The 54,077-nt window shown below is 37.3% G+C and overlaps 3 protein-coding genes and 1 long non-coding RNA gene across 13 annotated transcripts in view; 2 read left to right on the top strand and 2 right to left on the bottom strand.

Annotated features, from left to right (window-relative positions):
* Positions 1-5,383, bottom strand: part of LOC136760403 (casein kinase II subunit alpha) — a 16,781-nt gene extending 11,398 nt beyond the window's left edge. For 2 of the 5 annotated variants that reach the window (XM_066715785.1, XM_066715784.1), the window contains exons 1-2: positions 5,271-5,383; positions 1,544-1,635 (exon numbers count right to left, since the gene is read on the bottom strand). Coding sequence is in view for 3 of the 5 variants with exons in the window: in XM_066715781.1 (XP_066571878.1) it covers positions 1,544-1,635; positions 5,108-5,183 (168 nt within the window). In the remaining 2 variants the exon portion in view is untranslated. Of the gene's footprint in view, positions 1-1,543; positions 1,636-4,613; positions 4,660-5,107; positions 5,199-5,270 lie in introns of those variants that run through there. The other 3 variants (XM_066715781.1, XM_066715783.1, XM_066715782.1) reach the window with 3 other exon arrangements.
* A 13,580-nt stretch (positions 5,384-18,963) lies between these two features.
* On the top strand, positions 18,964-26,933 carry LOC136759631 (uncharacterized). Of its 3 annotated transcripts, none has more exons than XM_066714609.1 (11): positions 18,964-19,236; positions 21,615-21,673; positions 22,416-22,451; positions 22,743-22,775; positions 23,163-23,198; positions 24,494-24,526; positions 25,018-25,047; positions 25,665-25,694; positions 25,820-25,852; positions 26,370-26,399; positions 26,620-26,933. In XM_066714609.1, exons 1-11 carry the CDS (start codon positions 19,226-19,228, stop codon positions 26,628-26,630), a joined length of 342 nt encoding a protein of 113 aa, XP_066570706.1. In that variant the 5' UTR covers positions 18,964-19,225; the 3' UTR covers positions 26,631-26,933. The 3 variants fall into 3 exon arrangements, with proteins under 3 accessions (XP_066570706.1, XP_066570705.1, XP_066570707.1); XM_066714608.1 differs by lacking the exon at positions 18,964-19,236 and adding an exon at positions 20,037-20,248; XM_066714610.1 differs by lacking the exon at positions 18,964-19,236 and adding an exon at positions 20,116-20,252.
* LOC136759632 (uncharacterized) lies at positions 20,680-53,763 on the bottom strand. Its single transcript, XR_010820081.1, has 3 exons — positions 53,709-53,763; positions 21,070-21,124; positions 20,680-20,762 (listed from the first exon to the last, which is right to left on the bottom strand). It is a non-coding gene; the product is annotated as an uncharacterized LOC136759632 (long non-coding RNA).
* On the top strand, positions 32,141-47,220 carry stm (starmaker). Of its 4 annotated transcripts, XM_066715786.1 has the most exons (30): positions 32,141-32,289; positions 34,638-34,693; positions 34,937-34,954; positions 35,788-35,841; positions 36,255-36,293; positions 36,415-36,453; positions 37,117-37,158; positions 37,626-37,673; positions 38,102-38,149; positions 38,561-38,617; positions 38,816-38,884; positions 39,278-39,304; positions 39,619-39,660; positions 39,762-39,806; positions 40,171-40,215; positions 40,743-40,778; positions 41,083-41,160; positions 41,480-41,545; positions 41,685-42,269; positions 42,535-42,570; positions 43,246-43,290; positions 43,783-43,824; positions 44,110-44,145; positions 44,291-44,332; positions 44,540-44,584; positions 44,796-44,843; positions 45,000-45,047; positions 45,447-45,512; positions 45,754-45,843; positions 46,064-47,220. In XM_066715786.1, the coding sequence occupies exons 1-29, from the start codon at positions 32,279-32,281 to the stop codon at positions 45,792-45,794; spliced, it is 1,854 nt and encodes a 617-aa protein (XP_066571883.1). In that variant the 5' UTR covers positions 32,141-32,278; the 3' UTR covers positions 45,795-45,843; positions 46,064-47,220. The 4 variants fall into 4 exon arrangements, with proteins under 4 accessions (XP_066571883.1, XP_066571886.1, XP_066571884.1 ...); XM_066715789.1 differs by lacking the exon at positions 37,626-37,673; XM_066715787.1 differs by lacking the exon at positions 36,255-36,293.
* Positions 53,764-54,077: the final 314 nt, after the last annotated feature.

Consider the following 54,077-nt stretch of genomic DNA (forward strand, 5'->3'; position numbering starts at 1 on the left):
TTAGGGGTGTGCCCCTGGCGAAAACAGCCTTTACGGAAGTAGACACTGCACTCATCTGTGCCTCCGCAAACACTAACAAAGCTACACAAGCTCATAGACAAAAATGTGACTGATGCAGATGTAAGACTTTCAGCATCTAATGAAACCAACCTATATAACCAAAACAAAAACATTATTATTGCAGTGTTACTCTAGTGACCCAGTTGTTGGCTCAAAATACTAAATATCCTCAGGAAATACAAGTGACATTTTTTCTATTTTCCTCCAATGAGAAAAGGCCTGGCATTTAAGCTTGCCTTTCTGCGGTTTTTATGTTGAGTTTCTTTCCCTTGAACTATTAAAAGATTTGTCCTGGGGGGGTAAAACCTTACATTGCTTTTGCAAAACTGCACCTGGCAATAAAACAGATTTAAAATTAGAGCATCAGAAAGTCAGAGGCCAACATTTTTCTATAAAAATAAACCGTAACCCACAATACCATCAGCCATAATAACAAAGAAAGATTAAAATCCACTAAAAAGGTCATCCAGTTTACAGTAATCCTTTAGTCTGCTTAATGAAGAGGAAAGTGAAAAAACACAAACAGAATAGAACCGGTCCTTTACCAGAGCATAAGCAGTATGGCTGGTCTTACGATACATTAAGTACTGTGGAACCATGGATTGCTGTATTAAATCACTGACCTGATACTTTCAACTCTTCAACTGCCCTGGAGACTGTACCTCAAGGGTCTTGAACTAATCAATGTTCTTATGCATTATGTCTTACAGCTTACAGCAGACTAACAAACAATATAAATCAGCAGTGGACAACAAGTCTGAACCATGTTGGATGACAAGCTATAGGATCTTGAATGTTTTTTGTTTTTTTTTGTATCTGTAGTTTGCAAGTGTCTGCAGCTCATAGAATATGTAATGCATTTAAACATTATTCAACAGGAGTCTTATTCTTGGATAAAGCAACTGCTATTGCATGCTGCTGACAGGTTGTTAAATGTTAACCTCATAATACATCAAATAAGAAACATGGTGGTCATTGTAAGCATGTATATTCACACAAGCATACATAAACACTTTTCCAAATCCCATGATCCTAAACTAGATGGGAGTATTAAAATTAAAAAAAAGTTTACAATCCCTTCTGTTGGGCATTAGTGTAAGTTATAGTCATCACTGCAAATACTGAAATTAGGTTTTACATCAAAGTGAATATTTTCAACGTATTTACTTAAAAGTAGTAAACCACCAAGGACATGTATGGGCGATCAACAACTTAAACACAGCATCCTTTCAGTGAAAAGTAGGGCAGTCAGTTGACCTGATGACAGCCTACACAAATCTGCACCTCTGGCCTTTAGATACTACAATCAAAATAGTCAAGAAAGTCTAAATGAAGGAGTTAATTCCCTTTATACAGGGCCTAATTTCAGAATGGTGCAGAATCTCAAGAACATTCAAAGTTTAATAGCTATTTTTTGATTAACTCCACTGTCCGTGTAAATGCATCGGAGAAGTCTAGTGGCTATAAGAGAGGCCGGCCTCACCTTGTACGGTACCTCTCTGCTGCCGGGATGATGTGCAGGCGCTGAGAACTGATGTGCTAGCTTGGCAGGAGGTCTTGGTGAAAGAGCATAAGCTGTAGGAAACAAAAGATAAAAAACAATAGTCTAAGTAGAGACCAGAGAGGGGGGGATAGGAAATAACTGAGAATATTGCATTGAGAAACTGTAGCATGCTAGTTCAGAAGACAAAAATCTGCATTAAGACATCATACACACTTAATGTGGCCTACTGGAGTACAAGATATTTGTACATAGGAGGACTGAACTCCTCTATATGGTGGGCGTGGGTCCTCAATTTAAGACTTGTCCTTTGCTAGGACTCCCAAGGTAGAGTCCATTGCTTCACCTACTACCTTTTGCTATCCTCTCGGTTCACTCCAGCCATTAAACCACAATTAAGATTGCACCTGTTCACCCTACAAATCCAAGCAACCTGCAACCTACAACCTACAAACCATTATCACAAATGAAGAGTAAGCATAGTTAAACTAGTAAGTGGCTGAAAAACAGTTTAAAATGCAGTAGAGCTGAATGCATATGCATATATACGGTTCCCCTCTTGAATTCGGACCAGGTTTTAATCAATGGCTTTGCATACATTAACTCAAACATGACACTATGGGATTTTATCAAACAGCTCAGAAACATGTGCGATTAAAGAGAATTGTGGTTGTCTAGGAACAAAAAACAAGGACCTTTATGGAAACATGAGGCACCAATAAACACCCGACTGTATCAAGTTCCTCCAAGCACCTTAACGAAAATTCCCTTTGAATGCAAATTACAGTTAAATATAGATGTCAAAAGCAATCAAAGCTTCCTTACAGTGAAAATAAATAATGCAGGGAATGACGTAGACATTTATGTGTGTTTTTTTTACAATAGGATGTTTACTGCCTCTAGTAAGTGTTTCCAATGCATGTAGGGTAGCAATCTCTATGTGCACCTCACAGCATCCATGCTTTGAGCTATTTTTGGTATGTTTTGAGAACTGATTGGTCTCCTTAACTCCTCTGACCTGGTGTAACTGATAGCGTGGTTTATTTGAGGGTTATTTTGATGCAACTCGTCTTAGTTCACAACCAAGTACATATCCCCTGCACTTGGGGACTAGTGTGTTGCCATAACAGGGTAGCATCACCGGGGCTGAGGCACACCTGGGTGTAGGTTTTAGCATAGGGTGCAAATCCCCAAGCTTCTGACCCAAACATTTGGCGTTGCTATGTAGTTTGAGTCTTTGGAGATATACCTACGGTTGCACATCAAATCCAACATCTGACCACATACGCTTCACTCGAAATACTGAATAATGCCTCAAGTTCACACTCAAATTAAACTGAAAATATTACTTCCAACCAAAGAAACCAATAACAGGGTCAGAAAATAAAATACCACAACTTCAAACATGTGAAAGAGAGCAGGTAACATCTCTAAATTGAATGTGAATATTTAATTGACTCAAACTGCATATTACATAAAATGGCAAATTGGACCTAAAGCTTTTAAAATGGCTTCTCAAACAAGTTAAATTAATGTTTGTTTTTTTTTTGGTTCTGATAATATACATCACATACAACATATTTATCTAAAATTATACTAACAGGGAATACTTAGATTGATAAATCTAAATATAAAACTCAACAATCCAATATATTCTAACCCTGCTCTGCATTTTTAATAAGATCAATGCAACGTAGGTCAGTGTGAAAAGGCAGTAGATCAATACAGAAGATTTAACCAAGAATCAACTTTAAAATGATACTCGGCTATACTGTAATTTAAATGAGTAACCCTACAGCTGAACTCATTTGAAGATTCAGCACTGACCAGTGACCACCCATAACTTAAATTAAAAGTTACTGTGGGTAATATTCCATGATTCCCCTTTTTCACCCCCAGGCCTCTGGGTAATGCATTTAATGAAAGAAATGAAAGATTTTCAACAAAACAATAATAATGTTAAGAAATTGCCTGCCAGTAACATATATATTATGCATCATTTACATTGTGACCTGATCATTTAATTTTGTTAGTGTGTAAACTGTCAATCTGTAATACAATCCTTCAAACACAGCAGCACAGACTGCATGTAAAAAACCAAACGCTTGGCACTACACCACTTCCATTGGCTCTCTGTATACAACTGGTTGACTTAGACCAGAACACACAAGGGGTTTATTAAAATGTTAATTACTTATCCCTTTTCAATTGAAACTATACAGGCTAATGTTATGGCAGAGTATGTCTACTGAACCAAATATCGATGGCTAGTTGCTGCTTTGCTTTTAATTACACTCTCTCAACAAAAAGAAAAGAAAGAAAAAAAAACGTAGTGCTGCACAGTACAGTAGTACACGCCTTAAGTGTGTATAATTATATATACATACACACACAACATAGCACCTTCAGAGAAGAGCCCACTCAGCCATAGCAATTGATCATACGGCGTCATGGAAATGCATTGCCCTATATTTCATCATCGAGCCCTGATTTACTGCCCTGAACACTTACGGAAGAGCTGAAACGAACACGATATACATAGTTAGTGTGCTTTAAACACGGCAGTAGATGGATATGCGTTACACAAAATAGCAGTAACCCTTTCGACACGTTAAGGAAGCGCTGCCGAACACGTTTACCGCATCAAGACTACAGCAAAATGGTCCCCGTTTAAAAAATATATGTATATATTACAACTGGGTTGGAAGAACACACCCCACAAACGAAGACGTGTATTAGACAGATTTTTTTATCAATATATTTTTCCCTAACGTACATTGGCCATTACGCACCCTCCCCCCCCCACCACCAAATAAGGCCACGATCAAAGCCTGGGACTTTCCTGCGTAGCGGGACCCAAGAGGAGACCGAAGATATGAGCGGACCAACACAGGAAATGCCAAGGTTTCGTAGGCGTATTTAAAACACTCTTCACATGATGATAAATCCCCCTACCGTAATGTATCAGTTAAAAAAAAAAACATCCGACTATATACGTTACAAAAAAAAAAGAATACAGTTTAAGAAATGCGAGGATATATTCCAATTCTACCTCTGAATGAAACATTAAAAACCGTTCCCATACATCTAAAGAAAACTGGTTTCATTTTCCACGCGTGTATATAGAGTATTGCCCCGTATATGATGAACACAGCCAATAGTATAATAGATCAAAACGCGACTCATCTGAACGCACTCCACTACAGACTAACGTGAACTTGCTCTGAAATGGGTCACATATTTCAGCTTCGTGTGTTTCTGCTCGGTTTCAGAGACGATGTGGAGGCTCTCCCACCTCCCCCCTTGTCTGCCTCGGTCCTATGGAAGATCAACGCAGCAAATCTAGTTTCCCCCTAAATTAATGTGAAATAAAACCCCCACCTCCCCCCAAACACAAGCCGCTTGCTACCCCGCCTCACACCGAAACCCACGGCCCCGCCATGCTGTGCAAGATGCAGCGGAGGGCAAAACGAAGAAGCCTTTCGAGGCTGGTTTCCACCCTCGATAATGTGGTCTGAACAGACAGCTTGGGGGGGAAAAAAATACCTACAACAGCCGGACGGCATTTTCCAGAACCCCCAAAAAAGCAGACCGGGCTCGCTCTGCTCCTCGAAAGCCTCATAATCTTAAACTCACAATATGTATCTTTTCCCAAAGTCCAAAATCAATGCTACATATTTCCGAAACGCAAATGTATACGGTGTGTTACCTCTCCGTGTCTCTGGATGACAATATGGCGGCTCCTGCAGACACTGGGCTCTGGAGCGCAGCAGGGAGATAAAGGGAGCGCGGCCTCCACGCCGCCGGGGGCGCAACACTGGCGCTCGGCGGGAGGAGACGGCGTGGGGTGGAAACCAGAACAACGGGCAACGTGTCTGTCTTTTAGTTGTTCACACTGATAACATGATCATATGAATACATTTATTCATAATATTAGCAGAATAATCACATAAGTATGACATTCTGAATGTGTCCAATGCAAAATGTTGCACCACATGCAGGTTGATGTATTCATGAATACCTATTTTACATGTTGTTTTCTGATTTGTTGCTGTTGGTTTTGTGGTTAAAGTAGTGTACCATGATGTTTCTAATTACATATTGAATGAGTTGTTTCAGTGTAGATTAGGAGGAGCCCCTTACATAGTAGCAGGAATAGTAGAAGGAGATCATTTATTTTGTTTATATTTATTAGTGGGGAATTGGAATATGCAAATCTCAAGCAGACTCAAAAAGTTCATCTCATAAAGACTTGTGTGGAGTGCTGGTTGTGTATACAGTAACATTTATTTGCACTTACAGCCAAAGTACTTCCACTTATTCATGCATAGCATAGAACTGAGTCTTAGCAGTTTTAAATCTTAAAAATGGTATCATATTTGTGTTTACACAAAGTGAACACCTGGAAAAGCCTGTTCCCATGGAATATATATAAATATTTCCATAGGATGGGTGTGTTCATGAGATGGCATTTGTGTTTGTTCTACTATTTGCTTTGTATTGCCTCTCTGTGACATGTTTAAATAGAATGTTTTTTTCTTCAACTTATTTATATTAAATACAGTGAGTATTTCAAGCAGACACAAACATTTAAATGATCATGTCACGTGTACTGACTCACGCTCACATTTGAATCTGCTTAAATCTAGATTAAATCTATTGTTTGACTTGGTAGACTTGAAGTAAAGGAATGTGCATGCAAAAGATGTGAAAAATGTTTTCTTCACTTCCTGACTTTTTTGGACTTCTGCTTTAAGTAACCAGGCAAGCAGGTTTCAAGGCATTTTAAATGCATACATAGACAAAGATTTAAATGGCCAGGAATAATATTAGTATATAAATTAAAAGTATAATTTATAATAAACTACTATAACTTTAATGTTGGGGTCATTGTGTGACCTATTTGGAATTCATCCAACATTTCTGTTTTGAGCAGCTGACAGGAATACCCACTCAGCTGTATATTCTCTGGGACAGTATTTAGTTTAGATATAATGCTGTTTTCTTCACAGAATACTTTAGGTGCAGATAGATATTTAAAGATTAGTTTTTAATTGAGAAGTACAGATAAAGTAACTTGGTCAGGGGTACAACAGTAATGTCTCAATCAGGATTTGGGCTAACAGACCTCCAAAGTCCAGAGCCCTTACTGCTACTGCCACTGCCGTGTCCGTGTGTGTGTAAAAACAGATGTATGAATTGATGATGATGATTTTTTACCCCCACCCCCCCCACCATTGGCCTTAATCAAGAATGCCAAAGTTCTTTTGATTATTTTTGAAAGCTCCTTGGTGGTCATGGTTGAGGCTTTGCTTTGAAATGCACTACCTAGCAGTGGGAATAATATGAATCACTACAATTTAACACAGGTGGAGAGCACTTAAACTAGTGTGAGATTTTGAAGGCGTTTAGTTACACATGAGCTGATTTAGGATTGCTATTAGCAGGGGGGTGGACACTTATCCAACTAAGCTTTCAGTTTTAATTTTCATTCAATTTTCAAAAAATGTCCATTTTTTTTCACTTGAAAGTTGTGGAGTAGCAAGTATAGATAAATTGCGAAAACAAAAAACTATTTTTTGGCATTTTAATTCCAGGCAATACTGCAAAGGTGATACATTTAAAAGAGGATGTAGATTTTGTATAGGCCTAGGCATTACACTACATATATACACTCACCTAAAGGATTATTAGGAACACCTGTTCAATTTCTCATTAATGCAATTATCTAACCAACCAATCACATGGCAGTTGCTTCAATGCATTTAGGGGTGTGGTCCTGGTCAAGACAATCTCCTGAACTCCAAACTGAATGTCTGAATGGGAAAGAAAGGTGATTTAAGCAATTTTGAGCGTGGCATGGTTGTTGGTGCCAGACGGGCCGGTCTGAGTATTTCACAATCTGCTCAGTTACTGGGATTTTCACGCACAACCATTTCTAGAGTTTACAAAGAATGGTGTGAAAAGGGAAAAACATCCAGTATGCGGCAGTCCTGTGGGCGAAAATGCCTTGTTGATGCTAGAGGTCAGAGGAGAATGGGCCGACTGATTCAAGCTGATAGAAGAGCAACTTTGACTGAAATAACCACTCGTTACAACCGAGGTATGCAGCAAAGCATTTGTGAAGCCACAACACCTACAACCTTGAGGCGGATGGGCTACAACAGCAGAAGACCCCACCGGGTACCACTCATCTCCACTACAAATAGGAAAAAGAGGCTACAATTTGCACAAGCTCACCAAAATTGGACAGTTGAAGACTGGAAAAATGTTGCCTGGTCTGATGAGTCTCGATTTCTGTTGAGACATTCAGATGGTAGAGTCAGAATTTGGCGTAAACAGAATGAGAACATGGATCCATCATGCCTTGTTACCACTGTGCAGGCTGGTGGTGGTGGTGTAATGGTGTGGGGGATGTTTTCTTGGCACACTTTAGGCCCCTTAGTGCCAACTGGGCATCGTTTAAATGCCACGGCCTACCTGAGCATTGTTTCTGACCATGTCCATCCCTTTATGACCTCCATGTACCCATCCTCTGATGGCTACTTCCAGCAGGATAATGCACCATGTCACAAAGGTCGAATCATTTCAAATTGGTTTCTTGAACATGACAGTGAGTTCACTGTACTAAACTGGCCCCCACAGTCACCAGATCTCAACCCAATAGAGCATCTTTGGGATGTGGTGGAACGGGAGCTTCGTGCCCTGGATATGCATCCCACAAATCTCCATCAACTGCAAGATGCTATCCTATCAATATGGGCCAACATTTCTAAAGAATGCTTTCAGCACCTTGTTGAATCAATGCCACGTAGAATTAAGGCAGTTCTGAAGGCGAAAGGGGGTCAAACACAGTATTAGTATGGTGTTCCTAATAATCCTTTAGGTGAGTGTATGTGTGTATATGTACATCCCCAATTCTGAAAAAGTTGGGACAGTATGGAAAATGCAAAAAACAAACAAAAAGAGTCATTTGAAAATTCAATTCAACCTGTACTATATTGAAAACACATTAACACATTATTTGATGTTTTACTTCATGAATTTAATTTATTTTTGAAAATATACACTCATTTCAAATCTGATGACTGCAACACACTCCAAAAAAGTTGGGACAGTCGACTGTTTACCACTGTGTAACATCACCTTTTCTTTTAATAACACTTAAGCGTTTGGACACTGAAGACACCAGTTGGTTAAGTTTAGCAAGCGGAATTTTCCCCCATTCATCCATTATGCATTTCTTCAGCTGCGCAACTGTACGGGGCCTTCATTATTTTGCGCTTCATAATGCGCCACACATTCTCAATCGGAGACAGGTCAGGACTGCAGGCAGGCCATGCACTCTCTGCTTACACAACCATGCGCTTGTAATCCGGGCTGAATCTGGTTTGGGGTTGTCCTGCTGGAAAATGCAGGGATGTCCCTGGAAAAGATGATGTCTGGATGGCAGCATATGTTGCTCCAAAATGTGTACATATCTTTCTGCATTAATGGTGCCCTCACAGATGTGCAAGTTACCCATGCCATGGGCACTGACACACCCCTATAACATGACAGACGCTGGCTTTTGGACCTGATGCTGATAACAGCTTGGATGGTCCTATTCCTCTTTGGCCCGGAGAACACAACGGCTGTTTTGTCCAAAAACAATTTGAAATGTTGACTCGTCGGACCACAAAACACGATTCCACTGTGCTACTGTCCATCTCAGATGAGACCGAGCCCAGAGAAGTCGGCGGCGCTTCTGGACAGTGTTGATGTATGGCTTCTGCTTTGCATAGTAAAGCCTTAACTTGCATCTGTGGATGCAGCGGCGAATGGTGTTGACTGACAAAGGTTTACCAAAGTATTCACGAGCCCATGCCAGGATATCCATTACAGACTCATTTTTTTTTTGTGATCAAATGTTTTTATTGGGGTAGATCAATACAACACAACGACAGCAACAATATAATCTTTACCCCTTGTTAGTTTTTATCCCCCCGCCCACACACCTCCCCCTCCCTAGAAGAAACAAAGAGAAAAAAACACCTCCCCAACCCAAGAAAGAGCTACAAAATTAAACACAAACAGTGCTACAAAATAAACATGATAAATCAAATGAGTGCCTCAACAGAGTCCGCAGTCGCCCTCCAAACCCGGACAGTCTTGCCCCCGGCCCCATGGATCTGCGCAGTGGAAAGCTCCAGATTAATAATATCCATTACAGACTCATGACGGTTTTTAAGACAGTGACGTCTGAGGGATCAGAGATCACGCACATTCAGAAGTGGTTTTCGGCCTTGCCCTTTACGCACCAAGATTTGACCGGATTCCTTGAATCTTTTAATTTTACTGCGCACTGTAGAAGGTGAAATGCCCAAAATCCTACCAATTTGTCTTTGGGGAATGTTGTTCTCAAAGTGTTGGATTATTCGCTGACGCATCTGTTGGCAGATTGGCGAGTCTCAACCCATCCTTGCTCTTGAAGAACTAGGCCTTTTTTGGAGGCTCCTTATATACTATGATTACACGATTGCCTCACTTGTTTCACATCACCTTCATATTTCAACTTGTCACATCGCAATTAGTCCTAAATTGCCCCTGTCCCAACTTTTTTGGAACGTGTTGCATGCATTAATTTCAAAATAAATGTTTACCTTCAAAAAACGATGCAGTTGATTAGGTAAAACATCAAATACCTTGTCTTTATACGCTTTTTGTTTAAATAGAAGTCAAAGTACATTTACAAATCACTCCTTTGTTTTTATTAGCATTTTCCATACTGTCCCAACTTTTTTGGAATTGGTGTTGTACATGCTGCCAAATGTGCCTCACCAAATATTGACTGAAGGGAGTGATTACTTATGTATTCAATTATTTTCTGTTTTGTATTTGTGATTAATTTAGAACAATTTGCAGATTTAATTTTTCTCTTTGACATTATGGACATTTTCTGTGTTGATCAGTGGCAAAAACTCCTGATTAAATCCATTCTGATTTCATGTTGTCACACAGTGAAATGTGGAAAATTCCAAGGGGGGTGAATACTTTTGAGAGTCAATGTATATGTGTGTGTATCTATATCTATATCTATATCTATATCTATATCCTTCAGTTAACAGTTGCTATGAGTGGATAAAGCAGTTATGCTGTTTTGATACCCAGGACAATACTTACCCCTGCCATTTCTATTAGGAAGGGGTATACCTGCCAAATAAACATGGGCAGATGTAGGTTTACATTACAAAGTGTATTTACAAGTGTTTTAAATAGTCTGTATCCTTTATAGGGTATGTAAATACATATCCTTTTCAAAAACACAAAATGGTTGATTGTGACTATTTGATTTGTTTCCTTTATACACCGATCAGCCATAACACTATGACCACCTGCCTAATATTGTGTAGGTCCCCCTTTTTCCGCCAAAACAGCCCTGACCCGTCGAGGCATGGACTCCACTAGGCCTCTGAAGGTGTGCTGTGGTATCTGGCACCAAGACGTTAGCAGCAGATCCTTTAAGTCCTGTAAGTTGCGAGTTGGGGCCTCCATGGATTGGACTTGTTTGTCCAGCACATCCCACAGATGCTCGATTGGATTGAGATCTGGGGAATTTGGAGGCCAAGTCAGCACCTTGAACTCGTGATTCATCAGACCAGGCCACCTTCTTCCATTGCTCAGTGGTCCAGTTCTGATGCTCACGTGCCCATTGTAGGCGCTTTCGGCAGTGGACAGGGGTCAGCATGGGCACCCTGACTGGTCTGTGGCTATGCAGCCCCATACGCAACAAACTGCGATGCACTGTGTGTTCTGACACCTTTCTATCAGAACCAGCATTCACTTTTTCAGCAATTTGAGCTACAGTAGCTCGTCTGTTGGATCGGACCACATGGGCCAGCCTTCGCTCCCCACGTGCATCAATGAGCCTTGGCCGCCCATGACCCTGTCGCCGGTTCACCGCTTTTCCTTCCTTGGAGCACTTTTGATAGGTACTGACCACTGCAGACCGGGAACACCCCACAAGAGCTGCAGTTTTGGAGGTGGTCTGACCCAGTCATCTAGCCATCACAATTTGGCCCTTGTCAAAGTCGCTCAGATCCTTACGCTTGCCCATTTTTCCTGCTTCTAACGCATCTACTTTGACGACAAAATGTTCACTTGCTGCCTAATATATCCCACCCACTGACAGGTGCCATGATAACGAGATTATCAGTGTTATTCACTTCACCTGTCAGTGGTCATAATGTTATGGCTGATCGGTGTATACACAGGAACTGCTCATGATCCGAAGCATACCACCTCATCTGTGAAGCATGTTATGGCATGGGCATGTATGGCTGCCAAGGGAACTGGTTTCCTTGTATTTATTGATGATGTGACTGCTGACAAAAGCAGCAGGATGAATTATGAAGTGTTATGTATATTATCTGCTCAGATTCAGCCAAATGCTTCAAAACTCATTGGCCGGTGCTTCACAGTGCAGATGGACAATGACCCAAAGCATACTGTGAAAGCAACCCAATAATGTTTTAAGGTGAAGAAGTGGAATGTTCTGCAATGGCCAAGTCAATCACCTGACCTGAATCCAATTGAGCAGCTGAAGGCAAAACTGAAGGTAAAACTGATGGCAAAACACACCAAGAACAAGCAGGAACTAAAGACAGCTGCAGTGCAGGCCTGGCAGAGCATCACCAGGGAAGAAACCCAGCATCTGGTGATGTCTATGGGTTCCAGACTTCAGGCAGTCATTGACTGCAAAGGATTTGCAAACAAGTATTGAAACTCACAATTTAATTCATGATTATTTTAATTTGTCCAATTACTTTTGAGGTCCTAAAATTGGGGGGACCACATATAAAAATGGGTGTAATTCCCACACTGTTCACCCAAATTAAAGATGGAAGTCTACACTGAATGCAAATCTTGATTGTTTCCTTTCAAATCCATTGTGGTGTTGTACACAGCCAAATATTTATGGACCTAACTGTAAACATGTAAGGTATCTATGGCAAAATTATGGGTTTTCTGGCATAAAAACTGCCTCAAAGTTGATAAGATAAAGAAAATAGAGCAGTTCAGCAATAGCTGTAAAACTACATGCATTAGCAACTGAAGATTAGACCATAAAAATTGGGCATACCAGAAAGGATTTACTGAAGGGAGGTGCTTTCAAGTAATCTTCTCTAAATTATTTATTAGGCATCTGCATGAAATGCTTTACCTGTTTCAGAGACCTTTCACTCAAAACGTATTATACTGGCTTAATTTGCTGAATTTGCGTTCTGTCTACTGTATTTATTGGACATGTTGAGAGATTAGTCCGCTTTGCATATTACAAATGATGGGCAAATTCTAATTGTAGGAGGTTAAAGTGAAGACAATGAACTTATTGTGATGGCATATGATAGAAGTAAAGATGCATGTAATGTGTACAGCAAAGCATATGGAGCAAAATTGTTCCCAATGTACAGCATTTTATAGGGTATATTTTGTCATCCCACTTTTGGCCTCAATGATTGCTGCAATCAATTTCATAATGCAGTTTCTAGTGATGTAAGAGACATTTGCTTTGTGATTTGTTGTTCCAGTTCCAAAATCATAGAGAACTGTATTTGGGGAAGACTTGACTCTTTTGCAAGGATTGATCAATGTGTAATGTGGTTTAAACCATTGCACAGTTATGACTAGTGGTAGTGAAGGCACTTTTTTCAAAATACATAAAGGCTCTCCCCAAGATCTGTGGCAGTGCACCATGGGCAGCAGTAGGACACAGCTCTTGTACCCTCAAGCAAGGTACTTTACCTAGATTTCTCCAGAAAAAACCCAGCTGTATCAATGTGTAAAAATAATGTTAAATACTGTAACCGTAATCTGCTAAGAAATATAATCATGTTTATGAGATATAGCCTTAGCTCATAGTCATTCTACAACACAGAAATAAAAGCAAAGTTTCTGTTGTTTGTGTGGGCAACCACCAGATCTAAAACCCAATCTGCTCTGCTTGATCGATCCATAAAAGTTCAGGTAAAAGTTCAGTATTCAGCATTATTTATGTAGCAGTTGTTCTCAGACTATAGATCAATAATAGTCATGTACAGAGCATGGTGTCAGCAGAGTAAGCAACAGACTGAGGGATCAAATGCACACAGACGTATATGCACCAAACAAAAAGTGTTTCCTTTGAATAATTAACCTAATTTTATTCATGTCTTTTGGCTTCATTGGAGTGAAGTAGTGCCAGTGCCAGGAGGGAGGGTCTCTCCACCTCACTGAACCACACAGAATTTCAAGTGTGTCAATGGGCTAAGAAACATTTTTGCCTGCTTCTGAGCCCATATACTGATATCAATATCAGAAGAGAAATAGGAAAACATGTATATTTTCTACAGAAAGAAACAAACCATTAAACCATTGTTTTTCTTTTAGGAAGTTCTAAAATGTTGTAGTCAGAACTGAGCTGCTTCCCCAGTAACACACAGAGAGAGAGAGAGAGAGAGAGAGAGAGAGAGAGAGAGAGAGAGAGAGAGAGAGAGAGAGAGAGAGAGAGAGAGAGAGAGAGAGAGATACATATTCACTGGCATAGTAACTGGTGGGTTGTTGAGCAGGAAGTAGGATGTAGAGGTCCTGAGATGAATTGGGAATTAAATCTTCAACCAGCTGCTTCCTCTCATGACTCACATAATTAAAAATCTGGAAAGTGTGGCTCTTTTCTGTTGGGGTTAATATGTCATATTCATAACTTCAACACACAGCTGATGACACTGATACATGAATCACAAGATACAGCTGCTTTTTGATAGAAAGATTTCAAAGACGATGATTTCAAACACCCTACAGTATTTTCAAATCAAAATGTTACTTACTCCTCATTGTTATATCCTCAAGCTTCATTAAAAAATAAATAAATGGCAACATCAAGAACACAATCTTACAACACTTTCTCATTTTAAAACTCCCAAAATAGCATTAAAAAAATAATGCTGGAGTTAATACAAAGTTTAACATTGATTTAAGTGCTCATTTAATATTTGGTTAATCCCTATTTTTTCCATACCTAGTTACTGCAGTTTACATTCAAGAAAAGTTTGTGCTATGTTGATTCTTCATGTGATTCTGCATACGTCACTCCAACATAGTATGAAATTCTACATAATATAAATCACTTCATTATAACCAATGTACATGAGGGAAGTAGGGATAGAGTTAACTTTTCCAGCAACAACTGTCCACAAATTGCTTCCCTTCCAATAAAAGAGGCTCTGAAACAGTTTCATTTGAAGCTGATGCTTGATATATAATATAAAAACCCCTTCTACAATTACCACTTTAATAAATCCTGTCTGGTATGCAGTGGTTATATGGGGTATAATTTTTCATGGGGATGGATTATAATTCAATTTTTCTCCAAATTATTAAAAGTTCATTTTTCAATGAGTACTCTATTCTGCTTTTCAGTTCCACAAAAGCTTTTCTTGGATCTTCTTGAAAAAGTCAGACCCGCATGGGCCTCTTAGCCACAGACTCCACTGCAAATTCATGCCACAGCTTTCTGCAGTATCTGAACTACAGAGCTCACTGTTCTCAAAAAGTACATATTTCATGCAGTATGAGGTAAGTCATACATTTACCACTGGCTGTTTGTCTTAATATGTCATACTCATTTCCATAGACTGCAACCAAGGAAGAAACAATCATCAACTGCATGGTCGGACCACTGAAAGGAATCCCCACACGTTCTGGGCCAGTTGGAACCAAATACTGTGTGCCGTAGCCATAATAATGGTTTAATTTGAAGATGAAAAGTAACTGACAGAATACATCTCTCTTTGGATATATATATCACCCTCATCATCATCATCATCATCATCATCATCAGCCTTTATCTATCCACTGCTGAATGAACGCCTCCCTCCCTCCGACCTACAGCAACCTCTTTTCCAGGTCACACCATCATATATTCTTATTTCATCTGCACATCTTTTATGTGGTCTTTTTCTAGGTATTTTTGCATCTCATGGGATCCATTCTATAGCTTTTTGTCCATCTGTTCTTCTTGGTGTGCGGCCCATTGTTTTCTGATCCATTTATGTGTCATTTCCAGTTTCTGTGTCATAAAATATTACATACATTTGTGTATTATATTTATATTTATATATTCGAGTTATATATTCTCAAAATGTCTCAGGGATTATGAATCCCATGAACTCCCTACTTTTATTTCCTCTGAGTATTGTCAGACATTCTACATACCTTCAATACACTTGACAAGATTATAGCCTGTGAGTGTGAGTCGTTATTTTTTCAGTGGTGTAATGTATTCTTTTATGGTCTCCGCTCCTGCAATATTAATAGGGTGTGCTCACATTCTTTCTTTTTCATTTTTTTATACTTACAAATATACAAAGAGCTGGAGAGAAAGGTCACTTTGACCTTGACTTTCACATGTGTGCTGTAAATTGTTCAATGTGGTTTAATATGGTTATCCCATGTGTATTTTTTTTCTTAATTCAAGACAGAAATTCAACATTGGTTGGCAAATTGGTTTTAAAACTGTTTAAATGCTGTGGTACAAAGATTCTGGAAATTCAACCCTACATAAAAATGCTAAAGTAGAAATAGATTGTAGGGTGGAATCTCTAAGAACAGACTGAACATCTTCTCAGCTCCAGCATCACCCGTGGGACATGGTGAGACTTTTTTGTTATTGAATCGAAAGCTGTTCAAATAAGGTATTTCCCTCATGGGTTCTTTGTTTGGTATCATGCAAGTTTCAAGTGACTACCTATACTATTGGAAGGTAGAATAAAGATGTGTTTGATTGTAAGTATTCTGGACAAATCATTCAGGCTCTAACAACGCAGTACATAATTGAGCACAAAATAATAGTAACAATAACAAGTTTATACTTTATTAACACATTTACAACATTTGTGTCACAAAACATCAGCATGGTCTCAGCATAAGTGAATCTGACTTCAACATCCCTAATGGACCAACAGTGTAATTGTTTATAGTGAAAAAAGGAACAAAACAGCTTGTTCTGCATTTCTTGCATGAGAAGGAGGCAAAAAAAAGAGGAAATCCCACGGATAATAATCCCTCACACTTTTAAAAAGAGGTGCTTTTAGAGAACAGACAGAAGGCCTCTTTTATAGCACAGAGTATTATTCTTCAATGCTTAGTCAGAGACGTGCAAGATGTAACTTTATTACCATGATCTACTTATTTCTTTTATCATCCTTCTAACCTGTGTGCTGTACAGAGAGGCATCAATTCTTTTTCCAGTGGGCATCCATAGAAATCCAGGAAATGTAAAACCCAGATGGGTAGTCTTCCTGTCTTGTGTAAAGACAGTTTATTCATTTCCACTGGCAGTTGTACAGTCTGATAAAAAGAAGCCAGTAGATCAAATGACAGCTATAGCTGAGATATAGCAAGACTTACAAGGGCATTAGTCTTAGCTACATTAGTCTGTGAAATTGACCATGTCTGAGAGCTGGTACTGTGCTTCTTCTCCGTTCCACATTCTCAGAATCGGCAAAGACTGGGCAAATATACAGCGATACAGACACAAATATTAACATTAGGAAAGGATTATCCTACATATCATACAAAAGCCAGTTTTAGTATAGAAAAACAAAAACATTAAGACAGTCAAGGCAAAACATAGACAATTGACTGGAAAATCACAGACTTGCATTCAACTGATCTGGCTCTGTGTAAATGTGAGGATTAATAATTATAAATTTAGTATATATTAAATGATTAACCAGAAAGACAAAAGTGTATATTTATCAGTACACTGTATTATGGAATCAGTCAACTTAATACCCCTTTATAATTTAACATTCTGATTATTTGGAACAGTATTGAGCTGCAATGAATTGAGGTCCATTCACATTTTGATGAATGACAGATATTTTATACTGGGTCTAGCTAGAGCTGCAGGTGAATGTAATACTTGAGCGATATGAGTAGGTTTGATACCACATTCCTACCAAATTCCAGAGCTACAAAAGATAGCTTCAAAACTAAGCACAACTAACTGCTGTGTTCCCAAAGAGAGAAAAACGGAAACTCTACTTATCTGGTGTTCTGACAAGACAATTTCATACATTATTAAGTCAATCCCTGTTACATAAAGGCAGTTCTGATTTCATCTTTCTCCCTTTTCTTTTTCTTCTTCATGTATTTACATGTCTGTTTAATATTAAAGTTTTTTTGAGAAAACAGCTGCAGTTTTTCCAGTTTTATTTACACAATATGACTCTCTCAACGAAGATGGCTGTAGCAGACTCAGTCTTACTAGCTTTACCACTCTATATATCTCTGAAACTGATGTAAACTCTCAGTATGACAATTATTCCACCACTCCTTACATCACACGCTTATATGTGAAGAACGTTTTGGACACCTGTGTTTTATTGTGCAAAAGACAATATCAGGGTTCCTTTAAATTCCAGGTGCTACATGAAATAGCCTATCATGCTGTCTTGCCTGAACATCAAAATCTTCAGTTAATAGAGGCACCTACATAATATTCAGAATATATTCAGAACTGTGATCCTGTGTTGTAGTGCTAAACTGAGCGATCTGACGTTATATAGCATTGTAGTACATCACTAGATTCCCTCCACCATTTCAAATCCTAAAACATGTTAGCACTAGCTCACAAAATGCACATGGTGGCTATTTAAAGATGGTCAATGTGTCTGAGCTGTTCAGGTGATCGGTTTAAGGCCTTTATCTGTGTCCTGATCATCATTATATGCCTTTTTCATTACACTTCTGCTATTCCTAAGCACATTGCTTTAGATGCTTCCTCTACTTTGACTAGTAATACCTTTTTGCCTTGAATTGATACTAATATTCAGAGCACCACATCAATATAAGCTTAGGTAGATTCATTTATGTGTTCAGTTATAAGTACAGTTCTTGATCTGAAAATGAACATTGTCCCAGTGAAACTGTACGTCCACATAACCAACACCGCAGCCGGGGGATTCCCCATTCCAACAGAGCTGAACTGTGACAGGGACGCCATATTGCTATCTCCATAATGGAATCTCTCTATTCCCACTCTGGGATTGTCCAAAAATGCGAGAGAGTGTAGGGGAAAGTATATTTAGTCCCTGTGAGCCATGGTATAAATCCCATCTGCCTCTGGGATTGAGTTTCAGCATTCAAAGCTTGCTGTCATCAGCCTGGACGATCAGCCTTGCGTGGGCTATGACCTTGTTACCTGGCACCGGCTTTAACACTGCTAAGCTACTGTACCGAGGAAACTTTGTGAACTTTGAAGAATTGCCGCTTCTCTTTTTCCTTAAGAAAAGTAAAGGGACATTTTGGGGGGGAAAAATATAATGTGAGAAACAAAACTGGTAACAAAAGGTTGTCTGTGAAGTTTGCCTGTACCCCCGGGGATAAGAGAGATTCCATTTACAAAATGTACGTAGGAGACACAAGAATCCTTACATTAAGCATGCAATTAATGTAATCCAAGATAGTTTTTTTTTTTTTAATCAGCACAGCCACAGAAGTAGCCCAACCCCCTTGTAGTTCATGATATTTGAAAAGGTATAAAAGCCACAGTAGCTACCTATACTTTGAAAACCACTTGAAGTATAGTTTTCAGAACTGCTGTACTGTATAACCCAGGATTCATATCACTAAGCTGCAAATATGCTGTGCAGGTATGTACTACTGTTATTACATAGTCTCATTGTTTTACACCAAGTTTCTGTCCTACATAACAGTAATGTTATGCTATTTCTCTTTTTTTCCTGCTGTGTTAAAATATTTTTTTCTGTGAATTCAGTAAATTGCACGTATTGTGTTCAAATCTATCTATCTACCTATCTATCTTGTTTTTCACTACTGATGAGATTTTATTTTTTACATTATCATCCACAAACCTTTTTTTTTATTTTTTTGAGATTCAAATATAGACTTTGTATAGACATCTGTGATTTAAATTAAATGCATGATAGGAATGTGATATTTTCAAAAAGAAAAAGGCACCTTGGGTTCAAAGCAGGAACATTTTACACAAGAGGCTTAGTTGTAATGGATGTAGTAATTGTATGTATTATTGTTTTTTATTTAATTAAAATACTGAAGAAACACCAACATTTTTGTACAGTAGATAACATTGAAACTTTCCTAAAGATACACCTGGGAAATGACCCAGCAGTGAGCGCAGTCAAGGTAAATGAGAAACAATATCAGAACGAGCACAGACAATAGGCATGGAATTATCCAAGATCCTGGAAAATCATAGTCCTTATATTTCAAGGCTGTCACCTGTATCAAAGGATTCAGCGGGTTAATCCATTAAGACAGTAAAACAATTCCCCTGAGTCCTCACTGAAGGTCCCCAGAGACTCCCGATAGAACAAAAGAGTCTCAGATGAGACCAACAACTGAAGTTAGAGAAAAATAAATGGGCACACTTACATGGAAAACATAGGACTATCCCTTGTAAGAAAAACCTCATAAAAGAATTTGTTTACAGCAGACAAAGAGGAGTCAAATTAAAGCAATACTGTACATGTGCTGCCAAGGAGGAATCACGTGTAACCATGTGATCAGTCATAAGGAATGTGAACAAACCGAATGAAGGGACTACAGGGAGCTAATGGAGTTCATGGTGACAGTGCTACCAAAGCCTTCACTGTCTGTATCGGCTCACCTGAACGGCATCACGTCAGTATGTTTTCACCTATGCGGTTTTAAGATTTGATTTTAGTAACAGGATAAATAAATACATCCTTTCTATTTTATTTTATTAACACAACTGCAGCAATTTGTGACAAATGCATTACATACAAGAAATGACAGATGGTCTCTGCTGTATCGGCTTCTGTCAGAAATTGTTCCGATTTTTCATGTATTGCTTCATTAAGAGGCATATTCCATTTAAGCTTTATTACTCTTATGAAAGCACCAGAATTTCTGTCAACTTGGTTGGTTTTGAATGGCCCATCTCAAATCAATTACAAACATATGACAGATTTTGTCATTTATTGTAGGAATTGTGTTTTTATTCCACACTGCTTTTGGAGTCTTTTTGTTTTCGTTAAGAATGGTTGCCTTTATAAGACAGGAACATACAAACAAATGACATTATTGCATTTTTTTTTATTTATATGGAAAATCTGCATTCTGTGAAAAGGCTGGGTCTCTCTGTGGTTTTAGGATCATGACTACATCAGCCATCCTAGGAAGTAAATAGGCATATGTTCAAGAGCTTTGCACAACCTTGAAGAACAAGGAAACGAAACCTGAACCAGAGCAAACACTCTGATACAAAGAATTAACAGTGAAGACATTATTATTATCATTAGTGCAAGACTTACAATTTAATAATTATAAATGTTGCAACCACCACAAGCCTCTATGCTTTTAAATTAATTACAAGACAAGGCATCCCCCCAAACATTTGCCTAGATTGCATCACCTGCCAAACAGGATTACTAGTGGTAATCTTGCTGATGTGGGTTGCTTCAAATTATAGATAGACCTACCGGCCTTTGTCATTTCCAGCATTGACGAGAGGCAGACAAAGCCAGGCTGAACTTCCTGCATGGAATCAAACAAACAAAAATCAAAACTGGTTATTGATCATGTACATTAGTATGTGGTATGACATCTCAATAAATACAGTCAATACATACCGTGCTGGGAAAAATAAGAATGAAAGGAAACCTGTAGCAGGATGAAACCAAACCACCAATCTAGTTTGCCAGCTGGTTCATGTGTGTGAAAACACAATTGTGATTGCATTATTGACCTTGACAGTTGCCTCTTATTGTGTCATGCAGTATTATTGTGCATGCAGTGTATTAACAAGATTATATCTGGTGTTCAGAAAGTACTGGTACAGTTCAGCAGGGTGTGTTATTTCTATGAACTCCATTTGGCTTGTGATTTGAATTGATTTAATTTGAATAACTTCCTAGTGATATCTTATTGCAGCTGTAGATGTTAATTCTGCATCGGCCATATTTTCTGTAATCTCTTACATCAGTATATATGTCAACCTAAACCTATTTTCTTCCCTTCTTGTTAGGAATATTCTGATCGTTCTATCCTTGGCAATTCTTCTCGTAAATGCTGAACCTGATTTAGGTAAGTGTTTGGAAAAGGCTTTTTAAAATATTATTACCCACAGTAATAGTTAATATCCAGGTGTGCCCACTGGTCCTGCTTTACATGTTGGTGATTATGTCATGCTAGGGCTTGAGTCTGAGACATGTGACTCACAGAGCATACAACTGGAAAAGTCAGACACGTACAATGCCTCAAACAAACGAGCTTATCCTATAAATCTATATTGAAATCTATATTGAAAGGGAGCTGTCATATTAGTCTTTTATGGTTCTGAGGCAAAGATACAAAAACAACAATAATAATCTTGAATTCTGGGTGAACAGATGTGTGCTGTATTGTTAAGCTTTTGAAATGCACCATGGGTTATTTTAGGTTTTTACTTCACATACGGCCCGATTACACAGCAGAATCAGTCAAAGTCAAGCTTTGTCTGTGCAGAACCCTAGATATTAATAACCTATATATTCATGTTAATTATATGAATTATTATATTAATAATTAATTAGAAACTAAGCCCTACTCTGTTTTCCTTATTTATGCTGATGAGCTTTACAGACAATAACGTACTGTAAATATCTGGAGACCAGCCGATAGAGTGGTGATATGAGGCCTGGCACTAAAATAGCACGACTATCAGATAAGGATGTACAAGCAGAAGGCACTATTGAAACGCGAACAAAATAATCAATTGTTATCATTTTAACTGAATACCTATGGGGGTGAGTATGTTATTATTTATTTATTATTATATTTTTTTCAGATGGGGGCTCTCAAAACTCCCAAGCCATGTCCACAGGTATGAAGAACCAATATCTAGTCCAATTAATTATCCACGTTGCTGACATTTACTGTGAGAATTGCAATGTTTCATGACATTTGTGAAGTTAGTTCATATGAGGGTAGAATACCATTTTGTGGGGAAATAATCATAGGGTGGATTCAATGATTTCCTTTTGACAAATGGTCCTGATTGTATTGAGATATTTTGGTATTAAACCTGCAAAGACATCCTGAAATGTATATAGAGCAAATAATATGTGGCATTGTGTATCAGTGTCAATGTAAGTGTCTTGTTATTTTCCAACAGACCAAGACTCTACATCTGATGAAGTTCCTACAGGTAAAGACAGCTCTCTTTTTAAAGTTATCGCCAATGCCCAAAGATACACTGTGTTAATACAATGATTTGTTGGTAAGACTTTATAATAAGGTGCTGTGATTCCTCATGAATGAATATATGAATACCATATGATTTAAACATCAATAGCTCATGATCATCATCTACGTTCTGATGTTGAGCACACGAACTTGCACTTAAAACCCTAACCCTAAAACCTAACCCTAACCCTGTTATACATGTGATTTACATAATAACTAGGATGAAGTGCATGACATATTCATGTGTTTATCCTGTGGCATTCATATATTAATTCATGAGGAACCACACCACCATATTATAAAGTGTGACCCTCAGACTGATGCATCATTATGCTTCATTTCTTCACAGAAAGCATGAACTCCATCTCTGCAGACAGGTCCAAAGGTAAGAGCCTTAAAAAGAACGCCACATTTCTGAAAAATGGAAATGAGCATTTACATAGCCTGTCACAGCTGCTGAGCAACTCACTGCAAATGAAGTGGAATATAAATGTTTTATGACTGAAAGCTCTTTAATGTGTTTAATGCAGAAACAATGGTTCCGAGTACCTTTAGATCTGAATACTTTCAATTCCTCCTGTTTATTCTTCTTTTTTGTTTCTTTGTTTTTGCAAGCAATAAAATACAAAACGTAACAGCTTGCAATCTTGGCTAGGCATTGGGGAACACAGTCTGTCTGATTTCTCAGAAACACAGAGGGTGGAATAGGCTGAGAATCTGGACATGTCTGGACTTACTCTCACAAGGAGATCATTTTAACTCTGAGCTCCACAAGTTGTGAGAGACGAGGCCCAGCTGTTTCCTTCCTCATCAGCGCCTCATCTCAGATCGGTTGGGAGCAGGATGGCTGCCTATCCTGGTGGTCCTGATTTATTATACCTTTGTAAGCAGACATGAAGCTGTAGCAGGGCCCTTATTGCACAATCCAACTGCATTCTTAGTGGAGCAGACTGGATTGTTCCGCCCTCATAAATAAAGATCGTTTCTGAGATTTGAATAAATGTGCCAGGGGGGAAGATAAGCTGTTCCTTACTGCACCATGGTGCTCTGTCTGACTGTCAGCATTCCTTTGCCCTTGTGACTACAGCGACTGAAGGTCCACTATTTTACTATTTCCGGAGGATATTCTCTTGTCTTGGAGTGTCACAGTGCCTTCTGGTTTTCCTTCTATGCAGAATTTAATTACATTTTAATTAAACTAGTTATTGCCTTAAACAGAGAAGAATAATCTTTAGCTTTTAAGGAAAACAACAAAACCTGAAGGATAAGAACTCTCCAGGAACAGGGTTGGGCACCACTGCTGTGCTTTAAGACTCTGCTGCCATCTAGTGGTATATTACTTTAAATGCAAAATTTCAAAAATATATAATAAATGCTCAAAGAGAATAGATGTTTATGGCCACAGTACACATTTCTGATTACTGCAATGTGAGTGAAGGACACTACAAGTGACTTGGCCAAGATAAGTGAGTAGAGACAGGTGCAGCTATCACTATCAAAGCTTATTATTAGTGCACTTTTTTGTTTTAATTTGTTTGATTGATTAATTTATTAATTTATTTATTGACTGATTAATTTATTGATTGACTGACAGATTGTTTTTCAATTTATTTTGGCCTAAATAACAACATAAATTATTAAAATAAAATTGGTCAAATCATTTCCGATTTTTTTTAACAGACAAGCAGTACTATCTCAATGGATGGACCGGAGGTGAGTTGTATTGCATTATTTGGGGATGTGCTGTAATATTGTTGCAACTGTTGCCCCCTTCTGGAGGCCACTTTCTTACAAATGCTGGTCTGCAAAGCACAGTGACTGGACACAGTGAAAACTCAAAGGTGCAAGTTAACACTTCATTCCTCAAATATGCCATCAGAAATAGGGCCATTAGTTGGCAACTACAGCATAAAAATGCCTTAGTCATGAAAATCTTAAATGTCATTATATGATGTTTAAAACAGTTGAATATGAATAGGTGTGAACACTCCCCACAGTGTCAATTAAGGCCCCGGTGTACATGACAATTTTAAATGCAATATAAAATGATTACCTGCTTATTAAATAGATAGTTAGATTAGTGGGTACCAATACAGGACTAGAATTTGTATGTTTATACTGGGATTTTTCATGGTAGCTGTTCAATTTATAGCCATGTTTTGCTTACCATGTGCAACTTGTGAAAATAATGATTTCTCTTATAGATGCAAGCAGTATAAGTTCTGAAGTCAGTGGTAAGTGTTTAATCTTCACATCTTCTGAACATACAGAGAACATTTTTTTTTAATCATTACGTTTATCATTGTACAACTATATGTATACAAACCCTAATAAAACAATGTAGAAACTGAAATGTGTCCTAGCATTTCCTAGAAACGTGTATTTAAAACGGGTGGTCACATGACCCACAAAACCCTTAAAAACAGCTGACACGCCACACTGTTACCAGTGGACCACAGAAGGGTGAACAAAGCAGACATGTCAGACTTTCCAGAGGGCGTCACACGCTGCCACAACCTTTATCGACCTATCCACCATTTAATCCATTTGTGGGAATACCAATTAAGCGAATCATTCTGTGAATTACATTCCCCATATACTCCACAACATGAGTGGCCAGAATGCAAAGTAATAGCCTTAGCCCCTTATAATGAACAAAGAGTCATCGAGTTGTCTATTCCCAGCAGTGGATGGACAGGAGATTATGTTGATTAATGTATTAATTGATTCATTTTCTTTTTGCCATCTGATGTGTGTGTACTTGAAAGTGTCTGTGTGGAAAAAAATATTCACACAGCACATATTACACTTCCAGAGCCAGTAAAATGATTTTGTGTTAATTTCCCTACAGAACATCTACCAAGCAATGAAATCAGTGATGGTAAGAATACAATTGTACCTCCTTTGTTTTCCCCTATATTTTGGTATATTGAGGAGTGATATATTGAGTATGGATGTTTGTATAAATACATGTTTGTATATATATAAACAATTGTTTTCCTCCAGATGGCATCAATTCCAGCATTGAGGATCAGGATGGTAAGAATCCTATTGATAGTAATCAGATAAATGAATAAATAATGATCAGGTCGGTCACACCAGCACATGCATTGTGGCTTGACAAACACTAGGGGTCATATTTCTCTCACAAAATGATTTTTGTAGGGCTCCATTATATTTTATTTTTGCAACTTATAAAATTATTAAATAAATATATACACATCAATCAGAAAAGTAAGTACATTTCACCTTATTTTTTAAGGTAGTTAATGTTTTAAGTCTCATAAAAAATAAGACAAAGTTCTGTTAATCCTTTCCATATTACGATACTAAGACACTGATCGTAACCAAACCCCATATCTAATAGAGGGTTCCTTTTACCAGGAACGATGTATTCTCAGTCCTTTCCATACTGCTTTCCTTTGCTCTGTCTTGAATAAACCACACATTGCATGGTAAATGTATTTGTTTGTATTTATATTAAACAAAGTAATAAATCATGTAAACAATTACCATTGAGGTAAATATATGTATTTTTCTCATTTCACATGTTTAGACGACCAGAACTCCAGCTCTGATGAAAAAGGTGTGTAGAACAATTGAAGTGATTTCCTCTTTTGAAAGTGACACGGTATTTTTTTTCTTCTTTTTTAGCAGCATTTAGCTTTCTATGTGTCTGAACTTCTGTTTTAACTTTTCTGAAGTGGTTTTAATAATCTCTGCCACTGACATACTCAGAGTTAAACACCACAAAGCAGGTATATTGTCTGAAAGTGTAACACCAGTCCTTTTTTTTCCCTCAACAGGAAAGCACTAAACCAACCTTCAGAGATCTGCGATTTACTAAGATTAACGACCTTGACTGCTATGGTTATGGAAGATTAGGCACAAGTGCTAGTTTCTCCAGTCTTAGCCTCTAGGAACAAATGGATTTAAAATCTGACTGTGTCAAAAGTCACTGTTGAAATCAAAAGTATTCTTTTGCTTGTTTTTTATGATTATCTTGTTATGCCAATAGATTTTTACCTTTTTAAATAACATCTGAAATGGTGGAAAAGGAAAACAAAATCTCACATGATTTCTTAATTTTTTTTAAAATAAACTTCTCTGAGCAAACATATGATATTGCCTTTGTACATATTTATGCTCACGTATCGGCTCTTATCAATTCATTGCCCAAGGAGACTTCCCATAAGGGATCATCAGCCATAACTCTCCACACTGGCCGGAACCACACATGCTACAGGGTAATTTAGAGTAGCCAATCACGCTAAGCAGCCTGTCTTTGGGATGTGGGAGGGAACCAAGGCACACAGAGAAAACCCACACAGACACAGGGAGAAAAAACAAACCACACAGGCAGACACGTTTCAGAATTGTTTCAGTAGCTGTGAGGCAGCAACACTAACCACTGTGCCAACCATATATATATATATATATTCTTACAAAAGGAAACATTAAATATTAAAGTTGCAATTTCCAGTATAAAATTACTGCACTGTAGTGTATTGTAAATAAAGCACATACACTGTTTTTACCCACAACCTTTACTGCAATTACAACAAACAAGAGAGAAGATCCAGAAATATATTATAAGGTCTGGTTAAGAAAATATTTTGAAGTATTTTGAAAAAAATTAATAAAGAAATGTACAGATTAAAAACAACAACAAAAAAGCTCATGCACAAAATACATTTGCAGAAAATCAATACAGAGCAGCTGTAGTTCCCCTGTGTGCTAGCATTACTGTGTGCTAAGTATGAAAAAAATGAACATAGAAAATCAAATCTATTCAAAAGCAGGAGTAGAGCCATTTCTCATGCCTGTGCTTAACCCTGTATTTTTAATTTAGTAAACTTATCAATAAACAGCTGAAGAGAAGGGATTTTAAGGTGGGGGGATAAAGTATGTGAATTAATAGATAGTAAACAATGAAAAGTACTATCAAACATGGCTTCACAGTAACTGTTACTTCTGCCAACAGTTAAGTTGGAATTTAACCTAAGGCCTTAATTTGATTGTAATTTGGAAAAACTCACAAAAAACTAACAATGCCATTGCTAAATTAAATATACAATTATCTGCATGCATCTTATATCAGCCACCAATAAGGTTCCTAATTTAAGACAGAATATACATATTTACATAGGTCATGTTGCTTTCCTTCTTTATGCATTTTTAAATACATTTTCATTCACCTCACAGAGCAAAAACATTATTTTGCATAAGCACTGAAACTAAACAGCCTAACGCAGGTACACTGTGTCCCCATTCATCACTCCACAGGCATTGTGGCCTATCATCACAATGCCATTACCCAGGAGCGTTAAAGGTTGTTCCATTCTCTTGTGGAAATGCTGATACCCTGCCTGCAATTAGACACTCCTACTATTTCACTGTGACGTCGACAAAAACATTGGACTTCTTGTACTCAGTTCTTATCAGATTCTTAAGCTTCGGGTTCTGACTGAACAAGAAAGGAGCTTTTTTTATAGGCTTAATCCTACATTTCTAAGAGACTAACATATAACCCTGTCACTGGCCTTTTTTTTACCCAATTCTTACCTTCTCATAAGTCTTCATCATTTATTTTCTGCAAGATTGACTTCCCATAATGCTCGTCAGCTACAAAGTTATTTGCTTCCTTGTCAATCTCAAGGTTTTATCCCACTGTTTACAGTCCACTGGCCCCTTGGCTTTCTGTCCTGATGTTGCATGCTTATGAGATCTTTCAACGGGAATTCATTAAAGTCAGTGAAAGGGATATTTCAGCCTAATGTGTCTCATTAGATTCTGCTTCCTTGTTTTTTGATCCATACATATATGCCATATTCCTTGGAACTTAGTCTCACTTTACAATTTAATTTTAATATTTCAGCAGAGTTCCCCCTGTTAATTGACTTTATCTAGTATACTCTGCTGGGGTCAGATTCACCATATAGATATTCTTCAACACTCATTAAGGTGATCTTTGATTTCCTTTCCTTTCCTTTCTTGACTTTTTTTAACCCGTCAGGTATCTGTCAGTCCCTGTGAAAACACAAACTCAGTACTAAGCAGGAATGTTGAAATGGGTGATGGTCTAAGGTAGACTTAAACATAGAAGTTAGTATAAATCTTGCTTACCACATCAAAATTGCTAATGAAGATAAAATATCTGAAGCCCAAAGAGTACATTAGGACATCTCTCCGTTCTCCAAAAACAATGGTCTCATTCTACACCTAATCTTACTTCATACTGATTTAATTTTACCTAAGATAGCTTCTGCTATATATACTTTTAAGAAGGCTTTGTCTGATGTTACTATAGCATTGCTCAACCAATTGGACATAAAATACAAACCAATCAGATATAGTTTAGAAATCTGTTATCCCAGAAGTGATACACTTATTAACTTCAAGTACAACAATGTATGTCTGTTTTTCTTCATAATCAAGCAAATTAAACTTGCTCTTTTGATATCTTTTGCATGTTACTGGACATTGAGGCCGACATGCAGGTTTTGTGGGACATTGATGTCTGGGCTAGTATTAGATGATTCCTAATTAGATGTCAATGTGGGACACAAAACACGACAGTGATGAACAAAGCAAGAGAGGTCACAGAATAAATCCAAATTAGTTCTTTGAAATGTACCAAAAGTTCTGAAAAATGCTTTCAAAAGATGTTCAAATTCCACCTGAACGAAAACACTGCTGGCCTTCCTTATTCTGTTCCGAAATCATTAAACATGTCTACGTAAGTACAATCAATTCTTTTGAGAAGGGGAGTTTGTCCGAGAACAGCCTGCTAATGACCTCTTTCATCACTCCGGGAAGTGTCCCTTCTGTGCTAGACAGTGCGGCTATTGACTTCCTACAAAGGGGGCAACTGTCTGCCAATCCGCTGGCACTGACTCCGCGAAACCGTCGCCTCTCCTCAATAGTGCCGTGTTCTTTACTACCTGCTCGTGCTGGCTGCGCAGGAAAAGACAGCATTGTTAAAACTGAAACTTTGTAGGAGCCTATCTGCCACATACAAATGCCCTTTTCACCAATGACTGAACACCTTACTGGGCTGAACAATTGGGACATTACTTAATGTAGTTTGTCTCTCAGAAACACTGGAAGCTCGGGAACATTTCAGCTCTCCACTGTTCATTGTAATATATGAAAATTAAACCAACCTGTCCTGAAATCTTTACAACAGTTTACATTACCCAGCATTACCTATACCAAGTGTGGAGTATTTTTCTCAAGTACTTTATGACAAAGTGCTTCTCTGAGTCCAAAAAAAGGATCGGATCTTGGGTTCTCAAGCGCCAAATACAACTTTCATGACATAGCTGACATATTACCAGATCATGGAACCCCTAACCTGAGAAGATTTTATGATTATTATTGTTGTTGTTATTAATTGAAAATGTCTATAACTAGCCACAGTGGAAATTTCCTCCCACAGCCATCAGATATACAACGCTGTGTTGCCTCCTTTTGCGACTGGCATATGGGCTCATTCATTTTGATCATTTAATACAAGGTGCAACAGAATGAAAACACTGTGTGGCAAGGCAGCTTTAAGCAGATTATTGTACAGAACTCTGTCACATTATTTATCAAATGTGAATGTATCATTCTTCCTTTCAGTTTCCTCTGAATGGGATATTTAGGATATCAGGACATAAGGAAGCACTGACTTTTATCTGACCAACAAGTAACGGGTTTCCATTACAAAGGATAACTTACCAATAATCATGCCCTGTGTCTTAAAAACGAATAATTACACAGTAAACTGAGAGGATAATCCTCAGAAGCTTTTGTCAAGCTAAGGGACGTGACATTCCCTGATTTCCAGAAAGATGTTTTGTACGAGAATACAACCCCATCAATAGGATAAGTGTTAGCAGGCTTATGGGGGTCTGCCCATGCTTCGCAGATCACAAGAGCAGATTGTAACAAATAGCTGCTAATTAAGTTGTTTCGGCTCCCTCAGGTACAGGGTCATACACGAGAGAGGTGCAGGAGTATTACAGTTATGGGTGTGGAGTAGAGTTAAAGACATTTTTAGTCCTAATGGTTTGGTAGAATTAGGGATGGTAAAGGATTAAAGTTAGTTTTAGGTTAATGTGAAAACTGAATCAATGTCAAATCCATAACATATACATACATATATTTTGGTTAACATACACTACCTGGAGACTCCAGCTTAAATCTGGAGATTTGACAGCCATAGGATTTACCAAAAAATGTATTGTTATCCAAGCAAATCATCTGTGTTTGTATATAATGTGTAGAACAATTGTGTAATACAGGAACCCACTGATGCAAGTCTAGCAAGTTGTTTCAGACCATTTCAGTATAATGTGATAATATATTTTCACAGTCACGTTCATCTGAAAAAGTTATGTAGGTCCTGGTAGCAATTTAAGTAAATGTTGCCTAAAAGAAAGAAGGAAATCAAGACATTAAATAAAAGGTGTTTCTGTAAGTACTAAAAGTACATTTCCTATATTGCAAAATAAGATTAATCTTTAATTTGTAAAGTAATATTAAATCAAACAAACATTATAGATAAATTATTGAGAAAGACAGTCAGTCACACAGTCAAGTCTTTAACTGCTGCATTGTATATGTTTTCAAAGTCACTGGTATATGGTGTATTTCAATTTCAATCATAGGGTTATGAAACGGAATCATGGAATTGATTCCTTCATTTATCTATCTATTTATTTAATGAGTTACGGTGTTTTTGTTTCATTTGAGAATATTGTACGTGCAAGAGATGTCTTAAAAATAAACACATTTACAATATTTTAACTATTTGGAACTTTAATCAGTACAGTGCCTTTTGCTGTATGTCTGTGTGTAACATGTTACATATACAGGCATAGTTTACAACACCTATACATCTTGGGGAAATGTATTGTCATTTATGATTTCAGTAGACCCTTAGTCCTGTTCTCTAGACCCCTGTCTTCTCACAGTCAGCTGGGCAGTATTATCATGTCTCGCGTTAGTATAACAGACTCTCTATATATAAAGAGCCATGCCCGGAGATTATTTCATATTTCAGACTCTTTCAGTGTGAGAGAAAGTCGGACACATTTCCATTCAGGTTTTATACTTCAGTGCACCGTAGTTGAAGAATAGTGCACTCTACAATAAAGTAACAAATCGGATGACACATTTACTTGTGTTGGGGGTGTATTAGGATGCTCGTGGCACAAAACACAAAAACCTTCTCAGAACGCACAAAAGGTAACAGGTCACACCCTTAACCCTGTTTTAATTAACGTAACCTTAGAAGAGTTTTTGCTGCGCCTGGATCCTGTCGCACAAGCACTGCCCCTTCTCAGCTCTGGGAGTAGTACAGCTATAAAACCTGTTGGTATCTATCCAGTAAAGCCTTAGACGTAAAGAAGACACACAAACACAAAAAAGCTCCTGTGCATTGCCTGGCCTTGGTTTCTAAAACATCCTTACAAAATGCAATCCCGGTAAGTGCATAAAGGTTCATTTTTAGTTTTTGGTGTGTATTACTTTCTAAACAGAGTGGCTCAGACAAGCTCCAGTGAGAAATCACCTGCTAGAACAAATGCTTTTTGTGCTGTAGCTTCATACATAGGCAGAGAATGTGAGCCAAGTAAGGATGATAACTTGTTGAAATATCTGATTGATGACAAATAACAATGAATTTCTTTTGGGCATTAAATAAATCATTAGGACTGAAAAAAGGTGCATTGGATTGTTGGTCTTTCTGAGAGTAGCCATCTAAAATGTTAATGTCAATAGAAAGAAGCTTTCTTTGGGGAAAATTCAATTGTTCTGAGCCTTCATTGTAATTGTTTTACTGCCTTTAAGTAAGTTGTATTAGGGAATTGTGAATTAAAATTAAATTAATTAAACATTATAATACATAAGCATCATTAGTCCAAGAAATAGTGTATTGCTAGAAATAGCAGATTTCTCAAAAAGATGACCATTCGTGGTGAAACAAAGTAATATTGTTTGCTTTTATCCTTGTATCTCTACCATAAAATGTTAAAATAGTTATGCAAATTTAAATAATAAATACCAAACATTTAACTCAATTGAATTATAATTATTCTATAATTAATTAAGGTTTAAATACATTTTTATAGGATAGGGATTTACAGGTATGACAAAATAGTTATTTGCAATTGCTTTTTCAGAGATTTGTTGTTGAAGAAATGTTTCTTGAAGCATTTTTTATCACGGACACCTAATTGTATGTGTATTATTGTGTATTATCTAGTAAACTTGTTTTCATTACAAAGAAGGCCTAGTTGAGTCTATTAAGATTTGATCATTTTTTGTGTCTTGTTAATTTCTTGTCAAACAGTATGTCTGACTGGATACACATATTGTTGGTACTTATTCAAGCTCATAAAATGTATCATAATTGATGGGAAGTTTGTCCATTGTATATCTATATGATAAATCAGGCCATATATATACATATATACATACATACGTATATTTTTTCATATATTGTGGTTTAGCACCTCACATCACATTTCATTGCAGAAAATCACATTTTTTAATGAGAAGAAATAATGCAGTCTGGGTTGTTAGGCCTATGTGTTCTGTCATCTTTAATTGAGATTCCTCTGTTTAAAACGTATTTAAATTTGATAAGGATTAATGTACAAGGTCTGTTTTCACACTGTAACATTTTTCAAGGTTTCTTTGATGAAGGACTCCTGAATAACAGATTGTCAGCTTGTTTACAACATAACTGTATATTTTGTTGCAACTGTATTGATTTGATTTTGAGTATTTTTATGTATGCGTTTCTAACACCTTCTTATCTTACGTAGTTAACAAAAAGGACAATATGTTCTCAGAGTTTATTATCTGTGCTTTGAAATGTGGTCTCCCGGACAGTCTCTTTGTCACTTTAATATGGTATTTCTAAACACTAAAAAAAAATAACAAACATTAACTTAACTGCAGAAAAAGTAAGTGATTAAGTTAATAAGTAAGTAACTAATTAAGTCAAGAAAGAAATAAACAGAATGAAAGAAATTTATGACCACTTCAATAAATCTTAGGTAAACAAATAAAAGGTAAATTCTGAAATAAAATGGAAAACAATGTGCTGGTTTTGCTGTTTAAGTTGGCATAACAGTTTTTATTAATAAGTGTTATTAAAAATATATATATATTTATTTTATGATACATTATTTCTGATGTGTGTATGTATGTTTGTATGTATGTACTGTACGGATGTTTTGTTTTCTCTTTATATAGCCAATATGGTTTAAAATAAATTTGCCTGATAATAAATGCTTTCCAGTCTTTCAGTACAGTACATTGTAGTACTTGGCACTGGTGAAGGCAGCGATATTTTGGACTGCATTGAAAGTATTTGCTCAGTAGCCAGTTATTATGTTGTGAATTTTGGTTTTATCATATTGAGAAAGCAAGCCAGAAAACAGTAACAGAAATCATAGTCTGGCAGTAAGCACTCAGGGCAAGGACCAAGGCCTACACCTAGCTATTTACTGTATTTCAGGAGTGAAAAGGTATCTTTAAATGAGAAAACACCAATAGCGTGATCTGCAAATTGGCCAAAATAAGAAGTGAGCTGCAAAACAATCTCTGTAACCTCATTTGGGTCTCAAAGGGATTATATCAACTGTATTAGCACTTAGCCGATCTTTACAAATATCCATGAAGTGATTTAGTTACACAAATCAGGCTTTAAAAATCCCTTTGTGACCAGCTTCTTATTTTAATCCTTTTACAAGTGTCAACATTCACATTGTTAAACTTACTGTTTTCTTTTTCTCTGGAAATATTTATTTATTTATCCCCATAGAACTCTCTTTTTGGTCTCGGCTCTCATGACTGTTGGGTTTTCTGCACCCATCGATGGTAAGGATTTCACTCATCTTCTTGATTGTTGTTAACTCTCATAGTGATAATATTATTTTGTACAGTTGATCCCTATTTAAATTATCAATTAATAAATAAATTAAACATAATCCAACATAGGTTCCACATATCATCACATATAACTGAAGAGAGAAATGTGGGGGAGCCGAGTGCAATGATTACAATGTGCCTGCTAATTATTATTTATATGTTTCAAAATAAAATGTCTTTATTTTTCCACAGATGGAACACCTCTTGATGGTAAGAATAATAGTGATGTGTGAGTTTCCATCTGAATATTTTATTGTTCTAACTCTACATAATCTGTGCTTAATTCTTAATATAAGTGAAATTTCAAAATCATGAAACCCCTGCAGGAAAATGACTGCATCACTTAAGAGGTGATCCCCTTTTCACCAGTTTTGTGGGTCTCTGTTTGGACTTTGCTGACCTAATGAAATTTACACACAAATATATATATCCACGTGTGTGTGTATTATACTAATAATAATGTGTAAACAATTTTTACTATGAATATTTTATTTAAATAAATCAATATTTATCAGTATATTAAATTTTGTAATTGTTTTACAAAGAAGTTTACTGAAAAAAGCATAAATCATATTTTTACAAAACTGCAGAGCAAATACGAGTGTCAGTCAATATTTTGTGCAAGACAAAACTGAGTTATTTGAGAACATGAATATTTCTTCATCATCCCCATATTTAAAGCCACAAAGATAAACATACATATTTGTGTTAAAGATGGGACAATAGAATTGCTGAAATATCTAGATGGTGAGGCCTACCTATGTTTTTACCTTGAACTTTGCTGTTTTCTTGTAGTTTTTCTTCCACATATCGTAGAAAAATATTCTGTTCTTACATGTGAATCTATGAATCTAATAAACCATTTATTTAGCTAAAAGTTTATAAGATTTTTCTTGGCCTTCTATGTCTGTTTAACTTTTGACAAGATGCAGTGCACTTTAATGTCACTGCAAAGTAAAATGAGGAATATGAATGGACAAATATTTTAATGTTAATGAAGCTGGGTGAAGTTACTAAAATGGATTTCAACATTGTTGCCTTAGGTGCCTATAAGGCTGATACTTCCACCGAACATATCGATGTCACAATTCCAGCAGGTTTGTATTACACTACATCTGTATCTTCGGGGAATTCATATACATATCAGTCATTAAGTAGAAAGATATATTTAAAATAAATCACCCAAACTACCTCATATTTAAAAGAACAGTAGTAAACAAGATATTGTGGTAGCATCTTGAATACACTTTCTATCGCCGTATTTTTCTATACAAGTGGTTCATGATTAAAAATAGTTATTTTTATTGTCAAGTTCAATTGAGGCAGTTTACTCATAGAATGCTGGCAACACGGTATCAAAGTGAGCTGAAATGGTGAAGAGATAATTGTGTTAATGTATTGATTATTTAATTGACAAATGATACACAATTTGTGGAATCAAACCACAGTGAAATTCAACTAAATAGCAAAATACTAAAGATAATACTACTCAATGCCCTGTGTTCATTAGGGGCTAGTGACAGAAATGATTCCTCTGAACTGGTCCTAGGTAAGCATGATTTCATATTTCTTTACATGCATAGCATTTCAATGAAATCTCAGCAGAAGCAAGCTGTAAAGCATTTCTTGGATGATACTTTAAACCTGGGATGGACTTATTTATTTTTCAGACACCTTGGATAGCTCCAGAGACACCTCAGATTTGCCAGGTTTGTTAGAGTTAATACACTTTCAGGGGTTTCTTAATGTGACCCCTAAGGGAAAGTTTTGTTTAATATACTCCAGCACATGATAACCAAGGTTGAAATAATTATTTACTTTGAAATATGGGTGTTAAAGGAGACACTGGCAATTGTAATACTGTTAAAATATAACAACTGACAGCCACACCAATGCCAACCCATACATTGACTCATCTACAAATTATCAAAGCATGCATTGTTTTATTGTCATGACAATATTACTATTTAAAAATAAAAAATCCATCCCCTTCTATTCAGCCTGCAGTTTAAATGTAAATCCAGATAAACATTGCTGCCTTAATGTGACATTAGTTCTTATAGGTTTAGGCAAATTCCTTCATAGAGAAAACAATCTGAAATATATTTTTTGAATATTCTAAAACAATAACAACAAGGAAACAGAAAAGCCATTGCATAAAAAAATCTGTCACAGTGTAGTATTTTGACACAGTGATGAAAACAAACAAATGTGTAAAACAAAAGAAAAGCACAAACCCATAGAATATTTTACAGTTTCTCTCACACATCTGAGATGGAATTACAAGTAATAAAATGCAGATGTTCTCTGTTAGACAACAAAGCCTTTTTTGTAATATTTAGTCTTCACTAAAATGTATTAATTTATTTCAGATGCTGATAGCAGTGATGTTTCCAGAGGCACAGACACCCAGAGTAAGGCGTTTTAAAAATTATAATTCAACAGTTTGTTTGTTTTCTTTGTTTGCTTGTTTTTTTTTAATCTTACCTAAGACTCTTAAATGCAAACATGCAGAACTATTTGGAATCTGGCATAAGTGTATTCAGTAATTGATTACACATTTAAATCTTGCACTGATTATCTGCCAAATGAAGGAAACAATTCTATCAGGTCATGTAAAAGCTGTTCAACTGTTAAGGAGGTATTTATGCCAGGTATGAAGCCATGTGGGATGTAATTCTTCACACTTTTAGATAAAACCTTTGTACAGTAAGCTTTTGAAAATGTTTTTGTTGTTTTGGAAAGAAAATCACATAAAACATGAATATGATATATCTAACTTCCTGTTTGTTACAGCAATGTATCAAACAAACACTCAATGCAGAGTATACATATACATAAATAAAGGAGGGTATTTAACCATAGTCTTTCCTTGTTTTAGATGATGATACAAGTATGCCTGATACTGTCAATGATTCCAGCTCTATAGGTGATTTCATCATGTGACTGGCAATGTTACAGCAGTATCTGTCAATAATCAGTCTTACAAAGTTATAGTCTGTCTTATTCCCATGTAACATATAGCTTAGTGATAGAACAATTAATCAAGGAGTAATTCTGTTGTCATGATGATTCTTTGCCTCAAAGACTAACTGTATAACTTAGAATAGCAGTTATTTGGAAGAAAATTTAGCAGGCCAGAGAAACAAATACAACTGAACAGACATTATAATATACTGCAGCGATACAGTAGCACACCTGTCAGGAAAGGGCACTACTGATGGAAAGGGCACATCAAGTTGCTAGCTTAATTCTACATCTCAGGTGGAATTAAATAAACTGTTTTGTTGAATTTTGGTTTTTAAAAATTAATTGCAGCGTACTTGCTTTATGGATTGTGTTTTCCCTGTTTCCCAGAATTGACAACTGACCCTGATGACACTGGCCTCGGTGGAGACTCTATGGGTATTTTTTTTTTTATTATACTTTCATGAAACTGTTCATCTACAGGACTTAAAGGTTGTAACAAAATTCGATACATGTTGTACATTTGTACACAGGTTTGTACATTTCTTATGAAAATAATCACTAAACAATTAATTAAGTGAATAATTTCCTAAACTATACTTATTAGACAGGATATCTTTATATAAATATGCTGATTCTGCAGGAAAAAAATGTTTTAATGATAGAAATGTAATTAAATACCAGTATATTTCAATTGTTCATTTTCTATTCAATATTTTCATTCTAGATTTTTACAGTGTATTTACTTAATCATTTTGTGGAGAGGAAAGACTCTGTATATACAGAATAATACAATATTTTAACTTTAAAGAAGGGTAAATTCATGAGTCCAAACAACTTGTTTTGTAGAAACTACTGGTGTCTCCGATGTGTCAGCAGAGAGCAAAGACTCTGCAGAATCAACAGGTCAGTGGTTCCAGAAAATACTGACTCATACATCATTATGTGTTGACCAGACAGACATATCCCATATACAACCAGGGCAATAACATTAACATTAAAAAATAACTCTTCAAAGATGTCTGGCATGTACAATAATCTTACTGAAGCCTCTGTGGAAAGTGGCTGTTACATCTTTAACATGACATACTTTATATTTCACAGATGTTGATAGAGATGGGGCAGATAAAGGAGATAAGGAAGACAAGGGAAAATCAGATGAAGACAGCAAAGGTTAGTCAGGCCTTGAGACTGAACACTAGGCTTCCACTATATAAATATATAGAGAAACAAATACAAGGCACAAGACATTGTAGCTCAGAGGCTACTGAAGCTCTTCAGCAGGCAGTTGCGGGTCAGTTACTGGTCTGGCATCTTCCCGTAGTAGTTAGACTTGGGAGTGCCTTCATACCATCTAAGCTAAACCTGTGATGTGAGCTCCTTGCCCATGTGAAACAGCCAGCCATGCACAGCTGAGACTCCTCAGTCTGCTGCCAGACACTGCTGTGCTCAGCTCCCTCAAAGTAAAGATGACTTTACTTTGAGAGCTGGCGGATTCTTCAAGAAACCGATTGATGACATTCTTGAATATATATAATATATATATATATATTTGTTTTCTTTCAGATACTGATGAAAACAGTAATTCAAAAGGTAAGCTCACAATGGATCTAGAACACTTGTGTGTAACATATTTTATTATTAGTAGTATTTAATCTATTTATTATCTATTTTATTATTATGATAGCCTAGATTATGATACAAATGAGAAGTACTCTACAGATAATTCTTTAGGTAAGATAACAGTAATCCATAGAATGAATCACGGTATCAAGACTGTTGTACCACTCTGTAGTAGCTGTGGAATAAGATGTCTAAGATGACAAAGAATCCAGATTAAATATAATGTATGTGATTATGATATGTTCAGAGTGCATGAAAAGCTCTTTGTATTGCCCTTTTTGTAGATGCTGAAAAAGAAGAAAAAGACTCGGAAAATGATTCAAAAGGTACGGTGGACTGAAAGCCAAACACATAATACCTATTGTCTACTGCACCATGCTGTATTCTGCATTATGGGTTGACTGACTCTGTGATCTTGTTTTTCTAGATGAGGACATGGCAAAAACAGATGCTTTAGAGAGCGCTTCTCAGGGTAAGAGGGAACAAAATGCATTCTGGATAATGCTGCCATTTTCTTGAGTAACAGAAAAGAGGTTTGAAAAGTAAACACAGTGAATGTGCATCTGGTCAGCTAAGGTGAAAGGCTTGGTTGAGGTTGTGTCCCTAAAAAAAAACTGTTTACAATTATCAGTTGAAGCCTTAGTCATGTTACCCACCAGGCAGCTTTTTCTTGAAGCCGCCACAAACAGCAAGTAGCTGTACAGTGAATTAGTGAAGGTAGATAATGACTTATTTGAGGTTTGAGTGAGAGGAGGTTGAGGATGACCATTTCTGGGCTTTCAGTATTAGATGGTGGTGAATCTGTATGTATTTATTACAACTTTATCTTTCCACAGATGTTGAAGATAAAGATTCCTCAGAGTCAGAATCAAATTCAATTGGTAATCAACTTTACCTTGTTTTACAAAAATTACAAATGAAGTTTATTTAAGTTTCCTTTGAAAAATAACCCAGTATACAGTAAGATGTGAAGACAAAGGATTGTATAGTGCTCATCCATGTTGGTCTATATTTTATCTAAAAATGGTGATAACTACGGGGCGTAACTGAAGATGTTTATTTAGGTAATAATGGGCTTTCAATTGAAAGCAGAGGTATAATCACAAGCAATATTATTTGAAAACAAATCCGAATGGTGACTGATGGGTGAATTTTGCCTTCAAATTATGATTCACACAATCGTTTTTTACACAGCTGAATGTCACAATCTAAAGCAAACAAAAAAACAAGAAAACAGTATGGTAGAAGTTAAGCTTTCTCAGATTGGGTATAACAATAATCATCCCTAAGAGACACAGCAGCTTGAGGGAACTTCTTGTGATTGTCCCCCTTTCTTTTATCAAGAGTAAACCATACGGTGGAAATCCAATATAGTACAAATTCAGATAACTTATCTTTCTCTTCACAGATGAAACTCTAAAGACTTTGGACTTGGATTCCAAGGGTAAACCATGTTTTAATTATTCTACATCATGTACTATGGGTTAATAGTGCTATCATAGATAAGATGGTAAAGAAGCCTAGTTCTTGTTGGGTCCCATCTTCCAAATCCTGAAGGCAATGCTCTCTTAAGGTTAGGACAACTGTCACACTGTAACTCTCTTAGGCAATGATACTTTGAACACTTGGTTAAATTCCAGGTTTGAAAAAATTGATTTAAAAAACTTGTGCTCCATAATATGACATTTGTTGCACTTGGAAAAAGAACACCTGCTTTTCTTACATAAGGTGCGCTGTTGTCTTTTCAGAGAGTGTTCATGAAGCAGACTCGGAGTCCGAACCAGATGCAGCAGAAGATAAGAGCTCTATGGAATCGCCTTTAGTCGGTAGGTGTTTCAATGGATGCCTTTGTGATTGGCACCTGTGTTTGAGGACAGTGTTGGCAAAGAATTATCCAAAATAATTGTAGAAAACAATACTTCTGATTCAAACAAAATATCAATGAAAAGACAACTGTGTTCACAAGATTCAGTTTTATTCAGATTCAGCTTGTATATCTAAATGTGCTCCTTTAAGAGGCACATACTTTTCTCCATGACTGTGAGTAACAAGACATCCTGAGCCACCAAAGAATAGAAATAGTATTCTTAATGTGTTTCAATACTATTAAATTGGAACATTTTACTGTTGATTAACTTACAAAAGATGCTGAGGATGCAGACAGTAGTAAGAGTGATGATGATAAAGATGACGTCTCTAAAACTTCTGAAGGTAAGTTATTATACATAGTAAGTACACTCTGTATATTGTTAAATATACATACACTGCCTAATATAATAGCCATAAAAACTAGATAACTCGTGATTCGTTTCTTTGCCTTTTTGAGAACAATAACCCTTATTTCCTGTAGATAAAGAGGACGACAGCAAAAGCAGCCAAGAAAGCGCTGGTCAAAGCAGCCAGGAAAAAGACAGCGACAGCAGTCAGGAGGCTGGGAGCAAAAGCAGCAAAGAAAGTGTTGGTCAAAGCAGCCAGGAAAAAGACAGCGACAGCGACAGCAGTCAGGAGGCTGGGAGCAAAAGCAGCAAAGAAAGCATTGGTCAAAGCAGCCAGGAAAAAGACAGCGACAGCAGTCAGGAGGCTGGGAGCAAAAGCAGCAAAGAAAGCATTGGTCAAAGCAGCCAGGAAAAAGACAGCGACAGCAGTCAGGAGGCTGGGAGCAAAAGCAGCAAAGAAAGTGTTGGTCAAAGCAGCCAGGAAAAAGACAGTGACAGCGACAGCAGTCAGGAGGCTGGGAGCAAAAGCAGCAAAGAAAGTGTTGGTCAAAGCAGCCAGGAAAAAGACAGCGACAGTAGTCAAGAGGTTGAGAGCAAAATTAGCCAAGATACAGACAGTGTGAGCAGTGAAGAGAGCAACAGCCAGAGCAGCCAGGATACATCCAGTCCCAGCAGGCAAGACACTGACAGTCAAAGCAGTCAAGAGAATATTTCTGAAGGTAAGTCATCACTTGTCTTTTCAATTCGATTCAGTTGTGAGAACTACCTTTAGTTTTAATAAAGACAGGTTCCATTATCTCTTTCTATCTGCATCACACTAAATGTCAGATACGAATACAAGTGTTCCAATATGTTGTGTGCGTACTAATGGAAAGAACAGAGATCTTTTCTGTTCCAGCTATATGTAGCCAAAAAATAGTATATTGTGGGAAATGACGTTTATTTTATGGGATCAGTATTAAATGTGATTTATTTTTTATGTAGACTCTGCAAGTGACAGTGCCAGCACAGAAAAACTTGGTAAGTATCTCTTGTAGCTATTCATTGATAGATTTGAGTAAGATGCCATTCATAATTGTGTGCCAATATGAGGTTACTGGACACTATACCCATTACTCCACAAATCATAATCTTCTTTTAATGTGCTGTTTATCGGAAAATGCAATCAGTAATAAATACAGACATCGTCCATGTTTAGACTATGTCCAACAAGACAGAAAAATGCCTGGCACAGAAATGTGTTCAGAAATGGAGTCTGACTAGATAGTCTGCTATCAATGTCAAGTTTCCAAATTAATATTACTTCCGCACAAATTCTATATTGGCCCAGATTAAATCAAAACATCAAAGCACCTGTCATTCTTACATTCCAATCCCCGAAGTGGATGGCGACTTTTTTTCTTGCAAGAGGCTCTTTTTGTTTTTCCAATGGAAAGCTGCCACCTATTCATGGGTTTGGAATTTGTGTATTTAACAAAGCTGTGGCAAAGCATATCCTCTTACTGCATTTCTTGCTGATATTGTGTATGAGCCAAATTATTTGTATTCAGTTGCAACTGCAGTCATTATATCAAATTGTATTTTGGTCCAAGGGCAAAGACTTTTGCTTATGACCATTGAAAGATGCCTAAGCTCTGAAAGGTGAGAAATACTGCAACCACATGAGAATTTGACCTCCATTTTGTCTTCATACAGATGTCCCAGATGACAAATCTTCAGAATCAGAGCTGAAAACCAACGGTAGGCTTTCTGCCCTTTCATTCTGGCACAAGTAACTAATTGAAATCCAACATGTTGCTATGGGAAGCACAGACAAATGGAATGTAGGATGAACCTCGCCTTATTGAAGGACACCTCAGCCAAGTCCTCAGTTTCCAGGCCTAAATATTTCCACACTGCTTTCAATTACAAAAAGGCGACTAACTAATTTTAAAACAATGGCTTGAGGGAGTGTAACCCCGTTCAGCACACCCCTAACTGTCTGCACATAATCATACACAATGTATTAAAAGACAGAACAAAACAGGCATGAGGAGTGACAAGTAGGGAGTTAATGCAACTACTTCCAATAACAAGGACACTGTATCTTCCACCAGTATTTCAGCTGCATTAAAAAGGAGTATAAGAGTATAAGATAAAATGGAGAATTTGTGCTGGCCTACACACAGGGTAGGAGCTACTGTTCAAGTCCATATATAATACTGAAGGTTGTAACTACTTTTTTCTGTATAGATGATGACATTACTGAAGACACATCAGAGTCTGAATCCAACGGTACTTCATAATGTATCAAACGTCTAATCTGAGACTGACAAAGATATAGAGAGACTGAAAATACAAGTACAATTAAATGCAGCATGAAAGGTGAACTAGACAGTTCTCTTTTCCGTACATGAAAGAATAAGCATCCATAAAATATAATCGCATAACCACAGTATTATCATCACATACATTTTTAAGCATGACAATTATATTTATCCTTACATACAGATCCTTATCCACATAACACATTAAAAACTCATTTTATACCGAATACTAAATTCAAAATTTGTGTTTCAGATGAAAAAGACACCAGCACTGAGACAGAATCCACTGGTAGGTTAAACTCATATTTTTGTTTCTGCATCATATGTAAAGTTCATGTTATAAACCTTTGAGTTACAGGAAAAACTAACAACAAAATCAATAATTTAAGAAAGGTGAGTTACATTGCTTTCTTTTCATTGCTGTGTGTGTCTAGGTTCTGACACTGCCAGCCAGGAAGAGACTGAGGTGGGAGCAGGTGTGTAAAAGGCCTCCAAACAAGCAGGAAATTCTGATGTGAAAAATCTAACATATGGCACATTATGAACAAAAGACTCCATAAATAAATACTTTATTCTGATCAAACAATTAATCTATACAAAAAAATGTGATAGGAAAATCTTTTATTTTCAAAGAGGCCCTTATGTTTTTGTTTTGTCGTGCTTTTTGTGTATGTTTTTTGTAGATTCTCTGAGTGAAGATCCAGGAAGCCACGAAGCAGACTCTGCCGGTAAGTTGCTGTTTGTACGCCAATAACAGATATGTATTGGTAGTGTATAGGTTCTAACAGAGTACTGACTGTATTCCCAGTCAATAATTTACATATTGCATGTCTGCTTGAGCATAAAATAAACTCTTGGCTCACTCTAATGAATGATCAAGTAGAAGCCAAGGTAGATTTGTTTTCAGATAATAATCAGCTGCATTGTAATTAATTGTAGATGTCCAGGAGGGTGAAGACACCAAATCCCCCGAATTGGATTCTAGTGGTAAGTGTGGGGACCAATGTATACTGTAGGAATTAACAGATTAGGAAAACTACTGGTGCCTTGTTAAATTAAATAAAACTCAGGTAGGAATGCATGGCTAGAGTGCCCCCTGCTGGGGAGTTTCTGTGTTTAATTGGTTTCCCATTATATTGTCAGAAACTCCGAAGTCTATTGATCATGACGAAACTGACCACAATTCCCAAGGTACTGCGAGAGCTCCGTACACAATCCACACACTTCTCAAGCACCCAGTTCGCAGTGATGATTCAGTAGCAAAATCACAACCCCAAAATGCATGAAACAATAGAAAACAAAATAAAAATAATCTTTGACCACATCCTTTGTGGAACAAAGATTGACAATGTGCAAAATACTTCCACACACACCATGGGTTTGACAATACTGCTGTTGTGACACAACAGTCCCTAAGCCTCTACCGCACCTTACAAGCATTCATCAGCCTTTCCCCCAATCTGCTTTAAATACATGAATCCATATTTCGTAAGAAATATTTTTAAATGGTTTCGGTACATTTACCTACATTACATAGGTAGATGAAATCACATTAGAGCAAAACCTTTACTGAGTCATGTTCCTTATCAGACACCACTGATGACCAGCCAGGGCAATTGGATCACCCAGACCAAAGCACAGAGTCCACTGTTCAAGGTAAGTTCAATTTTACACATCAGATTTGAAGGGGGCTGTAATTTTTCAATCACAATATTTATTCACTAACGCTTCATTACATATTATACTGTTCTCCTGGATAGCACAGTTCAATTTTTTTCCTGTTATGTTATCTTTTGATGAGTCTTTCTTTATCTCTGGAGTCTAGTGGGATTATTAGTTAGTTACACAGTTATTTGAATAATTTGCTAATGAATGCATATATATTTTCCTGTTTTAGTTGCTGATGGTGACAGCAGCCTCTCAATTCAACAATCCTAGCAGTTCATTAGACGACTGCAACATTCTGTGGATTCCTGTGGATCTAGAGGTATCTATAGTGTTTAAGATATGTATGATACTGATACAAACGGCCATTGTGTATCTGACTTTGTGATTAGACTATGAAATACTAGTTACCATAAGAATTTATCATAGACAGAAAATGTGTCTGACTTCCTAATCCTCAATTAATCTGTCTTAAAAAGTTCAGTTTTCATTTCAATTATTAGATTTGTTGTTGTTTTGTATTCATGATTTTTCTCCCGCAGAAGGATGCTGACGCTCACATAAAATGCAAAAAAGATCCTGACATATTCTAACCTTCAAGCGAAGAAGAAAAAACAATATTCTTCAGTCCTTAATTTCCCCAATTTGAAGAGCTGAAAGGGTTTTTAATGAAATCACAAAGCAAACTTAAATTATTGTACTACTGATGCGCATTTCCTTTATTCATATTAACAATGTGCTGTTTTTCTATTGGCAGTTAACATTGTTCAAAGGGTTACATTCACTCCTACGCCACTTAATTTCAAGTATTCTAGAAGCAGTCTGCTGCTGAAACACGTTGGCAATATTGTAAATCAACAGAATAAATGCTAATAAATAAATGAATAAATACTGACTTTCCAACTGAAACTACATGTGGCATGTGGCAGGACATACAACATAAAAGGTTTGAGGAAGAGTCTTACTTTCTATGTTCAATACATAGTAAGTTAATTACAAGTTGAAATTCATACGTGCATACTAGTCCAATTATGTCAGTGTTCACTGGATATATGTTTCTGTCATGTCTGAACTGAATATTATTTTAAAAAAAATTTGATTTTATTTTTCTAAATCTTTTTATTTTCATCAACAATGAAGCCCCCCTTATTGATATAAAACTGACTGCTGCATTGATACTGTAATACTGTACTGTTTTATTCAATAACACATTTGTTTATACTGTAATTGAACACGTTTTTATGCATGTACGCAGTGCACATAACATTGACAAGCTAAATATTGATGACCAGTTTTACTAAACAATTTTTTTTTTTTCATTTCTGTTTTCTGTCACTGTCAAGTACAACAAATGAATGCAACATTTAAATATTAAAACAGTGGTTATATAAATAGACATCATACAATGAGTAAATGTTTTTTTTAACTAAAAATGTGTTTAATAAAATTCAGACAATATATGACAATATATGTGTATCTGTCTTTCTGCATGAAAGAAAAAACATGATTAAAATATTCATATTTGTCAAGTATAGTGGGATAAACATAGTGCTAAAATGCTTTATGGCACATAGAGTTGCCAGAGACCTGATCTTGACCAGCAAATGATACTTAATGTGTATTAAATGGATGAGGTTTGTGACTGTTATTCTGTATAATTCATAACTATGTAAATAAATACAATTTACCCACTACACAATGTATACTTTAATACTTTACTTTAATGCCTGCATAACTATATATGGGATGCATGCATACTCTGGAATTAGCAAAATACTTTGTCTGTGTCCTGGATTGCACCTTCATACAGAATGTAGTACATTTGGCTGTGTTCCTGTACTTAACAGAACTTAACAGAAACAGTTCCCTGATGTCCATTTACAGTTACCCATTTTAAAGGATCTTTTGCATTCTCATTCCTTAATATCTGTCTATATGATGGCTGATAGAAATAATAGATTCAATGAAAAGAATAAGCCTTCCTGGCTCTTTTCTGTAATCGGCTCTTTCCTCAAGTTTGTCAGGAACTTTCCAGAGCACATTATAGAGGGTGATACTACCAGATACAAGCGCTATGTGTTCACAAGTCCTAGTAAACACTTCACAACACAAAATTAAAACACTTTATAATGTCATTTTATATATACAAACAGCAGAGTTAAATTGTGTTAAATGACAATACCAAAATTTTACATAATGGAAAACTATGATCACCTCCCAGATGAGGTCTAACTAGTGCATTGTACAGTCTTAACATTACTTCCCTTGTTTTAAATTCTACACTTTTGACAATATACCCTAACATTCTGTTTGCCTTTTTATTGCTTCCCCACATTGTTTGGATGGAGAAAGTGAGGAGTCCACATAGACTCCTAGGTCTTTCTCATGCATTACTTCATCTAGATCTGTACCTCCCATAGTGTAATTATAGTGGACATTTTTGTTACCTGCACGTATTAACTTGCACTTGTCCACATTGAATTTCATTTGCCAGGTGTCGGCCCTGAATATTATCTAAGTCCCTCTGAATAGCCTGTGCTGCCAAGATTGTATCTGCTGAGCCACCTATTTTAGTATCATCTGCAAATTTGACCAGTTTGCTAACTGTCCCAGAGTCCAGATCATTAATATAGATTAGAAAAAGCAAAGGCCCTAGTACTGATCCCTGTGGAACTCCACTAACAACCTCACTTCAGTTAGAAGCGACTCCTCTAATCGACACCCTCTGCTTCCTATACATCAACCAGTTCATAATCCATCTACTTACATTACCCTGAATGCCTACAGCTTCCAATTTGAGGATCAGCCTTTGGTGTGGAACCTTACATATCAACACCATACCCATATATTGTGCTTGGCTGTTGTTCTTATTTGGCTCATCACAAGATCACTACACCAATCCGGTGGAAAACAAAATGTGCACACAAACAAATTCTGATTTAAAACATTCACAAAGGAAGTATTCACCCCCTTTGGACTTCTTCTTCACATTTTCTTGGGTTTCAACCTGAAATTGTGATGCATTTAAACAGGATGTTTTCCCCTTTGATTTACAAAACCTACTCAACACTTTGAAGAGGCAAGTGCATTTTTATTGTGAAACAACAGCTAATAAAATAAAAAATAAAAACTGAAATGTCTTGGTTAGAGACATATTAACCCCGAGTCAATACTTAGTAGAACCACCTTCGGCAGCAAGCACAGCTGTGAGTCTTTTGGGATAAGTCTCTGCCAGGTTTGCATATCTGGATTGTGCAATATTTGCCCATTCTTCTTTTGTTCAAACATTACTTTGTTCTGTTCTTCAAGCTCTATTAGGTTGGATAGTCTTGCAACAGATTCTTAATCAGACTCTTTGACTGGGCCACTCTAGGACATTTGCTTACTTGTTTTTAAGACACTTTGGTTGTGTGCTTATGGGTCACTGTCCTGTTGTCACTGTCTTTTGCAGACTGAAGCAATTGTACTCAAGGATTTGCCTGTATTTAGCTCCATCCATATTGCCCTCTGCACTGGCAAGCTTCCCAGTCCCTGCCGCTGCTCTATATCATGATGCTGCCACCACAATGCTTCACAGTAGGGATGGTGTTACCTGGGTGAAGTTCTGTGTTGTGCCAGACATAACTATTTACATTTAGGTCAATTTAGGCTTACAGAATCTTTTGCCACATCTTTTTGCAAATTCCAAGATTTGTTGAGTGCGTGGGCTATTGATGACACATGTACAATTTCATTATTATGCATTATTTAAGAGAGAAAAAAACTATGCTCAGAATCCAGCTTTGAAACACACCTAAATCGAGGTCCACCGAGCAAGTGAAATCAACAGGAATAATGTAATTCCAGAAAGGCACACCAGATGGCAGAGACAACCACTACAGAATTAAGTCTGCATTACTAACAGACTTGGGGAGCAGCGAGCACTTTCTATGTGTTGTCAGAAATGGGTCAAAAATTGTTATAATAACGTTCATTATAATCTTATGACAGGGAGTGTAAGTTGTGCATGTGACCTAACAAGCAGGAAATTCCTTGGCTACTGCAGGGGCTGTACTCGGGGAAGGCAGGGAACTGATGCAGGTTCACAGTTTAAATTGCTCTTTTTAGGTTGAATAGCTTGAATGTGAGCCAGCTGTGAAAGAAGTAGAAAGGAGACATTCTATAGAGCTAACACTGGCTTCATTAATTCAGTCAGGTAATGCCCTGGTGCAGTAATTGCAATCACATGTATCCTTGTGAAGAGATTTGCTTTGTAAACTCCATTCCATACAACTAGCATTTTGCCCTTTTTGTAGCCTTCTTATTCCTTCTGTTTTTGTTGATATTTTTCTCTCTCTTTCTGTCATTGTAAACATCTAAGTTACAATAAATACAGAAAAACACATGTATTAAAAATGCATTGGACAGGAATGTTAACATTGATGACCTCACTGCTTAAGACTTTCTGCGCTCTATGTACTTTTGTTAGAGATTGAAAAGTTTAAAATATGCATTAAGATGATAATTTTGGAACGCAAGCAATCCAGAAATATAACGAAAGAAAAAAACATATTGCCAAAAACTAAAATTAATTTGGAAAAGGGGGTTAACTAAAAGGTAAATGCTGACTATCTGTTTTAAACTAAGATTTAGATTGATGTTATTCAATGATAAGGAATGAGGGGTATTGAGTAACATATTGCAGAGCTGTATCAAATTGAGCTCAATCACATACAGAGATGATATGGCTAAACCTGAATAAAGCTTGCACTGTATGATACAAAGCTCATTGTCCAGTTTTGAGCTGCTACACGAGCACACAATGATTGCTTTTATATTAAAGGTATTCTTCACTTTACGAAGCAGATCTTTTCCAATGGGAAGAAGCATATAGATGGTAATGAGCATTTTAATATATTCCCCTTTTCAGTGTTGGCAGTCATAAAAGGATGTTCTAAGCAGACAGTTGAGAGTGCATGTGGGTAAATGGAGCCTCCCACACACCATGCTTGCCAATACCCATTGCTGATTATCTAGCCGGTTTCTCTTTTTTTCCATTAAAAGTACCCTCTGCACTCTTGATTTTGTTCTCCACTCATCCTTATTGCTGTGCCCTCCCCACTCCAAACCACAGATAATGAGCAAATTGCTTAAGGATTTGTGCATTTTATATGCGTCATTGCTGTACTCCTTAAAACAAACAAATACACTGATCAGCCATAACATTTTGACCACCTGTCTAATATTGTGTAGGTCCCCTTTTTGCTGCCAAAACAGCCCTGACCCATCGAGGCATGGACTCCACTAGACCTCTGAAGGTGTGCTGTGGTATCTGGCACCAAGACGCTAGCAGCAGATCCTTTAAGTCCTGTAAGCTGCGAGGTGGGGCCTTCATGGATCGGACTTGTTACTCCAGCACATCCCACAGATGCTCGATTGGATTGAGTCAACACCTTCAGGCCAGGCCACCTTCTTCCATTGCTCCGTGGTCCAGTTCTGATGCTCACATGCCCATTGTAGGCGCTTTCGGCAGTGGACAGGGGTCAGCATGGGCACCCTGACTGGTCTGTGGCTACGCAGCCCCATACGCAACAAACTACGATGCACTGTGTGTTCTGACACCTTTCTACCAGAACCAACATTCACTTTTTCAGCAATTTGAGCTACAGTAGCTCGTCTGTTGGATCGGACCACACGGGCCAGCCTTCACTCCCCACGTGCATCAATGAGCCTTGGCCGCCCATGACCCTGTCGCCGGTTCACCGCTTTTCCTTCCTTGGACCACTTTTGATAGGTACTGACCACTGCAGACCGGGAACACCCCACAAGAGCTGCAGTTTTGGAGATGCTCTGACCCAGTTGTCTAGCCATCACAATTTGGCCCTTGTCAAAGTCGCTCAGACCCTTACGCTGCCCATTTTTCCTGCTTCGTCAACTTTAACGACAAAATGTTCACTTTCTGCCTAATATATCCCACCCACTGACAGGTGCCATGATAACGAGATTATCAGTGTTATTCACTTCACCTGTCAGTGGTCATAATGTTATGGCTGATCAGTGTATTATTCTCTTCCTAAATCAGCATTTTATTAAATTTATTTTTAAAAATCATTTTAAAATGTAAAAGTTCTCAAGGTCTCTGACTCAGGCAATTTAATTCAGACACACCCAAATATGTCATAAAGATTTAAAAGAAAAACGTTGTGTCCAAAATCGCACACTTTTTTTACTACCTACACCAGGAGTGGGGAACGTCCGGCCTCCGGGCTGTATACGGCCCCTGAGGCACTTTACTGCGGCCCTAGAGTCCAGTTGAAAAAAACACTAGAAGCACCGAGCTTATGTATTAAACATCTCTACTTCGTTTTAACTGCATAAACACGAAAATAAATAAGTTATAAACACATTCACCTAGAATTGCTAAAATCAGGTTATTTTGACCAGTCATTAAAATACATAATAACTCAAATATAACCCATAATCCTGCCTACCCTATACAATAGAGTCAGTCTGGCGCTCCAGTGGCGATCTCTACCCGTATACAGTCTTTCATGTGCTTGAAAAACACACGCATTGAGTGCTTTTACTCCACTGATCAATACGCGATGCTACTGCAGCACAGAGAGCAATAGCAATAGCAATAGCAGGACATCACCAGCGCAGGAGCCTTTATTGCGATGCTGTACACTCACCTAAAGGATTATTAGGAACACCTGTTCAATTTCTCATTAATGCAATTATCTAACCAACCAATCACATGGCAGTTGCTTCAATGCATTTAGGGGTGTGGTCCTGGTCAAGACAATCTCCTGAACTCCAAACTGAATGTCTGAATGGGAAAGAAAGGTGATTTAAGCAATTTTGAGCGTGGCATGGTTGTTGGTGCCAGACGGGCCGGTCTGAGTATTTCACAATCTGCTCAGTTACTGGGATTTTCACGCACAACCATTTCTAGGGTTTACAAAGAATGGTGTGAAAAGGGAAAAACATCCAGTATGCGGCAGTCCTGTGGGCGAAAATGCCTTGTTGATGCTAGAGGTCAGAGGAGAATGGGCCGACTGATTCAAGCTGATAGAAGAGCAACTTTGACTGAAATAACCACTCGTTACAACCGAGGTATGCAGCAAAGCATTTGTGAAGCCACAACACGTACAACCTTGAGGCGGATGGGCTACAACAGCAGAAGACCCCACCGGGTACCACTCATCTCCACTACAAATAGGAAAAAGAGGCTACAATTTGCACAAGCTCACCAAAATTGGACAGTTGAAGACTGGAAAAATGTTGCCTGGTCTGATGAGTCTCGATTTCTGTTGAGACATTCAGATGGTAGAGTCAGAATTTGGCGTAAACAGAATGAGAACTTGGATCCATCATGCCTTGTTACCACTGTGCAGGCTGGTGGTGGTGGTGTAATGGTGTGGGGGATGTTTTCTTGGCACACTTTAGGCCCCTTAGTGCCAATTGTGCATCGTTTAAATGCCACGGCCTACCTGAGCATTGTTTCTGACCATGTCCATCCCTTTATGACCACCATGTACCCATCCTCTGATGGCTACTTCCAGCAGGATAATGCACCATGTCACAAAGGTCGAATCATTTCAAATTGGTTTCTTGAACATGACAATGAGTTCACTGTACTAAACTGGCCCCCACAGTCACCAGATCTCAACCCAATAGAGCATCTTTGGGATGTGGTGGAACGGGAGCTTCGTGCCCTGGATGTGCATCCCACAAATCTCCATCAACTGCAAGACGCTTTCCTATCAATATGGGCCAACATTTCTAAAGAATGCTTTCAGCACCTTGTTGAATCAATGCCACGTAGAATTAAGGCAGTTCTGAAGGCGAAAGGGGGTCAAATACAGTATTAGTATGGTGTTCCTAATAATCCTTTAGGTGAGTGTATATTCGTGCAGTAAAAGTGTCACCTGGAGAGGCTGTCACAATGCAGTGCGAGTACGAGCTCCTGCAGGGAAAGTGCAGAAACTGTCCTGTGTGACTGTACGAGCTGTCAGGTATGCAGGATACATATATAGCCAATGGTTTATTGAAATACAAAGCTACAGTGAATGCAAGCACCGTATGTTGAAAACAAAGTTTACACGGTGTTGAAAATGTTTACTTTAGTGTACAATTATGTTTTGATAAATGCAATGGTTATTTTTGAACTATAAAATATTGTTTGAGCATTATTCCTATACTTACGTTCGGGTGACGTGCCTCTGTAATGGAGTGGGCGGGCCTAGGCTGCAGGGCGGAGCTAAAAGTCATACAACATACATATTACAAATAATTGCCTAGGTAAATAACTTAATATCTAGAAATGCCTATCTATAGTAACATAAAATGTATATGCACCTGCCGCTGCCATGTTTTCCCAATACATAAGTAACGAATTACAAATAAAACATATCGTAAACGAAATCAATAAAGTTGCGGAAAAATGGATGTTGAGACGAAAAATAAAACCATCGAAAGCAAAGTGTATGGAATTGTAAACAGACTTAATTATATCAAAAGCAAAATTTTAAAAATGTATGGCGTCCATGTCACTCACACTGGCCTGGCCTCCCT

This window comes from Amia ocellicauda, chromosome 10 (assembly GCF_036373705.1).
Source record: "Amia ocellicauda isolate fAmiCal2 chromosome 10, fAmiCal2.hap1, whole genome shotgun sequence".
Taxonomy (NCBI): Eukaryota; Metazoa; Chordata; class Actinopteri; order Amiiformes; family Amiidae; genus Amia; species Amia ocellicauda.

What these genes read in the sequence shown, in the direction of transcription:
- LOC136759631 (XM_066714608.1), top strand. Translation starts at nt 20,181, where the DNA reads ATGGAGTTCATGGTGACAGTGCTACCAAAGCCTTCACTGTCTGTATCG. An exon ending in CTCTGCAGACAGGTCCAAAG is followed by an intron (nt 23,199 to 24,493) that starts GTAAGAGCCTTA and finishes TTTTTTTAACAG; the next exon opens with ACAAGCAGTACTATCTCAAT. An exon ending in TATAAGTTCTGAAGTCAGTG is followed by an intron (nt 25,048 to 25,664) that starts GTAAGTGTTTAA and finishes ATTTCCCTACAG; the next exon opens with AACATCTACCAAGCAATGAA.
- stm (XM_066715786.1), top strand. An exon ending in CCTCGGTGGAGACTCTATGG is followed by an intron (nt 38,150 to 38,560) that starts GTATTTTTTTTT and finishes CTTGTTTTGTAG; the next exon opens with AAACTACTGGTGTCTCCGAT. An exon ending in CCACGAAGCAGACTCTGCCG is followed by an intron (nt 44,585 to 44,795) that starts GTAAGTTGCTGT and finishes AATTAATTGTAG; the next exon opens with ATGTCCAGGAGGGTGAAGAC.